Source organism: Amphiura filiformis, chromosome 1 (genome assembly GCF_039555335.1).
Source record: "Amphiura filiformis chromosome 1, Afil_fr2py, whole genome shotgun sequence".
Taxonomy (NCBI): domain Eukaryota; kingdom Metazoa; phylum Echinodermata; class Ophiuroidea; order Amphilepidida; family Amphiuridae; genus Amphiura; species Amphiura filiformis.
In genome coordinates, this window is record NC_092628.1 from 39,654,508 (window position 1) to 39,725,222 (window position 70,715).

The following is a 70,715-nucleotide window of genomic DNA, read 5'->3' on the forward strand; positions in this document are numbered from 1 at the left end:
GAGAGTTATGGCACGGGGATCATCAAACTAGCACCAAGACCTTGTTCATGTTCACTACTTCATCAACTATCTTCAATTGACCGCACTACTTCATCAGCTTTCTTTAGATAAGAGCATATTACTTCATCAGTTAGCTTTAGATGAACACACTAGTGCTCTGTTATTAGCACCAAAACCTTGTACACTACTTCAACAGCTATCTTCAACTGATAGTACACTATTTCATCAGCTTTCTTCAGCTGAGCACACTACTTCATTCGCTTTTTCAACTGAATATACTACTTCATCAGCTAATAACACATTGTGTTCATTCGCTCGAAGCTCGCAAAAATTGGCATTTTTACAATGTTTTTTTGATAAAATCAAGATGGCCCCGAATGTGTGAGTCTCTCATCCCCCTCCCCTTGTCAGGCACACCACTGATTCAAGAGGTCCAGATCAACAATATAAATCTATAATCAGACAAAATCAAAAATGCAAAGAATGCAATAATACAAAATAAGGATATGAAAATAATACTTACATGCCAATTTAAAATTTCAACAAAACAACATGACAAAGTAATCAAGAATGTGTACATAAAGTTTAATATCAGAAAAAATTATTGCACTCCTTTGTTTAAAACTGTAATATACAAAAAGACATAGAAATTTGAGGTCTTTGGGGACAAATGTTTGTACGAAAGGTAAAAAATTTCAAATGATGGACGGCCTTTCCTCCCAGCTACACATACTTTAAGTAAATATCATTAATTTTATAAAGTTTACTTCGAGGGCTTTTAAATATGACCAATGTCAATTTTTAATATTTTGCCATAAAATTTGTATTATATCGCGAATTTCACAAAATTAAAATGATTTTATATCAGAAGGACATTCCTCGTATTTAGAATGCAATTTGGTGCGTCTGATGTGCTCTCTGGCCCCACAAAAATACAAAGGTGGGTGACCGACACTATATAGATTTTATAGACAATAAGAAAATTCACCATTAGTATTTCAATTCAATATATACACATTTCACAAGTAATAAACAGTTAAAGATTTAAAACACATTAAAATTGATATATGAGAAAATGTCGGCAATATTTCAATTATGAAATATATACATTTTGAAGAAAAAAATTTATTGATTTAACCTTTGGCCAAATACAAGTTTAAAGCCATGTTTGCACTATTTTATTTCAGTGTATGAAAAGAATTTTTTTTCATTTTTTTCAACATTATTACACACTTAAAATTTCTTCTTCTTTCTTCTTTCAATTTCTTCTTCTTTCTATTCACGTGATGTACATCAATTTTCAGTATTATTGCACGGGGTTTACGTGCACATACCTATGCACGATCCTGGAACCTAGGATTGATTGCAGATATCAGAACCGGGGATGCTCCCCTTCTCTTTTCGAACAGCTCGGACACATAAGGGGATACTACACCCCTGTCCAATTTGGTGCCTATTTTTGCATTTTTCTCAAAAATTATAGCGCATTGGTGACAAATAAGATATGTATATTATAGGGGCAAGGACTACAACTACTGCACTGGAAATTGTATTTCAACACAGACAACAGTTGTTGAGTTACAGTCAATAATGAGGAAAACCAATATTTGATCAATAAATCAATAACTACTTGCCTTGAGTTGCTGAATTTTCAGTGCAGTAGTTTTAGTCCTTGCCCCTATAATATACATATCTTACTTGTCACCAATGCGCTATAATTTTTGAGAAAATGCAAAAATAGGCACAAAATTGGCCAGGGTGTAGTACCCCCTTAACGTGCACATGGATGATTCTTTCTGTACACGGGACCAATGGCTTTGCAATTTTGTTATCAGACATTTACATGTCTGTTAAAAAATGAATACTTTGTTGACACCGCATAGTGGCAGCCTGGATCTCATCATTTTATCATATCAATGATTCTTTACTAGCTTATAATTCCTTGCATCAATTGGTCTCATTGTTTTAAATTAATAGCTAAATAAGGAATCAAATTATGTAACCAAACTAAATTGACAGTTATGTTATCTTCTATCTTTGAATCGATTTGTTTACTCGGCAACTGACTCCTGAAAATATGAAGGGTAGGTTGCAGAGTAAATAGTAAATAACAATAGTTGCGGCATAACTTTAAGAATTTACTCGTAGGAACTTAATTGCGCAGATGGAAGTCACAAAATCGCCAGCTACTCGCCAAATTACTAAACTAAATTTCAGTATCTTACTCGGGAGTTACGCTGATTGTGTGCACTTAGCGGTCAGTACAGTAATAATCCAGGTAAATCTAGCAATTTGTTTTTCTCAACTTGAGAAACTTACTAAACCGGGTTATTGTTTTCACTACACTGAATTACTACGAGGTCCTCATAACATCATACTAAAAGACCTTACATGGACAGGAAGGTTCAAGTGGGAAATTTTATACATTGTTTTGTATTTATCTTTAAAAGAAACGACGACAAGTACATGAATGTAAAAATTTTCAGAAAAGGAAATGATGCAAGGATATCATACAAAAAGGACTGAAGATTTCTAACAAAATGAGCAGTGCGGCCAAATTGATATTCCATGACAATCTTTGTTCGTTCACCATTACAAGCTACCTTAAATTTCGAAATAGATGAAATTTCGAAATTTTTCACTTTTTGCAGAACTTCGGCAAATCAAAATTTGTTGATTTGCCCCCCCCCCCCTTCACTGGTTATAGACGCAAAACTAGTTACTACTTACTTTATAATATTTTCATACCTTAAAATAATTGAAATTAAGCCTCTTTCCACTACATATATTCTTTTGCCTGGACTATACGTTAGGGTATAAAAATAATGTACTTTTAGCTGGATTGAAGTCCTCTATGCAGCAGTGTCATTTAATTCGTGGTCTGAACAATCAGTCGGAACCTGTTGAAATAAGTAAAACGACGACTGAATAATGCAAAATATAGTAATATTTTCTACAAAAGGGATAACAATTTGGTTTATTATATAGAGAAAGAAAGGAAAATAAAATAAAAATTATAAGGGTGAATACAGAGAAATTTTGCACGAATGGATGGTCTTTTCTGTATTTGGAACTGCATATGGATTGTCTTTATTATCAAAGGCAATGTTTTAATATCATACTGATCTAAACTTAGCTGCAAATTATTGCACTGTTATCAATATTTGAATACCAAATTCTGGACAACACGTGGGGACCTCCTTGGTGAACTATAACGGAACCGGCCTCTTCACAGAACCTTGTAACAAAGCCACTGAGCCAAAACTGTTACTCAAATATTTCAAAAACCTGAAACTGTCGAGACTATATAGTTGGCATGACAGTGACGACATGTGGAATAACATATATCCGTATATGTCATACAATCCACTGGTTAGTCCTTCCAATGATAACATTCTTTCGTTTTCCTCTGCATTTTTGTAATATCGTACTGCTCTACGATTTCTGACCACATTATTAGCATTATTATAAATGATTTAAACACAGAAATTGCTAAAACCCACGGGGATGGTTACCCTTGTGAACTTGGGCAACTAGCAGAACCGGCCACTTTAAAGCAACTTGTAACAAAGCCAGTGAACCCAAAATATAACTGAAATATTTCACAAACCTTAAATAAAAGATATCCGTACTTCATACGTTTCCCCACTGGTTAACCCTTCCAACCATGTCATTCTTTCATTTGCCTCGGCATATATGACCTTCCATGTATCCGTTCCTGACAATCTATATTCAATATGAAATCCATCTACCGGAAACTCTGTTGGCCATTTCCAATGCACTTCAGGTGTTCCGTATGCTTCTAGCCATCCTTCATATATAACAGTTGAGACTGAGTAAGAAATAAATAAAATATCAGCTGCGAGATTTGGACACAGGAGCCATTGTATCCTTATATAGTGATTCAGGCAATAATCCCAAAATTATTGCTGATGTAAATTCTTGTTGCACATCAGTTGCATTGTCGAAGGAAGCGGGACAGGGCGGTAGTTGTAAGGGGAACCTTTCTAAATTGCCCCCTTCCCAACACAAGCTCCAAGTACAAGAATGCAATATCTTGGAATGCACCAAATTCTCATACTAGTAACCAGTAGAAATTTATCAATTGTGTCGGGAAGTAACCAGTGTTAACTGGACCAATATACATGATTGTATATATTGCATACACTGTTGTGTACTCTCTTAACTTTACTGATTGTTAGACTATTAAATCGAAAAGATTGGGTTTTTTTTTTCAATCTGTTGCTGATTGTAATTATGGACAAATCCTTCTCGACTGAACATGCTGAATATTCAGTGAAAGGATTTGAATATGCAATATCTTTCATCTAAAAGAGTAGTTCTCAATCTTATAGCGATTGTAATTGAGGACCAAAACTTTCAGTCGAAATGATTGATCTTTATTGTTTTTCAATCTTTTGCTGATTGCAATTAGGGACAAATCCTTTCCAATTAAATAAAAGATTGAACATTTCAGTTTCAGTTTGAATCTCATTCCAATCATATGCAACGTTTACCTTTGTCTAAGGAAAGAGTTTAATTGGCATTTTGAAAAGATTGAAATATTTCAATCGATTAATTAAAGAGAATACTGATGAGTCGGCATTTTATGATTACAACATACAAAAATTTAAATATATGAATATGCATTTTATATGTCGTTTATTTACCCCGTAAATTCCCTCATTCGTCAAACCATGTCCTCTTCACGTGACTAATTTATCGCTATTGAAAACCATAGTAACCGCGATGGGATGCCTTTTGTTGCCAAAAAGTGCTGGCAAACACAAATGTGACCACCCTGTTGAACATGGGTATCCAGAAAACACCAAACGTTTTGGCCATTATTCGCAAAAGGTTAGAAAAGGTTGCATTAAAAGGTTTACATTTCGGATTATATAAAGGTTGTAAAACGATTTCATAACTTTCAAAAACGTTGTTTGAAAACTTACTGCAAAACATTATAACATAAAGATATTGAAGTGTTGACGAAATATTTTGCAAAATCTGTTTGCAAAAAAATCTATTACGATAACATTTTGACAACATTTCAAATATGTTGTAATGCGTTTTTATGCCCTTTTCCAAAACCAAAACCCGTTTTGTGTTTCTGAGTAATTAACCTGGGCAGCTCCATAGAAACTAAAACATCGCCATTGAGCCAAAACTGTAACTCAAAATATTTCACAAACCTGTCGTGGTAGGAGCATCAGTAGTTGGCATGCCAGTGGGTGGGATGACAGTAGTGACATTGTGCCTAATAGATATCTGGACCTCGTACTCTGAATTCGGTGTTAGATTTTTCAACGTTGCCGTTGTTTCATCTGCCTCGGCATATGTGTCATTCCATATATCAGTTTCATGCAATTTATATTCAATGTGAAAGCCATCTGCCGGTATATTACGAGGCCAAACTACTTGAAGCTCCTTATGGTATACTTCTAACCATGCTTCATATATAATAGTTGGATCTGAGAAGGAAATAAAAGAGCAATAAAATGTCACCTCGAGATTTGAACACAGCCACCACTCTAACTTTCATTTCATGTCCTAGGCATTTATTACCTAATTTATTACTTTAGGTAATAATTATAAATTCAAAGTTTTCTCAAGGTTAGATTAAAAAAAAAAACGGCAACAGGCAAATAAACAAAATGTAATAATAAAATACAATAAACATGTAAAGATATGCAATTACTATTTTTTTCTTCTGTTGTTGATTCAGCAGGACTGACAGGAATGGTAGATTCAGGCTTTGTTATCTCTTCTTCTGTTGTTGATTCAGCAAGACCGAGAGGAGTGGTAGATTCAAGTTGTGTTACTTCTTCTCCTGTAGTTGATTCAGCAGGACTAACATTAGTGGTAGATTCAGGCTGTGTTACCTCTTCTCCTGTAGTTGATTCAGCAGGACTAAAATTAGTGGTAGATTGAGGCTGTGTTACCTCTTCTCCTGTAGTTGATTCAGCAGGACTAACATTAGTGGTAGATTCAGGCTGTGTTACCTCTTCTCCTGTAGTTGATTCAGCAGGAATGTCAGGAGTGGTAGATTCAGGCTGTGTTACCTCTTCTCCTGTAGTTGATTCAGCAGGAATGTCAGGAGTGGTAGATTCGTGCTGGTTGAGGAGTACAATTACAGGGGTGTGTAGAAACTGCAATCACAACACATAAAAAGAATTATGAGAACAGTGGCAGAATAACAATGTGGTTATAAGTCATAACTTACCATGCATATCTCAAGCCATATTCAGTATTATGATCAGTGGATCGTTATTCACAAAATCAAAATCAAACAGATGTTTAAATTACAACGATCAAGTTTTGAAACAAACACTTTATTCAACGGACCCGCAAGATCGACCTGAGCATGCATTTGACATCTTATTCACTTGCACTGAAATGTTTGCGAGCTGGGACTGCCAGGTAAACTTTAAAGGGAGTTTGCATGTGAGTTTAGTACCCCCGTTGCTGACATACTTAATGCATCCTTTGCTGAGAGTTATGTTCCCCAAATATGGAAGGATGCCACTATTGTACCTATTCCTAAAGAAATGCCAGCAACAAGTGCTTAGCTCAGGCTTATCTCCCTAACTGCTCTTCTGGCTAAGGTCAGTGAAAGTTTTGTATCCAGATGGATAGTTGAGGATATTTCCAGCTCAATTGATCGTAATCAGTATGGGAGTATTAAAGGATCATCAACTACTCACTGTATGATAGAACTTCTCGATGTGCTCTACAAGGGTACTGATAAAGCTAACACAGTCGGTACGTTGGTGGTGACGGACTTCTCCAAGGCTTTCGACTGCGCCGACCACACCCTGGCCATACAAAAGCTGTATAACCTTGGTGTTAGAAGTGAGCTCATCCCATGGATTGCCAATTTCCTCACATCCCGGCGTCATAGAGTGCAATATCAATCTGCACTATCTGAGTGGGAGACTCTTTCATGTGGCGTGCCACAAGGCACCTTACTGGGTCCCATTATTTTTATTGCTCTTATCAATGATGCTGCTGAAAATGCCAAAGCTTGCAGCTTCAAGTATGTCGACGACCTGAGCCTTGCGGAAGTCCGTCCTGCCAACCAGCCTTCTCAGATAGATTTGGATGTCCAGAATCTGGATGATTGGGCCAACATGAACCACCTGAAGCTTAATCCCTTCAAATGTAAGGTTATGCAAATCTGCTTCAAAAGGCAGCCGCCCAACCCACCTGATCTTGTTATTGCTGGAAAAAAGCTTGAGTTTACATGCTGAGCAGACTGAAGCGTTTTGGAGTACCCGTGGAGGACCTTGTTTCTGTGTACGTAGGATATGTCCGTCCCACTGTTGTGTATGCTTCGCCTGTATGGCACGGCAGTATCACCATCCAGCAAACTCAACGGATTGAAAGAATCCAAAAAAGGGCCTGCCGCATCATTCTTGGTTCAACATATACCTCGTACACAGATGCATTGTCCCTCACGGATCTCCAATCGCTTGAAGAAAGGCGTCATCACCTTTGCTGTCAATTTGCAAAGAATTGTACCACCTCTGAGAAATATACTCACCTGTTCCTTTTCAACAAGAGTTCCCATGGTATGTGTCTTAGAAGATCCAGCACTTACCATGTCCCAAGGTACAGGACCAATAGATATGCTAACAGTCCCATTCCTTACCTCACAAGGCTTCTTAACCATCAGTGATCAGTGTTTAAAATTTGTCTTGATGATCTGATCTTATCTTGTTTTTCTGATGTGTGTTGACTAAGTTGCTTTACTGTGTCCAATCTATGTGCAATATCTTGTTTTTCATTGAATTGAATGTAACTTCATTGAATGAAGTTCTTAATGCCTGTGTTTATTTGTGTGTGAGGGCTGATAATCTGGATGTGAGAGTATATGTGACCGTCCACGGCGAATGAGCCGTAAATTCCTCCCCGGTCAATTTTGTTTTATTTCGTGTTTAAAAATAAACATCATAAACTTAAAAATGGTATATCATTTGACTTCAAACGATATCCAGAAGCGGGGTTATGGTTTGTTAAACTTTGCTCCTTCAACAAAATTATAGCTTTTAAGTTTTTACATGTGTCTCTTTTTCCACATTGTTGGCAATAAATATCAAACAGTCATAATTGGCGGTCATTTCAAATCATCCCCAAGTCAACGAGGTTTAAGAAAGTTCTCTCATTGTTAATTGTTGGTTATGCATACCTGTACAAAATACAATGCCTGGTAACCCACCGCTTGAACAGGATTTAGCAATATAAGCAAACAAAGACCAGAGCTATTAAAAGTTCTATAGCCATCTAAGATAGAAGCTTATTATCCACTTCAACAATAGGATTATTGATTAGTTTTGACTATCGAAATGAGACGGATGTCGGGCCAGCTTAAGTTACCGATGAATATGACCTTCGTACACATTTTACACCGTAACTCAGAACACAATTTAGGGAATTTACGGCTCATTTGTGCTGCCGGGTCACATATGAGCGTTGTGTGTAGAAATACGATGGGTTGTGCGGAAATGTGAGAGGTGTGTGGGGGTGAGTCTATGTATGCACATGAGAGAGTTTATATTTGGAGTGTTTGCAGGGCTGTGTGGATATAATTGAGTTTTGTGAATTTTGATTTATAATTCAATATAAATTTAATATGTGTTTGATGTATTCAAGTGATTCAGTAAGTGCAATTAATTTCTTTTAATAATCTTTATTGTGTTTTTCAATGTAATTTTGTATGTTTTTATGTCATTATAATTGTAATATTTCATGTAATTTGGCCTCCGGGCCACGAATTGAAATAAATTTAATCTGAATCTGAATCTGAATCTGAATCTCTAGTTCGGACTGGGTTACTTTTTGTCCTGTAGTTGATTCAACAAGACTGACAGGAGTAGGAGATTCAGGATATGTTACCCTTTCCGGACTGACAGGAGTGGTAGATTTAAGCTGTGTTACCTCTCTTCTTGTAGTTAATTTAGTAGAACTGACAGGAGTGGTAGATTTAAGCTGTGTTACCTCTCTTCTTGTAGTTGATTCAGCAGGACTGACAGGATTGGTAGATTTAGGCCGTGTTAACTCTTCTCCTGTAGTTGATTTAGCTGAACTGACAGGAGTGGCAGATTCAGGCCGTATTACCTCTTCTCCTGTAGTTGATTCATCAGGACTGATAGGAGTGGTGATTTGTGGCAGAGTGGTCAGTGTCTTTGTGATAGACCCAATGGCTGTCGCGAAACACAAATGTAGGTACGTTTTTGAAAGTTGATCATTACGCAAGAATTTGAATATTTACATATTAATATTTAATATTTACATATGACATGGATTTGAATCTCTTGAAAGAACATACAAGTCTCAGCAAACAAAAAACGTTTTCGCCATCATTCGCAGAAGGTTAGAAAACGTTGCCAGGAAACGTTAATGTCGGGTTATGTAAACGAAGAGCTTATGTAAAGGGTATATAACATTCCAACATAATGTTATTAAATTGTTGACAAAATATTTGCCGAATTATGTTTACAAAAACATTTTACAATAACATTTTGCCAACATTTAAAACATGTTGTTGTAGTGTGTTTTCATAAAAACGTTTTCATGGCCTTTTTATATATAACCCAACATTTAATGTTATTAAAACTTTTTACCAAAAACAAAACCTTATATAATTTTGTTACGTACAGGGCGATTCAGCAGGAGTGGTAAGAGTTGTTAGTTGTGTCATAGTTGTCAGAATTTCTGTTGTTGATCCATTTCCTGTCAATAAAAACAAATACAAGGTAGATTATTGATTTGGATAATAACCTAGAAGAAATGCAAATCCATGAAGTAGGTTCTGAATGTTCTTGGTTTTTGAACATTCAGAACTTATTATAGGCCTATAGATTTTGATTTCTTCTAGGTTTTTGAAAGAACTTAAAAAGTCCCACCATCCAAGTTTACTGATACACGTTATCTAGTTTAACATCAAGATTTATATTGAGTCTTGTTCTTTAAAAAAATGTATATTGCGGTAACAGGGTGATTGGTGTGTAAAAGTGTCACATTGTCAATCAATTGAAACAATAGAGACATATCAGACGCGATAAAAGCATAAGAGCTAAAAAGAACAGAAAACTTATAAAAAAACATTCAAAACCCTGACAATAATTGATTTGAAATGACTGGAGATGCAAAACAGTATTTTCGGATACCAGATGATCACATTATAGTGACACTTTTGGAAAAAGCTTCCAATATATATAGTACTAACCTTTATCTTCAAACTCCCCCCATTTCCTGAAATTCTGAAAAGTGACGTGAACTGAGATATTTGGGTTGACAAATGTATTTTTAACATGTTTTTTTTTATCAATATGTACCCAAAACGTCAATATTAAGGTAGCTTACTTACTTTCAGATAATTCTTTGATGTTAAATTTAGGTGGAGGGTATGTACAATTGCAGGGGCGTGTAGAAGCAGCTGCAATTATAACACATAAGAAATTATTTTTTTAAATATTTTTAGTATAACAAAAGCGGCCAGTTCAGTTGAATTCCATACACACCACATGGAAGACATGACTTTAATCTCCCACACAGGGAGTATAGATTTCAAATGGGTCACCCACTGTGGTAAACCCCCAGGTAAAACTCACACAATCTGTGTGGGAGATTAATGATATTTAGTTTTTATACATAATACCTCCTGCAGAATGTGGAATAATAATTGTTATTTATAATGTTTTATTAAGGGCTGGGGTATGAACGTTTGGACAGTATTTATTTTGGGACATTAGAGCACATCAGACATATCGAATTGCATTGTGAATACGAAGAATGTCATTCTGATATCAAATAATTTTGATTTTTGAAATTCGCAATTTGATACACATTTTATGGCAAATCATTAAAATTGATATTTTGATATTTAACAGTACTTGAAGTAAACTTTATAAATCTGATGATTTATACTTAAAGTGTATGTAGGTGGGATGAAAAGCCGACGATCAATTGAAAATTTTGACCTTTCGTATTGAAGATATAGATTTTTTTTCCCAAAACACCAAAACAAATTAGGTCTTTTTGGGAAAAAATCCATATCTTCAATATGAAAGGTCAAAATTTTCAATTGACCGTCGGCTTTTCCTCCTGCTACATACACTTTCAGAATATATCATTAGATTTATATAATTTACTTCGAGGACTGTTATATATCAAAAATTTGAAAAATATCAAATTTTTATAATTTGTCATAAAATTTGAATTATATTGTGATTAAAAAAAATGAAAATTATTTGATATCAGAAAGACATGCTTCGTATTCAGAATGCAATTCGATAGGTCTGAGGTGCTCTCATGTCCCACAAAAAATACTGTCGAAACGCAATAAACGCTCAATTTGGATCCCTTAATATATTCAAAATGTTTTGTCAATGTTTTTTAAAAATGTTTTTAAACTTAATTTTGTAGTTCAGCCTCAGGTCTGTAATGTGATGAAATTAATTAATGAATAGGATATAGTGTCACGGACCAGGGGTTTTGGAAAATGAATAAAAGTCCGACTTATGACGAAGAGGGACCATTCCCTGGCCGTGGGTAGCGTGGCCTAAAGGAACAGAAACAAAAGGTGAAGTGGCGGGAAAATTTTGATATTAAAGAGCAAACCGAAACACAATAAAGTTCTATTAAAGACAATAAAATATAGCATATCAAACAAAAATATTTAATTATCAAGTTCATTTTTTTCCATATATTGCACATAATTAATATTTCTATTTCATGATTTTTATTTTATTGATTTGCAAATGTTTTATATAAGCGAACTTTTAACATTTAGACATTTAGAAAACAAAGACTTAATGTTGGCATCAAATATATTTTAAAAAGGAAATGGGCCAAAAATACAAATGAAACCCCGACTTGACCAAAGAAAGCAAAACTAACTAAATAAATCCTAAACTAATTACTAACTTAATCTACTGACGGAAACCTAACCTACAAGCTTCAAAATTAATTTAAATAAAGCACAGGCCTTTGCACATTAATATTTCACAATAAACCAATCACAAAACCACAATAAAGCAATAAATGGGCGGGGTTCTATCTACAAATCTAAAGCCACCCAATTTGCAACTGAACTTATTTTTGGTGCAGGCACAATCCGCGGTCGGCAGAAACGGGCGGGGCTTTTTATACAGATAGGCGCCCAGCCACCAGTATCTACCGAACGTGCAAACAAATAAACAAAAGCTGAATCAGCAACAAAAGCTGAAAAGCTAAATACACATTCGGCGTATTTTACTGAACAAAATTCAGCGTGTACTGAAAATTTCAGTGTGTATCACTGAACAAAACTCAGCTTTACTCAGCGTATAAATTCAGCATAAATGTACTGAACATTTTTTTTATCGAGACACAAAATAATAAAAGGCCTAAATTAATTATGAAAATCATCACCAAGTCCAATTTCCTACAAGTGTAGGCTTAAAGGACAAGGTGATAAATAATAAAGGCCTAAATTGATAATAAAAACCAAGACCAAGTCCGATTTCCTACAAGTGTAGGCTTAAAGGACAAGGTAATAAATAAAAGTACGACAAGGGATGGGTTTTATGAAAAGGAAGCGGTGACGTTTCAATTACCTGAAAGGGAAGGTAAAAACGTCAACTCCCAAAAATGCATTCAGAAAAACAAATAAAATTTGGAATTACAAGCAAGCTTATCGTGCAAACAAGTCAGAAAGGGGATCACCCGGAGTTCAAGACTCCTTTTTAAAGGTGATGCACAAAACTTTTCATGCAGAAATTGCAGCCAACCAAATTTTTATATAAATGAATTATGAAGAAAAAAAAAATATATGCCTAATTAATTTTCGTAATTAACGAAAAGATTTTTGCAACTAAATTTCATGTCTCGAGAAAACAAAATGCATACCAAAATATCTCCAAACATCCATTTCAAAATCAGTATCAAACATATCCAAAACTTCTACTTCAAATCATCAGAAAACAATTTTTGCAAAGGCCTGAAATTACTGCCAAAGTATTCTACACTAATTAAATTCCGTCATCCCTAAAATTACTTTAAACTAACCTAAGAAAAAGACTAAATAAATACCCTAAAATAATTTTTATACAATCTCCGGTCAAGGAAGGGTTTACAGTTTAAAAATAAATTTTGTTTTAGGATGCCAACATTACTCACATTCATCAGCTTTCATACATCCATTTACACACAAAAATCCTGCAGGAAAAAATTGGTCTCACACTCCCAGGTATATCCATCTCGTTCAGTCCTCAGTTCACATACTCCCCAACTAAAAAGAAACATGCATCAAACTCTTAAACAAAATAATCCTTTCCAAATCAATACACAGGCAAACAAAAGAGACAATACAGAAAATGCAAGATGCACCAATCACAGAGTGAGAGAAGCAGTGAAGTGAAGCAAGAGTGAACAATAAAGTAAAAACAGGTGTGCAACAAAAAGATGAAATTGAAAGGAGATGAAAGGTAAAAGGTCAGAAAGTTTCAGATAAAGACAGAGGGCAGCAGAACAAATCAGTAGAAGTAAAAGCAGAGGGTGATGGCACATCCAACATAAAAAAAATACATTTTTATAAAAATTAATCCAATTATCTATTTGCGACAATAGTTACGATGCCATTTTATAGAATCATACTTTTGCTATAACAGAAACAGGTCTGGATCTCGTCTTCTAAGTTATTATATTGAAAGAACATAAAAGTTGCCTGGTAACAAAAACCATGAAATATGAAAATACAATTCTCTTTAGGTATTATACTTAAATATTTTTACCTCGTGAATATTTCTGAAAGAAACTGATTGAAGAAATAGAACAGCATGAATTGTGCTACATACCAGGGTCTATGTACATACATGGTGATTCAGTTGGAGTGGTCATTGTTCCTGTTGGCGATTCATTGTCTGTCGATATAAAAACAAACAAAAGGTAGATTATTTCCCCTGCCCAGGCAGGTTGTTTGCTTGATAATAACATTATTCATTAAAATGACGTGTCGTGCATTTTTCATAAACACGTAACTTTTGTGGAATAAGTTATTTTCAATGTTTTATTGATATAATTCAAAAGGCTTTAGATGTTTACCCGTGTAATTCAGTCTCAATTAAAACAGTACCGTTACAGTTCCGGTCAAACAAAATTACTTTCTTACATGTCAGTGGCGTAAACAGACATTTTCATTTGGGGGGGCAAGCGGGGGCAAACATAATAAATGAGGGGGCAGGAATCCAGCACCTTTTGGCGACAAAAGAAGTGTATGGTACAAATGCGCGCGAAGCGCTCGAAAATTTTTGGCACATTGAAGCTAAACTGGTGACATAAAATGCGCGCGAAGCGCGCACAAATTTGTGTTTTTTAAGGTTAAAATGACCAGATATGAGGTTAATTAATAACTCTCAGAAGTAGGCCTACTTTAACTTTTTCATTTGGGGGGCAAACAGGGGCAAGGGTTCAAAATGGGGGGCCCACCCCTGCCCCCCCCCGCTGGTTACGCCACTGTTACATGTTGTAGTTGTGTATAGACCAGTTGAAAACATACTTGTCACTTCTAAGGTTGTAATTTCAGCAGGACTGATAGGAGTGGTAGATTCATGTGTTACTTCTTCATCTGATGATTCAGTAAGGCTGACAAGGGTGGTAGAGTCATCCTGTGTTACCGTGGTTCCTCCTGTGGATTTACTTTCACTGAGTGGAGTATTATATGTTGGCTGGGTCCCTTCATCTTCTGTTGTTAATACGGTTTGGGTATCTGGATGAGATATAGGACTCCGTAGTGTAGCACCTGTGAAATTAAGAAAAAAGTATACACATTGAGAGCAAGGGAACTCCGATAGTAAAGTGACATGCATATGCGGCTGCAATCTTCAACACGGGAGTCTTTCTGGGGCAAAATTGTCTGGAGGAATGCTAAAGAATGGAAGAGTGGGCTTCGTGGGCAGATGCTAAAGAATGAGGGCATTTGGGGGTAAAAACTGATTCTTCCTGGGGCAGATGATGTACCAAGTAGAAGTTTTTAAATGTAGTGAAGCAAAAGCAAAAATTTGCCTCTTGGGGTAAAAAGGAAAAAAAAATTGGCTGGGGAAGGACTTCAACATGAATGAACAATATGGGGTCTCTGGAGGCAAATGGGGAAACAGCAGTCTTTGGGATATCTTATAATGCTGCATATCTTAGTCCCCCGGGTGGTTGGTGAAATCCAGTGATATATATGTAGCCAAACCGGTTCATGATTAAAATCGCATGTTTATACAAGGGAGAGGGGAATTTTTACCTGGGGAAGTATAGCCGTGTCAAATATACATTTTGATGTCAACAGTCAAAGTGATGTCATAATAGAGAACAGTACAGGGCGCTATGGGTTTGGGATTTTATTTTCCTACATTAGTGGAACCAATGTTGTTGTTTTTTGGCATCATTAAATCTGAAATGATAAGGATTTGATTGGTTTAATTTTTCTATGCTCCCTGTAGTTTCCACGACCACAATAAGTCAAAGGTCATATTGGAGCCAAAACTTCAAAATAGTCCTGTCATGTTGTAATGTATATATCTCAAATTGTTCCTCTCATCACAGGGAATAAAAAAAAAAAAGTCGATTGTCATATTTTTCGACTGTGCTTAGTTTAGTAGTTAAGGTCGAATAGGTCAAATGTCAATAATTTCATACATAGGTCAAAATTTAAAAATGGTCCGATTTCACCGAAACTGGTCTCCCCTTAAAGCCATATTGTAACATTTCTATAAAAATAGATTAGTATTCTTTTTCATAAAATGTTAGCTTTTAATGTCAGATATTTTCCCTTTTAAATTTGGGCCGAACAAGTGAGGTAAAGCAAAGAAAATTAGAATTTACTACCAGCGCCAATGCGTGTTACTCCTGTGGTCGTAATACGGTACGATCCTTTGATGTGTGTGTACGTACTGTATTATGAACATCGCATACGTGTTCGACTAATATTTCCATCGTAAACATAAACCATCTTATTAAGACGATTTATTCAAAATCTCCGATTTAGACAAAACTACGGCACCTGATTTTTTGCAGCGTATCTTTATTTAAGTACATTACACCCGACATTACAATCATGTAAAAACCAGAATATAAAACAATAATGAGGGCCTCCTCCTCAGCAAATGGGCTATTCCATTTAAAATCCACACTACCCCTGTGGAAGATTTAGCTAAAGTCTTCCACAGAGGGAGTATGAGTTTCAAATAGAATAGGCAGTTGGGTAACTTCCATCTGAAATACTCACTCCACCTGTGGAAGATATAGGTTAAGCCACAATACAGAGGGAGTATGGGCTTCAAAATGATTGACTATGACCAATTACTTTTGAAAAACATACTCCCCCTGTGGAAGATATATCCAAAATCTTCCACAGGGGTAGTGTGAATTTTAAATGGAATGGCCCAATGTTACGATATGGCTTTAACATACGATATCGCAAACATAATTCTTTAATACTTAAATTAATACTGAACTTGAACTTGAACTTAATTCACAATTTTAATGCATTTTTGTATTGTCATGTCACCCTTCAGAGTTCATGCAGCCAAAGTTCAATAAAACAAAGCACAAGCATAACATTTCGACCCATGATTTCATCCGATTCTGTGGTTATACGTTTCTCAAATAAATTATTCGATTGAATCATTACATTTTGAATATTTTGGCTTCTGTACATGATATATTTCACATCATTTGCTTGTTCAAGGTCTTCTAAGATTTCCTCCTGCTTGAACTATTTTCGGGCTCATGAAGTCAGTGAGCAGGTGAGGGCCACAGATTACGGCTATTAATGACCGTGCATATGCTGAAAATCTACGACTAAGCCCAAGTTCGTAATCTGTGACCCTCACCTGCTCACTGACTTCGCGAACCCGAAAATAGTTCAAGCAGGGAGTAAATCTTAGAAGGCCTTGAACAATACTCTATATGGCCTAACAAATCCCTACCTACATACCCTAATATATTTTTTTATGTTACGCCAATCAAACAATTTTCTCTTTGGGCCTAACTCCTGAACTAAGCCCCATAGTGGAATGTGACAATTGACTTTTTTTTATTCCAAGCAATGAGAGGAACAATTTGATGTATATTACAACATGATAGAACAATTAATATTTAATTTTGGCTCTATTATGACCTTCTTCCACTCGTGGGAAGCATATAGAGACAAAGAAAAAAATGGAACCTAGTTTTTTTCCTTTGAGGGGTAAGGATGACAAAAAACACTTCCACTAATGTAGGAAAGCTAGATGCTAGCTCAAAAAATCACCCCATAGTGCTATGCACTCGAATGTTGGAAATTACTTTGGTATTATATTACTGTACAGGGAAGATCCGATCTGAAGTTAGTCGTTGGTATTCAAAAAGAAGTGTAACGGGATTGGTATTGACATTGGTATGATATCATAGTGGTGTTATATGCAGGATTTTGCGGCTGGTATTTTATTACTGAATAGAGAAAAACCGGCAGACACGTCACACGTGCGTAGTTAGTCATCAGGTCATTGGTACCAAAAATAATGGTGTACGTGTAAGTGGTTGACAAAGCGTTTAAAGCGAACAAAAGAAACGTAAAGCGGAAGCGTGTAGCCTAATATTAAACCAAAAATACTTCATTGTTGTGTAAATGATTCTTAACATTCCTCAAACCAACAATATGAGGACAGTACCTCTACTTCCTTCATATTCGGATTGCTCAGGGGGTTGCACCCCAATGCCAATCCGAATAAAATGGTCCACTGCTGTAACTTTGAAATTAGACCTTTTTTGTAGGAAAATTCACAAAAGGTCCACTTGAAATTGAAAAGGTCCATTTTGAACCTACACCTCCCAATTCTGGAGGGAAGTCTGTCTTTTGTACTATTGCAGTATTGCTATAATCAGATGGTCACACCAATAAACCTGCTCGTAATAATTGCTCTAAATGATACGAGCAGAGCAGGCACATTGTCAGATATTAGGGAAAATTTACACATAGGGCCTACCAGTAAAAATGACTTAGTCCAAGTAAAATTTTGCACTTTGGGGCATATTTTCATCAAATCATTTGTATCTGAGATCATAGAGAATCACCAATTTCCTAATAAAATAATTTACTACAATGATAATATACATTGAGTCTGGGTGAAGTCGCCTCTATTTATTGTGTCAGTACTAAAAAAATATCATTAATAATATTTCAAAACACGTCACGCCAATTCTGAACATAGTTGAGACGTTCGTCCTACATGCGGTCCTGTACAGTTCTTACTATAGTCCTTTTCAGTTTCGAGATTGTTCTTTACGTTGAAATGATCACACACACATGTGTTAAATCACGTATCAGCCAAATCATAACAAACAGAAGTGTACTGACTTCTATGGTGCAAACAATCTCTTTAATAGCGCAAGATTTGCCGAATGAATGTAATCTATGATGTCAGTATGTAAATCCTCGCATGTCAGGTTTGTTCGGTCAGAAAAACGCAATCTAAATGTTCGAATTTCAATCCGAATGTCCGAATGCTAATCTCAGCTAATCTCTAGGATCTACAATCAAATCAAGGATCACCGAACTATTTCAGCCTATCATATTTCAAGTTAATATGTAAATGAATTCAAATGACAGAAATACTTGTAAAGTAGTTTTCTACGAGTTGATATTTATTTTAATCTCACCTGATATTCCAACAATGCAAAGAAATAAAACACACAGAAAGCTGAAATACTTCATTGTACAAGTAGATGTTATTCTTTATATTGGTTAAGTGTAAACACGGTGTATGCGGTACTCCTAAAGCCGATTGCACTATGTAACAAATTCGACCTCAGCATGCTCACCTGACCTGTTATTTTTGTGCAATGAACTGATTAGACCCTGTTAGGCTCATTCGTTTTATTTACACACTGCAAAGTGATCAGAGCAGCAAAATGAGTGAATAGAACTTAATGTTGATTAAATTATACTCAACATTTGGTCAATTCACTCATTTTTGTTGCTCTGTCCCCTTTTTATCAACATTGAGTAATTTTTACTATTTTTAACTATTTAGAATGCAGGTGTTACGATGTTATGATATATCACCGACGATGATCGTAGGCCGAAATCATATTTTCAATTTTCACGAACAAATTCGCAACAAACACATTGTTAACAAAATTATTAAAGTATTTTCCACGCTTATGTCACATGAAGTCCACTGTATACTGAGATGCTGACTATATCTAGCATACACAATCCTTGCACCGTGACAATTTCAAATTTCACAATTAATTCACTCCTTTTTTCGGGGAACAGTTTCCATCCACTCTGTGAGAGGAACCTGTATGCAATCAACAGTCCTTAGTATAGGGTACGAGTCTGTTTCGTGACTATCCTATATGAACCATCTGGCTTGGGAACAAAAGTAAGGTGGCAAATATTTTTGATGTAGATGTGCTTCACTATCCATCTCATACAACATATTTGTTGAGTATACCATTTGGGCATAATTGTCTGCTTTTACATCCACCAGGAGAGTTGAGAATATAATCAACTTCTCACAATTTTGACCCCCCCTCATATGTGATGCGATCGAGCAAAATCAGTCGGAACTCGGAAATATTGATTTTGAGATATAGCCAAACAAAGGAACTATTTCCTTTTGATTCCTATTGTTTTGGAAACTCTTTAATCGTTCATATCTTTGGAACTGGTTGTTCAATTTCAATGGGGTTTTCTGCAAAATCCAGCATGGAAAATGCTTTTTACTATCCTATCAGAAACTCAAAATTTGATACTTCCGAGTTCCCACTGATTTTGCTTAATCGCATCACATATAGGCCTAGCTTCATATGGACCAAATTACCTAGCTTGTAAAAGCAAAATGTTAATGTGTTCATACCTGTAATAACTGATATTGTCAACAAGTCATTAAGTACTGGTACCTTTTCTGACCCATTGAAACATGCAATTATTTCACCCATAATTAAGAAAAGGTCTCTCAAAGCTGATGAATTTAAGAACTATAGACCTGAACATCCCATATATCTCGAAGGTTGTTGAAAAATGTGCCATTAATAACATCGACAGGCACATTTACAAGAATGGTCTTGGTGAGGTTTTACAGTCGACCTATATACCAATTCACAGTACGGAGACAGCTTTGTACAAAGTGAAAGATATTATCATGAAATGTATGTGTCAACATCAGGACGTTTTTTCTGGTTCTACTGGATCTCAGCAGTGCCTTTGATACGGTTAACCATAAAGTGTTGCTTAAGAGACTGGTTGATGAAATTGGGGTTCGAGGTAGGGTATTAAGATGGGTCCAGTCGTATTTGTCCTGTAGAACAACTCGGGTGTGTATAAATGATGTGCTATCTGACCCTCATGACATTGAGTTTGGTTTACCTAAGGGGGTCCATTGTTCACAATTTATACTCTTCCTATAGGTAGTATTGTAAAACAGTTAGGCATACAACTTTATGTTGGCTTTAACCCAAAAGATCATGTTTTCACATCTTCTTCGCTTCATCGGCTCTCAGCATGCATCAAATCCATAAAGAACTGGATTAATAACAACATACTCAAGCTAAACGATGACAAGACAAGAGTTTATGGTTATAACATCACTACACCTAAAACATATATCTCCTATTTCTTGCTTGTCGAGGACGTTACAAATAGTGATAGTGTTCGTAATCTTGGTGTCATCTTTGACTCACAAATGTCAATGTCTTCACATGTAAAATCTCTCTGCACCAAGTTAAATTTCCAACTTCGCAATATTCTGCGTATACATAGGTTTCTAGACTATGACACCTGCCACCTCGTCAAACGTGCCATTATTCTCTCCAGACTGGATTATTGTAATGGACTCCTTCTTGGATCAACCAAAACAGACATCCAGAAATTACAGAGAATCCAAACCTGGACCACGAAAGTTATTTGCCAAGCGTTGAAACAAGATCATGCCACGCCGTATTTACATCAACTGCATTGGCTACCCGTTGAGGATAGAATTACCTTCAAGATCTTGGTGCTAGTGTTCAAATGCTAGTGTTCAAATGAGATGACACTGGATTACTTATCGCATTGTCTTTCTCTTCACATTCTACCCCGTCAAGGTCTCCGTTCAGCAGCAGACACAACTCGCCTCTCTGAGCATAACTCAACAACGACATTAATATCTTTTGAAAAAAGAACATTCTCATACATTTGGAACAGTCTACGTGTCATCATCAGAGAGTCTGCCACATTACCTGCTTTTTAGAAATCATTGAAAACATATTTTATAATTTTACATAAAGAATCTGACTGAAACGGAACTAAACGACTGGAAAAAAATATATTGAATCACAGGGAAGACTTGCGGACCTCGGGAAAGGAGATTACGCATGTTAGACGGAGCATTTAAGTGTCTATCTAATTAAGTTTATCAGCAAGGCTAGACTAGACTCCAAATTGTTGAATCAAATTCATTGATCCATTTTATGTTTCCTCAGGTTAGCAAGTCGTGCCCTCTTTGCAGAAATCCATATGATACAATTTCACATGTTGCAAACGGCTGCATGCAATTTCGTTACAATTACATTTCAAGACACAACCGGATCATCAATATCTTTGAAAAGGAAATTAAAAAATACAACAAGCTCATCACGGGTGCCCTGATCACGAATGATGATGATGGAATTGAATTCGCAAACATCTTTCAGGACATTCAAGCAAGAAAACCGGACTTATGTCTCATGAAGTGTTTTATCTTTCCAGTAACTTGTCCTTTCGTTGCTTTCATTGAGGAAAGTTACAACACAAAGTTCCAAAAATTATACTCCCCTTTGTAGCTTGCTCACATTGTGCGGATTTAATATATAATAGCCCCGCAGGGCAAAATATCATGGTGAATGCGTAACCTTAACGTTACAGATCGCTCTTCATACTTAGAGACAACCCGTCACCCACTGTTATTTCTTTACCCCTTCACCCTCTCATTCTTGAGACCCTGCCAGATGTCGGGGTTATTTTTGCATATGTTTGCATATTCTTAGCTACTGACCATCTGGCACTGCTATATAGGCTGCATAATACCTACTCTACAATAACATGAAAAATGTCAAAATGTTGTTTACTTTACCAGCAAGATAGCATACCAAACCACCTGAGCGTAGATTGTAAACGCACTTGTGGTTCCTTTCTCGTGATATACTTATTTTCCTAAAGCATACAATTTATAGCCAAATTAGTGAGCGTGCTGAAGCGGAAGTAGTTGGTGCGCATGTGTCGTGGGTATGATAAGCGTAGTCTCCTTCGCAGCCAGTTTGGTTACGCTCCCTCCACACAAACAGTCTGCCAATAATGACGAGCTGGTCCTTTCTGATTGGCTAACGGTTTTCTGAAGACGTCATCCAGCTTGACGTCAAACAAAGCTTTCAATTGGTCGATCGGCTAGAAGGCTACTTAATTATTCATGAGCGATTTTGACCCGCCATCTCGCCACCTGACTCAGGTCAATCAAGTTCCCGTATGTACAGCTCTACAGCTACATACGTGTAGCCAATCAGAAACGGCGTTATAAGTGGCCATTGGCAGACTGTTTGGGTGGAGGGAGCGGAACCAAACTGGCTGCCGTGGAGACTATGATAAACGGGAAAAATAGCCTTGAGTCCAGATTGCATGTGGTTATCGCGAACGTATTGTCTGGGAACATGAAGGATCTAGTTGATTGTGATTGGCCTGTTGATTTGACTGACATCAACGGTTTACTATGTTAACGTCCCAATTATTGGTCAATAACCGCACTGGTGATCAGTTAATATTATTGAGGCACGCATGCGGTGTGCGGTGATCAGATGTGTGCCTATGGCTTCATAATACCTTCCCTGAAGTAATACACTGGGCCCAAAAAGTATCAAAACACTCAAAACAAAAGACATTTCTTAAAGATACTAGAACTAAATTACAAAATAAAGAAGTCGATAGATAGATATTTTGATATGATATAATATGACTTTATTTTCCCAGCTTATAGTAATTTGAAAAAAATAAAAGAGCTTTTCAAAAGTAACAACAATTTGCATTGGCTCTTCCCTCGAAGCACGCAGATATTATCACAGCAGAGTGAGTGTTCATCCGTTTTGCTTTATTGAACCCGTAACAATAGGCAGCATAAGTCACCTTTAATGAGGAAATATTTGAATTTGTTACTTTGAAACTCGAGACCATTTGTCATTCAAATGAGTATAGTTTAGGTGAATAAAATCGCATTGTGCCAAATAAAACTCTCCATCTATTGACTTCTTTATTGTGCAGTTTTGATATGGCTTTGTACCCCTAAAGCACTCAATGCTCCTTTCTGTTTATTAACCGGAAAATTGAGCCAATCAGAGGAGTCGTTGCTTCTGCTCGATTGCAGATTGTTATTTGCTATGAACGGAACGACAGAAAGCGACTGTGAAGGAGACTAGGGGAAAAGCAGGCGTTTGGAAGGGGACTAGGATCCGGACTAGGATGCGAATTGGGTTACAGGGGTGCTGATTGAGAGTTATGGCACGGGGATCATCAAACTAGCATCAAGACCTTGTTCACTACTTCATCAACTATCTTCAGTTGACCGCACTACTTCATCAGCTATCTTTAGATAAGAGCATATTACTTCAGTTAGCTTTAGATGAACACACTAGTGCTCTGTTATTAGCACCAAAACCTTGTACACTACTTCAACAGCTCTCTTCAACTGATAGTACACTATTTCATCAGTTATTTTCGGATGAACACATTGCTTCATCAGCTCTCTTCAGCTGAGTACAATACTTCATCAGCTTTCTTCAGCTGAGCACACTACTTCATCCGCTTTTTCAACTGAATATACTACTTCATCAGTTATCTTCAGCTGATAACGCTAATAACACACTACTTCAGCTATCTATATCTTCAGCTGATCAGCAAACTACTTCTGTAGTTTAACATGTTGAATGTTGTTGTCATATAAAATATGTAAAGCATGAAATACGCACATGTATTTTCATTTATTCATTCTATCGATTGCGGTAAGCTTTTCCAATACATGTAATAAGTACTGAACCCCCAAGAGCAGTGGCGTGCCTGGACTTTGTATCACACATTGTGTTCATTTCGCGCGAAGCTCGCAAAAATTGGCATTTTTACAATATCTTTTTGATAAAATCAAGATGGCCCCGAATGTGTGAGTCTCTCATCCCCCTCCCCTTGTCAGGCACACCACTGATCCAAGAGGTCCAGATCAACAATATAAATCTATAATCAGACAAAATCAAAAATGCAAAGAATACAATAATACAAAATAAGGATGACTGTGAAAATAATACTTACATGCCAACGAAATAACCAATATAAATGTAATTTACATAGCAAAGAACAAGAGCATGTGCCCAATTTCAACAAAACAACAGGACAAAGTAGTCAAGAATATGTACATAAAGTTTAATATCAGAAGAAATGATTGCACTCCTTTGTTTAAAACTGTAATATACAAAAAGACATAGAAATTTGAGGTCTTTGGGGAAAAATGTTTATTCGAAAAGTAATTTTTTTAAAATAATGGACGGCTTTTCCTCCTAGCTACATACTCTTTAACTAAATATCATTAGTTATAAAGTTTACTTCGAGGACTTTTAAATATGACCAATGTCAATTTTTAACATTTTGCCATAAAATTTGTATTATATCGCGAATTTCAACAAAATTAGAATGATTTGATATCAGAAGGACATTCCTCGTATTTAGAATGCAATTTGGTGTGTCTGATGTGCTCTGGCCCCACAAAAATACAAAGATGGGTGACAATAAGAAAATTCACCATTAGTATTTCAATTAAATATATACACATTTCACAAGTAATAAAACAGTTAAAGATTTAAAACACATTATTATTGATATATGAGAAAATTTCGGCAATATTTCAATAAATGACATATACATTTTGAAAAAAACAACCTAATTATTGATTTAACCTTTGGTCAAATACAAGCTTAAAGCCATGTTTGCAATATTTTATTTCAGTGTATAAAAAGAGTTTTTGCCACTTATTACAACAATATTACACACTTAAAATGTCTTCTACTTTCTTCTTTCAATTTCTTCTTCTTTCTATCCACGTGATGTACATCAATTTTCAGTATTATTGCACGGGGTTTACGTGCACATACCTATGCACGATCCTGGAACCTAGGATTGATTGCAGATATCAGAACCGGGGATGCTCCCCTACTCTTTTCGAACAGCTCGGACACTTAAGGGGATACTACACCTGCCCAATTTGGTGCCTATTTTTGCATTTTTCTCAAAAATTATAGCGCATTGGTAACAAGTAAGATATGTATATTATAGGGGCAAGGACTACAACTACTGCACTGGAAATTTATTTCAACACAGACAACAGTTGTTGAGTTACAGTCAATAATGAGGGAAAACCAATATTTGATCAATAAATCAATAACTACTTGCCTTGAGTTGCTGAATTTTCAGTGCAGTAGTTGTAGTCCTTGCCCCTATAATATACATATCTTACTTGTCACCAATGCGCTATAATTAGTTATGTTATCCTCTATCTTTAAATCGATTTGTTTACTCGACAACTGACTCCTGAAAATATGAAGGGTAGGTTGCAGAGTAAATAGTAAATAACAATAGTTGCGCAATAACTTTAAGAATTTACTCGTAGGAACTTAATTGCGCAGATGGAATTCACAAAATCGCCAGCTACTGCCAAATTACTAAACTAAATTTCAGTAGCTTACTCGGGAGTTACGCTGATTGTGTGCACTTAGCGGTCAGTACAGTAATAATCCAGGTAAATCTAGCAATTTGTTTTTCTCAACTTGAAACTTGAAACCGGGTTATTGTTTTCACTACACTGAATTACTACGAGGTCCTCATAACATCATACTAAAAGTCCTTACATGGACAGTAAGGTTCAAGTGGGAAATTTTATACATTGTTTTGTATTTATCTTTAAACGAAACAACGACAAGTACATGAACTTAAAAAATTTCAGAAAAGGAAATGCTGCAAGGATATCATACAAAAAGGACTGAAGGTTTCTAACAAAATGAGCAGTGCGGCCAAATTGATATTCCATGACAATCTTTGTTCATTCACCATTACAAGCTACCTTAAATTTCTAAATAGATGAAATTGCTTATTTATGTCCCCCGGTTTCCTCCGTAAAACCCCAAAATTTCGAAATTTTTCACTTTTTGCAGAACTTCGGCAAATCAAAATTTGTTGATTTGCCCCCCCCCCCTCCCCCACTGGTTATAGACGCCAAACTAGTTACTACTTTCTCAAACTTGTGACTTTGGACCTTATAATATTTTCATACCTTAAAATAATTGAAATTAAGCCTCTTTCCACTACATGGATTTCTAAGGACCAAGTGAAATATTCTTTTGCCTGGACTATACGTTAGGGTATATAAAAAATAATGTACTTTTAGCTTGTTTGAAGTCCTCTATGCGGCAGTGTCATTTAATTTCGTGGTCTGAACATTCAGTCGGAACCTGTTGAAATAAGTAAAACAACTATTCTGAATTATTCTCAAGAGTTTAGAATGTTGACGACTGAAGAATGCAAAAGAGAATAACAATTTGGTTTATTATATAGAGAAAGAAAGGAAAATAAAATAAAAATTACATGGGTAAAGAAGAAGACACTCTGCACGAAAAAAAAGGTCTTTTGAAACTGAATTTGGAATTTATTTAAATAATCAAAAGCAATGTTTTAATATTATTCTGATCAAACATTGGTACTCACAATTATTGCATTGTTATTTTAACAAAAAGTTCTAATCAATCTGGTAAGGTAACGGAACCGGTCTTATCATAGAACCTTGTAGCAAAGCCACTGAGCCAAAAGTATAACTAACATACTCCAAAAACCTGAAATTGTCGGGACTATATAGTTGACATGACAGTGGCGACATGTGTAATAGACATCCGTATGTCATACAATCCACTGGTTAGTCCTTCCAATGATATCATTCTTTCGTTTTCCTCTGCATTTTTGTAATATCATATCATATTTTGACCACATTGTTAGCATTGTTATAAATGATTTGAACATAGAAATGGTTAAAACACACGGCCTCTTCATAGCACCATGTAACGAAGCCAATGAGCTCAAAATATAACTGAAATATTTCACAAACCTTTAATAATAGATATCCGTACTTCATAAATTTCCCCTACGGTTACTCCTTCCAACCATGTCATTCTTTCATTTGCCTCGGCATATATGACATTCCAAGTATCAGTTCCTGACAATCTATATTCAACCTGAAATCCAACTACCGGACGCTTTATTGGCCAAGACCAACGCACTTGAAGATTTGTATTGGACGCTAATATCGATCCATCGTATAGAATAGGATCTGATACACTAGGATCTGAGCAAGAAATAAAAGAGTTAATCAAATAAAATGTAAGCTCGAGATTTGGACACAGCCGTCACTATAACTTTATATCATGATCCAGGCAGTAATCCCAAATTTTTGTTGCACGTCAGCGTGGCAGGGCGGTAACCGAAAGGGGCACCCCCTAAAATTGACCCCCCTCTCTCCCACCACTAGCTCAAAATCAAGAATACAATCTATACTATCCGGGGATTCACCAAATTCTCATACTAGTAACCAATTGAAACTGATCAATCGTGTCGGGAAGAAACCAGTGTTGGACCGATATTGCGTATAAGCTCGTATGCTGATGTATGGTAGTATATATATCAGTCGCAACCTTTCTGGTTGTCAGACTCTTAAATCGAAAATATTGGTTTTTTAATATTTTAATATTTTGCTGACTGCAATTATGAACAAATCTTTTCAATAATTTGCCATAAAATTTGTATTATAGCGCAAATTTAAAAAAAATTATTTGATATTAGAAGAACATCCCTCGTATTCAGAATGCAATTCGATATGTCTGATGTGCTCTCATGTCCCAGAAAAATGCTGTGCTGATGTTGCTATCTGATGAGCCCTTAATCTGAAGGAGTGGTTTCAATCTTATAGCGATTGTAATTAAAGAACAAATCTTTAAAGATTGAATATTCAGTCGAAATGATTGATTTTTCAATCGTATGCTGACTACAATTAGGGACAAATCCTTTACAATATTGAAAATATAATTTGAAGTTTTCATATACAAAACCAAAATTTGTGACACTGACCTGACAGTTTCGTATGTCTTGGACGACATACTTCTTCAGAGTGATTGGTATCCCATCATCCTCTGTGCTGGTGGTAGCACAGCTCCATCCCTTGGGGGCGTGGTCTTGAGGAGAGGGTCATACACATGACTTAAATGGTAGGCCCCCTGGTCCCTGTTCATGACGGCTGGGCCTCTCTTACGTATCCAGATTGATTCTCTGATGAAGCGAGTACTCGCATCACACTCCTTCTGTAAAACTTTGGTATCGTCCCAGTTGATGACATGGTTCTGTTGAATGGCGTGATCCGCTATGGCTGACTTGCTTTGCTCTGTAACTGACTCTTTTCTGGTCTGGCGCGTAAAGTTCTTTTGCCCCTTTCCACTTTTTCCGTTTCTTTTTGGTGTTCCTTAAGCCGGGTGTTCAATTTTCGGCCGGTCTCACCAACGTATGTACAGTCACAGTTTTTGCAGGGAATCTCATAGATACAGTCAGTTTTGTCTAGCGGGTCAATTTTGTCCTTCGGATGAACTAAAAGCTTCCTCAGCGAGGTGTTTGGCTTCATGGCAGTGGCAATGTTGTGCTTCTTGAACACCCGATTGGCTCTCTCAGCCACGCCTTCGACATATGGAATAACTACAAGTCCCTTGGTCTGCTGAGAAGTGTCTTTGGTTTTGTTTTTGGTAGCTTTCAAAGGTTTGTCCCTGATCTTCTTTTTGACTGTCTCAATTGTCCACTCTGGGTAGCCACACGTTTTCAATGCTTTCTTGATGTTGTCTTCCTCTTTCTGTCTGTCTTCTGTTTCTGTCACGATCTTGTCCATTTTGTCCAGTAAGGTGCGTACTACTCCTAACTTGTGATATATTGGGTGGTGGGATCTAAAGTTGAGATACTGGTCTGTGTGGGTAGCCTTGCGATAAACCAAAAGTTTGACTGAGCCATCCTCCTTTCTGACGATGAGCGTGTCTAAAAATGGGATACGGCCGTCTACTTCCTTCTCGTAAGTGAACTTTATGCTGTCTGTTGGATCAGTGTTGTTCAGGCGGTGTGTGAGGTTGTCAACTTGATTGTCTTTCACTATTTCAAGGATGTCGTCGACATACCTCTTCCAAAGTCTAGGCTTACAATTCAAGGGCGCTGTAGCGATGGCTTGCTCTTCTAAGAATTCCATGTACAGATTGGCTGTGATTGGAGACACTGGGCTGCCCATAGCTGCGCGAAACAATTGTCTGTAAATCTTGCCCCTGAATGAGAAGTATGTTGTGGTAAGTACAAAAGCCAGGAGTTCCATCACGTCATCAACTGAGAGCAGTGTTCTGTTTTTGAGAGACTTGTCTTTAAGCAGGCGTTGTTTTATGACCTCAAGCGATTTATCCACAGGTGTATTAGTGAAGAGCGACACCACGTCGTGAGAATTAAAGATCTCTCCTCCTCTATGTATACTTGGGCTAAATCTTCTGCAAGCTGATTGGAGTTCTTAACATGGTGTTCCGTCTGTCCAACTAGGGGAGCCAAGATGTCTGCTAGCGCTCTGGATGTATTGTAGCTGATAGAACCTGTATAATCAACAATAGGTCTAACTTTGTTGCCTTCCTTGTGGATTTTGGGTGTTCCGTAGATCCTAGGTACATTTTCCGCTGTGGGGAACAAATGGTCGTACTGCGATTTGGTGATCTTCTCTTCCTTCTTCAACCTACTCAAAATGCCTACAAGTTGACGCTTGTAGCGTGGAGTGGGGTCACGGTCAAGCTGTTCATAAGTCTTTTCATCGCTAAGCATACCTTGTAATTTTGTTCATACTCATCAGCCTGCATGACAACTGTTGCTTTGCCTTTGTCTGCCGGAAGCACAATGATAGATTTCTCTTTGCGTAGCTCATGAATCGCCTGTCTTTCCTCTTTGGTGATGTTCTGTTTTGGTGTTTTTGCACTACGTAGAACTCCTGCCATCTCCGATCGCAGTACAGCAGCTTCGTTGCTAGGTAGTTTTCTACATGCTAACTCCGTCGCGACGATGTATTCCTCATGAGGTAACACAGTTGGCGAGGGTGCAAAATTCAGCCCCTTGGCGAGTACGGACTTTTGCGGTTGAGTAAGCTTAAATTTAGACAGATTGACGACCCATTTCTTTAGTTGTTCTCCTCCTAGTTCCGGGTTTTCTGCCGTATTCCTGCGGTTGCTGTTCGGGGAGCGAGATTTTTCTATCAGCCGATCCAACTTTTGTGTATGCCGCCATTTTGTTTTCTGAAATTTGTTCTCTGTTTTCCGGGTCACATGATCAGTCACCTGATTTTTGATGTCGTCGGTAACCCGCGAAGAAATGTCATTTTCAAGCCTCGATTTCTGCTGTTTGAAGCCATTTATACGGCTCGAGATTTTGAAATATCAATTTTTAATCATTTGCCGTAAAATGTGTATTACATTGCGCATTTCAAAAAATCTAAATTATTTGATATCAGAAGGACATTCTTCGTATTCAGAATGCAATTCGATATGTCTGATGTGCTCTAATGTCCCACAATAAATACTGTCCAAACGTTCATATCCCATCCCTTAACAAGTTCATAATAATTATACCTTGCGTTGATGATGCAAAGGTAGTTGATTTAGTCAGATTGACAGGGGTGGTAAATTCAGGCTGGGTTACATCTTTTCCTGTAGTTGATTCAGCAGGGCTGGCAGGAGTGGTAGATTCAGACGGGGTTACCGCTTCACCTGAAGTTGATTCAGTTGGACTGACAGGAGTGGTAGATTGAGGCTGTGTTACCTCTTCTCCTGAAGTTGATTCAGCAGAACTGACAGGGTTTGTAAGAGTTGTAAATTGTGTCATAGTCGTCAAATTTTCTGTTGTTGATCCATTGTCTGTAGATAAAACCCAATACAATGTAAACTATTAATTTGGATAATAACCTACAATAAATCCAAGTTCATGTAATAAGTTCTGAATGTTCCTGTGTTGAACATTCAGAACTTACTATATAGATTTGGATTTCTTCTAGGTTATTGAAAGAACTTAAAAGCGCCACTGTCCAAGTTGTACTGATATTAAACCTTTATCAAGTTTAATATCGATATTTATATGTACTTTTGTTCTAAACAATATATTGCGCTAACAAAGTGATTGGTGAGTATAAGTGTCACATTTTCAATCACTTAAAACAGCTGACACATGTCAGATGCAAAGCACAAGAACTAAAAAAGAACAGAAAACTTATGAACAGACATTCAAAACCCATACAATAATTGAGGTTATGTAAGATGCAAAACAGTGTTTTCTGATGATACCAGAGGAACCACAAAATAGTGACTTGTAAAAGCTGCTACTGAATATACCGTATAATTAGTTAGAAGAAAATGGCCCAATGGGTGTGCAATTACATACCAATGCATTTTTGTTACTATTTTAAAATGCTTTAATTAAGTTATGTAAAATCACAAGTTCTTCCTTTAGTCTCAATTGTCATTCAAATCTCTAGAATGCCTAATTACCCAGCAAACACAAAACGTTTTCGACATCATTCGCAAAAGGTTATAAAAGGTTGTTAGAAAACGTTTAAATGTCGGGTTATATGAAGGGTACATTAATGGTATAAAACGTTTTCATAACATTAAATAACATTTGTTGGTAATTTACTGCACAGCAAACACAAATGTTTTACAGTAAACATTTAAATGTCGGGTTTTATAAAGGGTATAAAAACGTTTTAATAACATTCCAAAAACATTGGTACAAATCATTCTAAACAGAATGTTATTTTGGGGTTGAAAAAATATTTTGCAAAAAATAATTTGCCCAAAATATTTACAATAACGTTTTTAAAATGTTTTCACGACCTTTATATAACCCGACATTTAAATGTTATTAAAACGTGTTGTATAAAAACGTCATTAGTACGCTACGGTCTTCAATGATCTCTATCTTCGACTAAATACTAACATTTATCTACAAACTACCCCGGCTTTCATGTCTGAAAAGTGACGTGAATTGAGATATTTGGGTTAACACATGCATTTGTACGATTTCTGTTTATCAACTTGTACCAAAAAATTCCAAAATTAAAGAAGCTTACTTTCAGGAAACTTTGTGATATTGTAGTCGGTTAATGTAGGTGGAGGAGTTGTACAATTATTGCAACGGTATGTGTAACCTGCAATTATAACAAATAACAACAATATGCTTTGACTATATTTAAAAATACGTATTTATAAATACGCACGTGACCACCTCCACGATGCCACAACAGCTTGTAGACAGTTAGTCCCGAAATGACCTGCACAGCGGGTAGTTTTCTTGCACATTTGAAACAACATAACACAACAAAATTGTCAAAATTTGTTCAACTTTGCAATTATATTGTAAACGTTTCCGTCGAAAAATATTGTTTTGATAACATAAGGCAAATTCGGAATCCCCCATGTGTATTAATTTTGCTATTCAATTAATACTTAAATTTGATATATATCTAAAGAGTTCCTATCCATTTCTGTATATTGGTCAATGGCATGAGGATTTGGTCACACTTGCTGGTCTTGGTATGTCGTGCCCATGGGTCACGTATTTATGAAAACGTATTTATAAATATAGTCGAAGCATACTGAAAAAGCGGGTAAGTCATAACTTACCTTGCATATCTCAACCCCTAATCAGTGTTATGATCGATGGATCATAGTCACAAAATCAAAAACAAAACGGGACAACAACTAATAGCCTGAGTCGCTCGGCCTAACTCGAACAAAATCGCCATGCGTAGCTGTTGAAGAACGAGTGGATTCGCCGTACTATCACGGCAATTTTTAACACGAAGATATAGGGATGATGACGCTGAGCGGGGCCCTTTTAGCATCTCCTTTATTAGCGTTATCCCTGAGGAACAACCCGAAAGTTCGATGAAGTCCTAAACGAAAGTCCTTTCGTTGGGAGGCTGAACCCCCTCCCCTCCCTCTAACGTAAATGTAAAATATCGAAAATTCTAATAAGTGGCCCAAAATGATATGGTTTAATTAGCCATAAATTGGTAAATGGCTGTTTGGACTCACTTTTCTATATCTTTAATATACATGAATTTTAAGACCGATGTTAAATAGATTAACATTTTCATACTATACATTAAATAATTAAATTAACAGACGGTAAACAAAAGGCAAACATTTTAAATCTTTGTTTTCTCCATTCTCCTATGGTTGCTCGAATCCCGGGGGGGGCACTCAACTTAAATTTTGGTATGGGTGTGCGGCGCGGAGCGCCGAACTTTGGGAACTAAGAACTGATTTTCGGGCAAAATAGGGGCTTGAAGAACTAAAATTAGGGCCAAATTATAGGCTGTTGAGCTAAAATTTCTAAATTATTTCCAAATTTGGGCTTAAAGAGCTACAATTGTCAGAGTTTGAGGCTCAAAGAACTGGAGCAGATCCAAATGTGGGCTTAAGGAACTGCCGGAGAGCCTGAAAAAGGGACCCTTGAGCGCCGCACATACCCGTACCACCTTAACATGTGAGTGCCCCCGGGGCTCGAATACAGGTTTCAGCCCTGGTTCTCATTGCATCAATTGCATTGCGTACCCTCCTTGTGCGCCGTATACTTGAATACTAGAATGCGTCAGTAATACGGTTGCAAAGATGTTGGAGGCTAGCTGGTGATCCTCGCTCATAGTGAATGCATTCCAAAGCCTAATGCTATTTTCTTTCCGTGACATTAACCGAGTGTTTCATTTTAACCTTTGATGTAGTAAAACCTCATCCGTGGACAGAGTGGACGGGTACATTTTTTTTAAAGAGGACATATCTTTGTGAGCCGATTGAAATAATTGTTTTGGCTTATTAAAGCTAACGATTTCTTTACATACCAAAATATATTTGATATCTGTACATTGAGAGTGAAACATCACAGTCGGTTCTGATGTTTTACTTAAAATATTCAATGCAGAAGAAAAATTAGAGTTTTTCATAGATCTATATCCTTGACCAAAAATTAACATGAAACATAAAAGGTCTTAATAATACCTTGCGTTGATGATGCAGAGGTCATACCTTCAGTCACTTCTAGTGTGGTTGGTGCTGCTGCAGTGGTATCAGTGATAGATTCAGACCGAGTTACCTCTTTTCCTGCAGTTGACTCTGTGGGACTGACAGGAGTGGTAGATTCAGGCTGTGGTAGCTTTTGTCCCGTAGTTGATTCCACAGGACTGTCTGGAGTAGAAAATTGAGGCGTGGTTAACTCTTCAGTATTACTGACAGGGGTGGCAGATTGAGGCTGCGTTACCTCTTCTCCTATAGTTGATTCAGTAGGACTAACAGAAGTGGTAGATTCAGGCTCTGTTACCCCTTCTTCTATAGTTGATTCAGCGGGACTGACAGAAGTGGTAGATTCAGGCTCTGTTACCCCTTCTCCTATAGTTGATTCAGCGGGACTGACAGGAGTGGTAGATTCAGGCTGTGTTACCCCTTCTCCTATAGTTGATTCAGCAGGACTAACAGGAGTGGTAGATTCAGGCTGTGTTACCCCTTCTCCTATAGTTGATTCAGCAGAACTGACAGGAGTGGTAGATTTAGGCTGGGTTACCCCTTCTCCTGTAGTTGATTCAGCAGGACTGAAAGGAGTGGTATATTCAGGCTGTGTTACCCCTTTTCCTGTAGTTGATTCAGCAGGACTGAAAGGAGTGGTAGATTCAGGCTGTGTTACCTCTTCTCCTGTAGTTGATTCAGCAGGACTGACAGAAGTGGTAGATTCAGGTTGTGTTACCCCTTTTCCTGTAGTTGATTCAGCAGGACTGAAAGGAGTGGTAGATTCAGACTGTGTTACCTCTTCTCCTGTAGTTGATTCAGCAGGACTGACAGAAGTGGTAGATTCAGGTTGTGTTACCCCTTTTCCTATAGTTGATTCAGCATGACTAGACAGGAGTGGTAGATTCAGGCTGTGTTACCTCATCTCCTGTAGTTGATTCAGCAGGACTGACAGGAGTGGTAGATTCAGGCTGTGTTACCTCATTTCCTGTAGTTGATTCAACTGAAATGACAAGAGTGATAATTTGTGGCAGAGTGGTCAGAAAAACAAATGTAGATACTTTTTGAAAGTTGATCGTTACACCAGAATTGGAATATCTAAAACATACGACATGTATTGAATTAATTTCAAATTATTTAAGTTATCGACAGAATATACAATAATAATGCATATCTTAGAGTGAGTGGCCAACAGGTGTTTGGTGAAGTCCAGTCAGGGGCGTAGCAAGCAACGGCGGCACCAGGAATTTTTTTCTGGGGGCATGGTTGGGGGTGAATTTCAGGGGGAAAATCGACAAATTTTGCGCAAAATTGTAGCAAAAAGTGGAAATTGACGTTAATTTTGGGGTTTTGCCTCAAAAGTGTGGGTGGGGAGTAAACTGGAGGCGGGGCAAGAAACATATTGGGGGGGGGGGAGCAAATGCCTCGGAGTAATACGAGGACCTTTTAACATCTTCTTTATTAGCCAAACCAATCCCCTCCCTCTAACGTAAACGTGAAATATCGAAAATTGCAGTATTTCTAGGCAAAAAAGAAAACCAAGTGGCCTAAAATTATATGGTTTAATTGCCATGAATTGGCAAATGGCCATTTGTGACTCACTCACACTGCAGTTACTGTCCGATTTCCTATACACATACACAGTGCTCTCACCATTGACGCGTGACCTCTACAAACAGTGTATGTTATAGGTATATGGGCATTGCCTAGTTAACATCACTGTGTGAAAAATAACCGGCCAATGTTTAAAGTATTCTCCAAACTTCTAGCAAATATATTTCTCTAACATGACCTAAAATTACAGCTAGGTTAGATGTTCAGAAGGGGTCGCACTTTCGTAGAATATGAGTGAGGGCAAAGCATAGCTAGCTCATAGCTAGCCAACTCCCCGTGTTAATTGAATGGAGATTTGACCGAAAATATTGAGCTATATTGGTAACGGACCGCTCCGTTCTGAAGGATGCCACAAAAAAACGGTACAAGCTACATTTAAAATATTCCATGAAATTCTAGAAAATATAGTTTTGTAACATGTCCTAAATTTTTAGCTAATTTAGGTGTTTGGAGAGGGTCGCACTTTTGTGTTTTAGGAAGGATATGTAAACGACAGATAACACCAAAAATATGAAGAAATTATTTCCAAACCATGTTAAGTCAACAATCATTATGTTGCTCATTTTCAAGAATGCTGGTTAACAAAAAGCAGGCCATTGTCTCATTTCGTGAACAAAGGTCCACATACCATTGTTTCCTTTCGTTTCCTTTATAATCGGTTACCCAACTGAAGCTATAATACCAGCTTTATTGCGATATCGCACATGTAAAACAGACACATGTGCACAACCAGAAAAGATCCGATTTAATCAAATGAGCTGTTTCAATGAGTGTTATCTTGGTTTAATAGCTTTTAATGGGATTTAAGTCCTGCAAAGGTCGAGATGAATTCTACTGTATACATAACTGCATCATGTTCTCTATATTAAATCTTTAATATACATGAATTTTAAGACCACTGTTAAATAGATTAATATTTTCATACTATACATCAAGTAATTAACTAATATACAGGAAACAAGAGGTAAACATTTTGAAACTTTGTCTTTGATGTATTATATGGCTGGGAATGATGTTAACAATCTTTAACGTATTTATTCATCTGTCATTGATGATGAGAGGTCATCCTCGTTCATCTAAAGCTGGGTAGGTCACCTTTTTAACACGCCGGGCTAGAAAGTGCACTATTAATATAACTTACAGTAATTTAATTATCTAATTTCCTATTTTGTCTGAATTAATTTATGTAAATTAATTCATATGTTTTCATGTTTGCCAAAATCTATAAGCCTTGGCTAAAATGTATGGTTATGAACTTTGAAACTTTAAAGGCTGCAAAAAATGGAAGAGGAAGTCATTCCATTTTTTTTTCATCGTAACTAAATTTGATAGTCCTGGGCCTACCTGTAACATGTGTAATGAACTTTATTCTTAGCTATACAGAATTCACGGGTCATTTGATCATTATGAAAATTATTATTGTGTCGTCTCGTGAATCATGGAAACCTTTGAAAAAAACATGTATACATAAATCCCAGTTATATAAATCATTCCATGTCAACAATTTTCATATTCTATAGAAAATAATTGAAAAAAAAATGCGATTACATCCCACGTACACTCGTACGTACATTACACGTCTCCTTTTACCATGGACTAATTTAATAATAGTAGTGTTAATATACGAATTTGAATTTGATTATTCTTTGCCAAAAAATAATGTAATATTATTATGATAGTTTTCTTGTCATTTTAAGCCAAACTAATGAAGTAAAGGAACAGAAAACTCACTCATTATCTCAGCCGCTTAACTGTGGTGTTCTAATGGGGATTTTAATTCAAATTTGCTTTTGTCCTAAAAACACAATGAATTGGGTTGGATCCAATTACGTGTAAGTTGGAACTCAGTGTGGCATGTGTAAACATTACAAATATGACAAAAATCAGTTTTGGAAGAAATTTACCAAACTCGTTTTAAAAGATCGTACATTATGGGTTTAAATAGCTTTTCACTACTTTTTACTAACGTAATCGGCCTTTTTGACACACACCCCAACAATGACTAATAATGACTTCATCAAACTTTTGAGTTGTTCCTTCAAGTTTATATTTGAAATTTTTACACACAAAGGTAACTATACTTCCTTGTGTTGACATTCATCATATATAACTCCCATTTGTCTTTATTATACAGTCATGGTAACAACAAAAAATGTCAAACTTGAATATATTAGGCCCCTTAACATTTTCAACGGATACTTTCATAGATTCTGTCGCGATTCTTTATAGTACTACGCCTGATGAAAGCAATTTATTTAATGTTTTTTCTTTAATTATTTGAACATGGCAACACATAATATTGTAAATACCATAAAGATGGAAATGTTAAATTTGAAGAATATCATTTTGGCGTATAATTTTATTAAACTGCCTTATAACGAATCTTACAGGGGCCCATCAAGATCTGGTACAATAGGATAAACCACCCTACTGCTTTAGTGTTGACAAAACACTGCACTTATTATAATAACGTGAAAGTATGGTAGGTGTTACAATTTCAGCCATGAAGGTTCTGTTTTCATCCATCTGAACCTCAACCTGAACCCCTTATTTCATTTTCGCTTTTGCTCGGGCCCATGGACCCTCTGGGCCCATGGACTTCGTCCACCCTACCCACCCGCTTGCTACGCCCATGAAACAGTACCGTTAAAGTTCCAATGAAACAAAATTACTTTACTTACATGTTGCAGATGGAATAGTTGATGACATTTTTTTTCTTTCCCGGTTGTAAATTTATCAGTACTGCCAGGAATGGTAGATACAGGCTGTATTGCCTCTTTTCCTGTAGTTGATTCAGCAAGAGGAGTCGCAGATTCACGTTTGGACACCCATACTCCAGTAGGGGTGACAGAGTTAGGTTGCGTTACTTCTTCAGGTGATGATTCAGTAAGACTGACAGGGATGGTAGAATCATGCTGTGTTACCACTGTTCCTCCTGTGGATTTAGTTAGACTGAGTGGAGTAGTAGATGTTGGCTGGGTCCCTTCATCTTCTCTTGTTAATATGGGTTGTTGGGTAGATGGTTGAGATGTAGAACTCCGCAGTGTAGCATCTGCGAAAGTAACAAAAATGTAATGAACACCATAGTCTTTACAATTTGAGGGTAAGAGACGGGTGGGGGTGTGTGTGTGTGGGCGTGTGGGTGTGGGTGGGGGTGTGTGTGTGTAAATAGTAATAGTAATAGTAAAGTAACATGCATGTGCGCTAAAGATTTCAACAATTCAACAATTTTGCTAGGGATAAATGCTACACAGCATCACCATCAGGTCAATAATTGCATTTGTACAGACGGAATCACGTGACACACCATCAAGCGCTAGATTACAAATAAACTGAATTAATGAAATAAAATTCACCTCAAGAGATATCTTTCCATTCCATTTAATGAAAAGAGTCATAATCCTATTGACCAGGATAATTGCACTCTCTCAATCAATCAATCAATCAATCGTATTTATTTCCATCAAAATTAAAACATATACGATGGAGGAGCACAACTAGAAGCAGAAGCCTGTATTATGTCTATAGAATTGCGGTCACAGACCGCACACAGTTTAATTCATACAATACATACAAGAGCTTATGATTTGAAAAGACCGCCACTTGACGATAATTTTATTCATAGCATGTTTGCAGTATATTTCTGGTATTTATTCCTAGCTATAGGCCTAATGACAGATGTATGTTTATGGTATGGTGCAGGTCTGAGCTGAATGGGATATACATGGTGGTGTCATATTTTTTTGATATGATTATATTCTCAAACAGTTGAATATATCACATTATTACATTGGCATACCGTGACCGCCCCAACCCCGGGGGGCTGAAGAAAATTCAATTTTGCCGCCCCTTCCTCAACAGCCCGAAAAGGTTGACCCAATTTTTTTCTCGGTCGTTTGAAAAAGTGAAGTGCTGTATCAAATTTGTCCGCCCTTTTTTATTCACTAATTCTTTTTGCCGCCCCCTTAGATTTTGCCGCCCCCAAAGCCACCCCCCCCAAAAAAAATACGCGCATGTAATATTATAGGTCGATTTAAAAACATTTCGGTGAAATTGCGGATAAATATATGTGTTGAAAGAATACGGCAATCGCAGCTGAGTGTATTGAACTTCCAGTTAGTGTATTGAAAACAAAAAACCTGACAATTTTCTTGTAATGGCAACGTCAAAAGGTGTACTGAACATGCGCAGATCGTAAAACGCGTCATTTCAGCTAATGAATGGAAACGCTGTGGTATCTCATATCGTTCAAGTGACGTGCTTAGCTTGATTCGCTCGGCCTATCTCGAACAAATTCGTCATGCGTAGCTGTTGAAGAACGAGTGTATTCACCCTACTATCACGACAATTTTTGACACGAAGATATAGGGTTGGTGACGCTGTGTGCTTAAAATGTGGAAGGAAGGTTTCGTGGTCAGATGCTAAAGAATAAGGGTCTTTTTTCAATTCAATTCAATTCAATTCAATTCAATTCAATTTTATTTTTTCCATCACATATAACAATATATATCATAAAACAAGATATTACATATTAAATATGACTAAAGTTTAGAAAACAATATATCATAAATATCAAAAGTTATTTTATAAGCAATTACATTTTAAATACATGTGATGTGGATGCCATCAAAACGCTAGGCGTGAGGCTGATGGCACCCAGAGTTACAATATATATTATACATTAGAAAAAACACACAAATATGTATAAATAATTAACTTGAATAAATGAACTAATGTATCAATGAAATAATAATAACATTAAGAGGATGTGATATTACTTAGGTACATGCGTGTACCCCATGAATATAATGAAAAAATATTGTTTTGAAAGAACATCCAGAAAAAAATGAGGGTGCAGGGCAAACATCCATGGGGATTAGGGAGATTTATGTGACTGATGCGTACTCATTATTGATTTTTTCAGAATGGTATTGATCCAGAATGTGAGTAGTCATATTTTTTTTAAAGGAGGAAAGAGAACAAGAGTTTTTAATTTTGTCTTTCAGTGAATTCCAAGTGGTAGGTCCCTGGGTTTTGATTGTATTTTTAGCTAGCTGGGTGTTAGTTGTCGCGATGTAAAGGTCAAGGGCCTGTCTGGTCTTGTAATTATGGATATCAGAATTAGTCATAAAATGATTATTTGGTAAGTCTTGTGGGAGGAGGTCATGGTGGTAACGATACATATGCGTTGCAAGTTGAAATGTGTAAATATCACGAATTTTTAGTTTTTTAAGGAAATAAAAAGAAGAGTTGTATGATCCAGCCAAAGTGAAAAAGTACATGTTCTGATGATTTGTTTTTCATGATAAAGAGGGATTCTAAATTGCTATTATTTTTGTCACCCCATACCAGTGTACAGTAGGATAAGTATCGCAGAACCAGAGTGTTATATAATGTATGGAGGGAATCCTGGTTTAAGAATGGTCTGACTTTTCTGATTATGCCATTATATTTTGAAACTATTTTTGGATATGTGGGAGGTATGGGTCTTCCAAGAAAGGTTGTTATCAATTAAAATTCCAAGAAATTTAGTTACTTCAACTTTTTCAATGTGTTTGTTATCAATCTCAATGTTATGATCAGGTTTATTGCTATATTTATTTTTAAAGATCATGAAGTTAGTTTTGTCTATATTTAAAGAAAGCTTATTTAGTTTAAACCAGTTCGAAATTTTCTTTAGTTCTATGTTTATTAAATTTTCAAGTTGTTTCGGGTCTTTGTGGGAGAAAAGAATATTTGTGTCGTCAGCAAAAATAATGAAATGGGAGGAAGGTGATGAGAGTGGGAGGTCGTTTATATATAAAAGGAATAAAAGTGGCCCAAGGATTGATCCCTGGGGAACACCGCAAATTATATCACCTTCAACAGATTTATGATGATTATAAACGACATACTGTTTTCTTTCAGAAAGATAATTTTTTTTTTTAGATTGGCAAGACCTCTGATACCGTAACCATTTAGTTTGTGGAGAAGTATATCATGGTTGAGGGTATCAAAGGCCTTGCTTAGATCTAGGAATATTCCAAGACTGTCGTCTAATGCCCTGGTAATTTTGCAATAAAGGTCATTAATCGCCATGTAGGTGGATCTGTTTGGTCTAAAACCATATTGGTGGGGGCTTAATATATTATTTTTAGCAATGAAGTCAAAAAGCCGGGTGTAAATTATTTTTAAGTATTTTGGAGACAGCATGCAGGTAGTATTGAAATCGGCCTATAATTACTGTAAATTTGACTATCACCCGATTTATAAATAGGGATTACTTTAGCGATTTTTAGTAAAGATGGGACAATGCCCGTTAGTAGAGATCTATTGAATATATGTGTAATAATAGGAGATATTTCATTAATTATTGTTTTGAGTAGTTTAGTACTTATATTATCAAATCCACTACTGTTGCTAGCCTTAAGTTTTTTAGTGATATTAATTATTTCCTCGTGGGATGTTGGGTTTAGGAAAATACTGTTTTGTTGATTTATTGAATTAAATGGGGAAATGTAGTCATCGTCAGGAGCAGTTATTTTATCAGCTAGTTTGGTGCCTATATTGATAAAAAAGATGTTGAAATTATCGGCTATTTTAGTTGAATCGGTATTTTTTTTGCCATCTTTATCTTTAAAGAAGTCCGGTAATTTTGAGGGAGATCCTAAAAATTGGTTCTTCCCGAAGCAGATGATGTACCAGTAGGAGTTTTTAAATTAAATGTACTGGCCTTTTAGGGGTAAAAATAGAAAAATGGGGGGGGGGGTCCTTTGGAGGAAACATCAAAAATATAGGGTCTTTGAGGGCAAACGGGTAAAAACAAGAGGTCTTTGTGATATCACATACATAGGGCCTGCACTTTGGCTCGTTTTTTGCAGGTTTACATGGTCCAATAATCACAAGATGACTGACATGTGGTAACAAAGGAAGCAGTCACTGCAATTTGATTATGTCCCATATGATTGGCCATTCAAGACACCCCTGTGAATATACTATAGCGGCCTTTTCAAAATATAATACCTGTTTGCTTGACTGCATTGACAATACCCGGGAACAATACACACAGTATATGCATTGGACAAACTTTTTACAATAAGCATGATAAGTAAATGTGACCTCCAGATTTATACATCGTTCGTCTCGCACACTGACAACATTTGATTGAATGGACTGTAGGCTACTGCGCCGTGATTACGGTGAAGGACACCGGTTCAAATCCTTTGTTTGGAGCCAATCGATAAAAGCATGCAGGGCCTCTATACGCCGTAGAAGTGACGTAGTTAATCGGATTAACTACCATAGCAATAGATGAATACAATTTTGGCTATATCGCCCCGCACTACAACGTTCATGCGGTACCGATGCATTGAACCATAGATTGCACCTTACCTGTAAGATTAGTCTATTTGAAAAGAGTGGTATTGTATTCAACCTATTATATGATTGAAGACAGGTGATGAGTTCAACCTGCTGCAGTGCAGCGCGGTATATTCAAAAATTGTATTCATCTATTGCTATGGTAGTTAATCCGATTATGACGTCACTTCTACGGCGTATACCCATGTACAGTTTATCCCTACTTAACCTATGTCTTGAATACGCTGGCAAAGTTATGTAATAATCGGATTAATACTATATAGCAGTAGGTAAAAACAAGTTTTGAATAATCCGCGCTATAAAGTCCCATTCAGTGATCCCAGCGAAAGTGAAAAAAAAATCAAATTGTTACGTTTTTAAATTTTAATGAAAAACAAATGGCAAAAAAACAAAACAGGAAAACGACAGTATTGACGAAGTTGAAGCGCCATTCAAATACATGTAGCTAATTTATATACTGTCAGTACCGGTATATAAATTACAGACTCACGTAAATGCATTATTTTTTGTCTTAGACACACGGCTTTCGGCTGAACCACTGCACTAGCAAGCTATGTTAGCACATCTATGACAATGACGAAAGGTACAAAATCAGCCATATGCCTTTAGATAGCAGAAGACACCAAAGTGGTGTTTTATGACCTTTGACATTCTTTTGTGGCGAGTGACATGGTCTTTCAATTCACGCCGAGTGTCCTTAACAGGTTTGACTATGCTTCAGTGGTCATGAAAGAATTCAAAAGATAACCTCTGCCCCAATAATCCCAAGCAATTGTCTGAAACTGCTCCTCGGATCATAAGAACTCAGTCCTCAAATGATAGTCATAATAATGTCCAAAATATAAACATTACTGACTATCATTGAAGACTGAGTTCCGCAGTCTAGTATCCAAACTCTGAATTTTGATGATTTTTACGATCGCCGGGATGAAAAAAATCAAAAAATCACTGAATGGGCCTTTAGTTCCATCCTCTCCTTACCCTGGCAATATAAATCAAAGAAAAATATAGAAAAAAATAAATAAAACAAGAAAAGAAAAAAAAAAAAAAAAAATTAACCAAATTAAGGGATCGGGAATGAGCGTTTTGAGCGTTTCGATAGTATTTTTTGTGGGACATGAGAGCACATCAGACATATCGAATTGCATTCTGAATACGAAGAATGTCTTTCTGATATCAAATAAATTTCATTGTTTGAAATTCACGATATAATACAAATTTTATGACAAATTATTAAAATTTGATATTTTTCACATTTTGATATATAACAGTCCTCGAAGTAAATATCATAAATCTAATGTTATATTCTTAAACAGTCCTTGGCATACCATACATGTATAGGCCTATGTATAGTAAATTTGTCTGATTTATCTGTTTTGTGCTGGAATTTACTACTACTAGCGCCAATGAATGTTATACGATTGTAAAACGGTACGATCCTCTGGGGGTGTGTGGGTGTGTGGGTGTGTGTGTGTGTGTCCTGCACGCGTATTTTTTTCTGCAACTATAACGGGACGCAATACGATACCGGTATGTTATAAGAATCAAACTTACAAGAAAGATGGCTCTTGTCAAATCCTACAATTCTGTCAGAGAAATATGCATATTTGCATTAAATTTTTAATTAATTGACATAATTGATTAATTAATTAATATTTTATTTAATGATTTACCATAATTCCAAATATGTCAAACAATATGTCAAATTAAAGCTAATGAAATGCTTTATAAATTGGTCAGAGCGCATTTTGCAGAATGCATTTAGTACTTTAGTTACATGATTTTTGCTATACACGCATTCGCTACTTGCACGGTTCCGCCATTATGCACTATGTGCGGGGAGAGCCTCGAACTGGCAGCATACATGAATGGGAATTGAACTAGTCATAACGTTCTGTGTAAGGTTACATAATTCTTCCTTTCATGTATGCTGCCAGTTCGAGGCTCTCCCCGCACATAGTGCATAATGGCGGAACTGTGCAAGTAGCGAATAGGAGCTGTACTTTTAAAATCCGCACCTAATCAATAATAATAGTCTTTCACTCCATTGTCAAAGTACTGTGCTCCCTGTAGCATTATGGAGTGACCAGGTCCTAGAGTGTGATGGTTTTGTAGCAGATGACAGTGCTCATTCAAGCCTGTCAAGGTCAGTTAGTAGCCACTTGCTGAATGGATGGCCATTATCAACTATCAAAGAGATGCCTTGTGCAGCTGCCAATCACAGTAGAGGTTTGATAACATTTTGTTAAAACCCAAATGTGATATAAGGACAATGCTGTGCATGTTGGTACTTAATTGTTCGGATTCTTACGTTGAAATTCCCTTGTATTAGTATTTTTATGTGTAGTGTATAGTGGTCATAAATTATATAGCTTTTAAATTTTGGGCATTTTTGCTCTGTTGCACTGTACCATTATGGAACTTGAGTAAATCAATTACCGACACAAGCAGGTATACAGTGTATTATTTTATTTTTATTTCGTATCTCAGGAGCACAGCTCACTTGGTAAGGCATCAGAATTTGGTACACTAGCGCTTCGAACTTTAAATCGGAAGGTGGTGAGTTCGAGCCTCATCACGGTCACATTAATTTTATAAACCAAATATTGTTCGAACTTTTCATATTTGTTTTTCTTTTATTGTTTCTTTTCTTTTTTTTTTTTTTTTCTTGTTTTATTTATTTTTTCTTTATTTTTCTTTGATTCATATTGCCAGGGTAAGGAGAGGAGGGAACTAACGGCCCATTCAGTGATTTTTTTTCATCCGGACGATCGTAAAAATCATCAAAATTCAGATTTTGTACAAGACTGCGGAACTCAGTCTTCAATGATATAGTCAGTAATAATCTTTTGGTCATTATATGACTATCATCATTTGACGACTGAGTTCTTATGATACATCATTCGAAGAGCAGTTTCAGACAATTGCTTGGGATTGTTGGGGCAGAGGTTATCTTTTGAATTCTTTCATGGCCACTGAAGCAGAGTTAAACCTGTCAAGGACACTCGGCGTGAATTGAACTGATCATGTCACTCGCCACAAAAGAATGTCAAAGGTCATAAAACATCAACTTGGTGTCTTCTGCTAGTGGTTCAGCCCTAAGCCGTGTAGGCCTATTTAAGACAAAAATAATGCATTTACGTGAATCTGTAATTTATATACTGACAGTATATATAAATTAGCTACATGTATTTGAATGGGGCTTCAACTTCGTCAATACTGCCGTTTTCTTGGGTTTTTGCCAATTGTTTTCATTAATTTTTTTATAAAAGTAACAATTTGATTTTTTTTTCACTTTCGCTGGGATCACTGAATGGGGCTTTGCAACGCGATATATTCAAAACTTGTATTCACCTACTGTTATAGCATTAATCCGATTATTACACAACCTCGCCAGCGTATTCAAGACATCCAATGCAAATAATCACCTAGATTATGACGTATCATACCGTAAATATGGCGGAGTACTCAAATTCATTCAACAAAAGCATGATTACAAGCTATTGCAATCTACCGCGACAGCTCGTCTCACACACATAACAAATGCACTATACGATCAAATAGGTTGACGACAACGTTTGATTGAATGCACTGCATTGCGCCATGATTACGGTGAAGGAATTTCCTTTGTTCAATTCCTTTGTATGGAGCCAATCAATAATTTCACGCACATCCTCTATTATTGCCCAATTATTTCCCGGGATGATTGCACACTATAAAAGAGCTATTGTTATAATGTTTGATGAAATCGTGTTTAACTACCGTATTTGCTTAAGAACGGCGGCACAATACAGATAAAGCAGGCAGATTTACTGCATGTGGTACATGTATATACATATAGGGAATGTGTGTGAGTCGAGTATTACCTAATTATAATAGGGGCGTATCCAAAAATGAATTCACGCCCCTTTCAAATGTCGAGCCAAAGTGCGGGCCCTATGATGCATATCTTAGTACTGAGTGGCCCCCAGTTATTTAATGAAGTCTAGTGATAGCTTTTTTTCTTACAAATATATCGAGGGTTGAGAGCCAGAAAGCCTTAACTCACAATCACCTGCTCCCACAAAAAATGAGCATAAAGTCACTAGGGCACTATAGAAGATACAGTCCATTAATCATAAAAAAAATCAATAGACAAAAGACACTGTGGAGGAAATATTGATTTTGAAGACCAAAGCAAGGAGCCAACTTTATGCTCATTCTGTGACAGCTGGTCTGAACCTCGATATTTTAAGTCATATATGTAGCCAAAAAAACCGTGAAAATCGCATGTTTATAAAGGGGGGGGGGGGCATATTTAACAGGGTAAAGTGTAGCCGTGTCAAATTATTTTATATAATATATAGACTCGATTCTAGATACTAGAAAATCGACACCCAACAAAAAATGAAAAAATACCCGTTTTGCGCGAGGGTGCACTTATGATGTCAACAGTCAAAGTGATATCATAATGAGTTCTATAATGGAGAATGCAGGAGAATACAGCGGCCCACGCCATACTCCAAGAGTTTCTAGAATGTGTTCAAAACCAACTTGATTTTAATGCTAATTTATTGCACATGCTAAGGAAGCCTGAATAGCTTTTTGAAATCGCCGAGTGGGAGGGTTTTCAATGAAATATTTTTGTGCAAAAACTGAAGCATCCTATGTATAAAAGAATATATAAATGTTAACTGCACATCATAACGATTCGTAATTCACAATTGTGGTACAGTTGATGTCGTTTAGGAGTCAGAGAATTTTACTTTAAGTTTATATACATTAAAATATTTTTAGAATTTAGTGAAAATGAAGACTGATATTAAAGCTCGTGAAAAATCTATGTAAAATTACATAGAACCCCGCATCCTAAACAACATCAACTGTAACACGATTGGGTATCGCGAATCGTCATATATGATGCGCAGTTAATATTCATAATATATTCTTTCATACATAGGATGCTTCAGTTTTCACACACAAAAATTTCATTGAAAACCCTCCCACTTGACTACTTCAAAAAGGTAATAAGCCTTGTGCAATAATTTAGCATTAAAATTTTTCTTATTTTAAAGCCGTTCGAGAAACACTTTGATTTTGGCGGACGCTGCTGTGGTGTACGTGTAAAGTGGTCGACAAGCGTTTAATGTGAACAAAAGAAACGTACAGCGGAAGCATTCTTAAGCATAAAACGTGTAATTTGGCTAATGTTGTAAGTGTGTGTATGTGTGAAAGGTGGGGTGTGTGTGTGTGTAAAAGGCTTCGTCAGTTTATGATAATCTAATCTTTTATTTTCTGAAAAATTTCAGAGATTCAATTCAATTCTTTGACATTACCTGGTTTATCAGTTGTCGCTAAATCTTCCAGGTCAATGGTTGTGAGGTGACAGGGTGCTTCATCACTGCCATCATCACAATCTGCTTTACCATCACACAATGAATTTACATCGACGCATCCACCATCATCGCATACGGTTTCCCTGATTCCACAGCAGCCAGGTGGTTCATCACTTTCATCTGAACAGTCAAATCTTCCGTCGCAATACCAAGAATCATTAATGCACACACCATTGTTACATTGAAACTCGTCACTCGGACAAGAACCTGTGCCCAATATACACAAATAAGACGATGGTCAAACAAATTATAAAAGCATTAATCAAATGTACGTTGATTTATATAATCTTACTGTAATCTATATAATTATATAATTTGGCTAATGTTGTAAGTGTGTGTATGTGTGAAGGGTGGGGTGTGTGTGTGTAAAAGGCTTCGTCAGTTTATGGTAATCTAATCTTTTATTTTCTGAAAAATTTCAGAGATATAATTCAATTCTTTGAAGTTACCTGGTATATCAGTTGTCGCTAAATCTTCAGTGACCACGTAAATGGTTGTGAGGCGACAGGTTGCTTCATCACTGCCATCACCACAATCTGCTTTACCATCACACAATGAATTTACATCGACGCATCCACCATCATCGCATACGGTTTCTGTGGTTTCACAGTAGCAACCAGTCGGTTCATCACTTTCATCGGCACAGTCAAAATATCCGTCACAATACCAATAATCATGAATGCAGGCACTATCGTTACATTGAAACTCGTCGCTCTGACAAGAACCTGTGCCCAATATACACAAATAAGACGATAGTCAAACAAATTATTAAAGCATTAGTCAAATGTACTTTGATTTATATAATATTTCTATAATGATAATATATAATATAATTTGGCTAAAGTAAGGCTCCGTCAGTTTATGGTAATCTAATCTTTTATTTTCTAAAATTAACTTTGGGGTTCTATGCCGACTTTTTATATAAATGGCACGTTTTACCTAAATATGATGATGCAGAAGTCAAGTCTTCAGTCACTTCATCTCCTGTAGTTGATTCAGCTGCACTGGCAGTGGTGATAGATTCAGACTGGTTTGCCTCTTTTCCTGTAGTTGATTCAGTGGTTGATGCTAAAAATGTAAATATGATAACAATTCACATAAATGTCTACTTTTAGAATATTTAGGACATACAGGGGTGAACACAACTGGTACCTTAATTTTTTGGCTTACTGTATATTCTGGCTTCAGGCCTGCCTACAATATAGGCCTACTAACACTTTATTAATATTCAGATGGCCCACATTTAATAACCATATGCTTGTAATAATTGCTTTAAATACGTGCAGGAACATTGTCAGATATTAAAGGGACATTTACACATAACAGCACCGAAAATGGCTCCGATTGTGGTTGTGGAATGCGCCAAGCTAGCTGCTCTCTCAACCTGGTCCAAGTCAAATTTTGCACTTTGGGGCATATTATATCGAATCACTTGCATCTGAGATCTCAGAGTATCAATAATTTACTGTATAATCTACTGTAGACTTGGAGACAACTGACCTATCCTTTCCGTACACAATCCTTGCACTGATGACAATATCAAATTTCACCATTGACTTCTTTCTGAGAACAGCTTGGATCCCCTCTGTACTACTTTCTTTTTGACAGAATTGATGTGTTTTTACCAGAGTTGTAACTTGTCGAAATACATCCACCATATCCCCTTTTTTTTGGATTCTGCATTATCTTTGCTCAGTATTAAAAGGTATAATATTTTCACTACCTAACATCTCTGGTACCAGCTTTAATTTGAGAGCATTTTTTCAACCGCATTTGTTAGTGTTTCTCTCGTAGAGAATTGTAGCCAATACTAGTCTTGTAAAGCGGTTTTCAAGGAGTTGATATTTATTTTAATCTCACCCGATATTCCAACAATACAAATAAATAAAACATACAGAAGGCTGTACATAATACTTCATTATACAAGTAGGTGGCATTCTTTTTGGTTAAATGTGAACACGACTTAACGCTGTAGCAAATTCGACCTCAGCAGCTCACCTGCCCTGTTATTTTTGTGCATTGAATTGATTAGGCTCATTCGTTTTAACAGACTGCAAATGCAAAATTACTCAAAGGGAGTAAAAATTTAATTAATAGACTCTTTTTTGTTGGTCTGTTTTCTTTTTGCTCATTTTTTTAATTTTTAATTTAGAGTACATGTATTATTTGTTGTTGTTGATAAATTTCACTTGATGTAGATGTGATTTGCTGTCACCCCATTCAACATACTCTTTGAGCATATTTATGTGACATACCTGCCTGCTCTTACATCTACCAAGAGTGTTGATAATATAATTAACTTCACAAAATTTGCCTCACCTCATATGGGCCAAAGTACCTAGTTTATAATCATGATAACGGATGCCCTGTATTTGGAAAAATGACTAGAATTCATTAGCTCCCATTCCCCTGTTTGAGCACTCTTTTGCTGGTATTTTTGGTCAAACCATTGTTTTATTTTGGTCTCACCCTGTTTGCAAGTTTCTTTACCGCTATCACACACTCTGTTAAAACCATAATATACGATTTCGATTATTTTTTTACTCAAAATGCTGAAATAATAACTGTCTACTCAACCTGGTCTCCTAACTAAACTGCCGGATATAGTCAGTTTATAAACAGACTATATGGATCAGTTTAGATGACTATATTGACGCCCTATGTTGGTCAACGTTACATTAAGATTACGCGTTGCTTCTTTGCCCTGCGGGGCTATTATATATTTGAACTCCAATAGTTCCAAGTCCTCACTATAGAAGTCTCCGGCCTTAGCCCTGCCAGGCTTGTGGCCTTGATATTTTTAAGCCCAGAGTACGGGCTGGGGGCCCAGTATCAAGAAAGGATATCAAGGCTGCCAGCCCGGCAGGTGTGAGGCCGTAGAAGTCAATTGTGAGGACTTGCAACTAATGGAGTTTCAATATACAAAAGCCCCGTCGGGCAATAAAACAAGGTGACTGCGTAACCTTAACATTATAGACAACCCCGTCACCCATTTTTATTTTTATTGTTATGTGTGCTTAATCATGGTCCACTGACCGGGTGGCATCGCTATAGGCTGCGTAACACCTTCCTCGCAGTAACAAAAGCCATACAATAAAACTAAATTACAATATTAAGTAGTCGATAGAGTCACTTTTGAAACTCGACCATTTGTCATTTAATTGAGTGCAGCTTAATTAAATAAAATCACATCAATTGGCTACTTTATTTTGCAATTGAGATTTTGTGTCTTTAAGATATGGCTTTTGTTTTAAGTGTTCGGATACTTTTTGGCGCAGTATAATAATTATATAGGTAAAATGTAGTCCATTAATAGAGAGGATCAGGTAGATAGCACATTAATCCACCTGAGCGTGGATTGTACCCCTAAATCACCTGAGGATCCTTTCTGTTTATTAACTGGAAAGTTGGCGCCAATCAGAGGGGTTGTTGCTTCTGCTCGATTTCAGACGGTTTGTTATTTGCGACGAGTAACCTAGGAGCAACAGAAACCGACTGAGAAGGAGATTAGGGGAAAAGCAGCTGGCGTTTTGAACGGGATAGGATGCGCTTTGAGCCAGGGGCTAGGGGTGCTGATTGAGAGTTATGACACGGGGATAATCGACCTATTGCTCTGTAAATGTCACCAAAACCTTGTACACTATTTCATCAGATATCTTCAGACGAGCACACTACTTCATCAGCTATCTTCAGATGAGTACATTACTTCAGTTGAGAGCACATTTAGTTGACCACAGTTGAGCACATTCACGGCTGTTTAATAGCATATCATTTTAATTAAAAGGTGAACACTGATGACGCTATTTATCTAAAATCGTGTTTTCATCTTTACAGTGTCTACTTCTTGTAAAGATGAAAACACGATCTGTGCGAGCATAGGTGTGACTAAATTTTAAATTCTCATTGTGGCGGGGGTGTGACTAAATTTTAAATTCTCGTTGTGGCGAGGAAATTTGAACATTTCGATTGTGTTTTTCTGACAGAATGGACACCCTCGATTACGTTGATTCGGCATATATTGTATTATACAATTATATATTATTAGATGGCTTTGAGTATACGAGAATATACCACATGAGTCACGAAAATTCCGACCGAGCCAAAGGCATATAATAATGCATCCAATATCCTTATATAATATGAAGCTTTTATGAAGTAGTAAATGTTGTTTACACCCCCCCTGTCATTTCCAGAAATTCTGAAAAGTGACGTGAACTAAGATATATGGGTTGACACATGTATTTGTAACAGGTGGTTTTTTTTATCAATATATACCCAAAACGTCACTATTAAAGTAGCTTACTTACTTTGAGGTAATTGTGGACGTGTGATATTAAATGTAGGTGGACAGTCTTTACAAATGCAGGGGTCTGTAAAAGCTGCAATTATAACACAAAAGGAATCATATGAGAACAGTACGTACAGTATAACAAAATGGGTAAGTTATATATAGCTTATGTTCTGATCCGTGGATCAATTGGCTATTCAAGTTGAAATCCATATGTCCTATGTAAGACATGACTTTAATCTCCCACACAGGGGGTATAGATTTCAAATGGAGTTACCCATTCTGGTATACCCCAAATGAAATTCACACAACCTGTGTGGGAGATTAATAACTCCCTCCCCAAAAAAACAACAACAACAAAAAAAACCCCAAAAAAACCCAACAAACAACAACAACATAAAAAATTGTACAACAATTAATTGCTCTAATCAGATGTGAAGATTAAACAACGATCAAATTTGGAAAAGAACTTGCTCTATTATTCAAAGGCTCGCAGGATAGTTCTGAGCAAGAATCCTTCATCTTATTCTGATGCACTGAATGCTTGCGAGCTGGGTCTCTCTGATGATATTATTTAAAGTTTCCCAAGGGGCTTCCAACACCATAAGTAAGAACAAAAGATCTTCTTCCCCTGGCAGGTGGTATCATGCTTGATGCCTTTAGATGCTGACAAAGTGTTTTGTCTTACTACTTTCCACGTAGCAAAATAGCTTATCGACATATTTTTGAAACAATTGATATTTTGTTCTTTATAATAATACCTCCTGCAGAATATGGAATAATTGTTATTCTCAATGTTTTATTAATATATTCAAAATAATTTGTCACTGGTTTTTTTTAAATGTTTTTGATCATGTAATTTAGCCTCAGGTCTGTAATGTGATGAAATTAATGAATAGGATATAGTACGATACCATAAAATAGAATTATAATTTACTTTTGCTACTGGATATCGTCTTAAAGTTATTGAAAGAACATAAAAGTTGCGTGGTAACAATAGCCATCAAATATGCAAATATATTACTCTTTAGGTAATATACTTGAAACATTTTTACTTTGTGAAAATGATTGAAGAAATAGAACATTGAATTGTGCTACATACCAGGGACTGTGGACATACATGGTGATTCAGTAGGATTGATATGACTGGTGTTTTCTGTTGGTGATCCATTGCCTGTCGATAAAAACAAACAAAAGGTAGATAATTTCCCCTGCCCAGGCAGGTTGCTCGATAATATCATTATTCATTAAAATTACGCGTCTTGCATTATTCATAAACACGTACCTTTTGTGGGAAAAGTGTTATTCTCCATGTTTTATTGATACAATTCAAAACGTTTTTGTTGTTTACACGTGTTATTTATCAATGTTATTCAGCCTCAATTCCAACAATAGGCCAACCGTTATAGTTCTGATCAAAATTACTTCCTTACATGTTGCGGTTGTGTATGGAACAGTTGATAATATTTCTGTCACTATCTCAGTTATAAATTTGGTCACCCATACTCCTGAAGTTGAATCAACAAAACTTGCAGGAGTGGAAGATTCAGGTTGTGTTGCTTGTGATGTTTCAGTAGGGCTTAGAGGAGTGGCAGATTCATGATGTGTTGCCGCTGTGCCTCTTGTAGATTTACTTTCACTGAGTGGAGTAGTAGCTGTTTGTTGGGTCCTTTCATCTTCTGTTATTAATACGGTTTGGGTATTTGATTGAGATGTAGAACTCCGCAACGTAACACCTGTGAAGATAATGAACATCTTAGTCCTTACACTTTGAGGGTAAGGGACCGGGCGGAGGGGGAGGGGCGCTCCAATAGTAAAGTGATATGCATGTGCTTTTACCATTTTCAACACGGTCTTGGGGGTGTCTGTGTGGGTAAATGCTAAAGAAAGGGAGGGGGTCGTAGACAAATGCTATAGAATGAGGGGCTTTTGATGGAGATCCTAAAATGGGTTCTTCCCGGGGCAGATGGAGTACCAAGTAGGAGTTTTTAATGTCTTGGGAGCGAAAGCCGGCCTTTTGGGGGGTAAAAAAGAAAAATATGGGCTGGGTGAGGACTTCTTTGAGGGAAAACATAAATGATAATATTTGATCTCTGGGGGAAAATGGGGTTTTTTGGGATACCACATAACGCGTATCTTAGCAAGTCCAGTTATAGTTTTTTTCTTACAAATATATTTATACAAGGGAGAAGGGCATTTTTAATTGGGATGAAAAGTATAGCCGTATCATATATACATTTTGATGTCAACAGTCATGGGTCTGGGATTTTATTTTCATACATTAGTGGAACCAATGTTTTTGGTATCCTTAAAGCTGTTATGATAAGGATTTGATTGATTCCCTTTTCTCTATGCCCCCCGTGGTTTCCACGAGAGGTCAATGGTCACAATGGAGCCAAACTTAAAAATAGTCCCATCATGATGTATCTCAAATTGTTCCTCTCATCACAGGGAGTAAAAAAGTCAATTCCATTTTATTTCTATTGTACTTAGTTCAGGAGTTATGAGGTCGAATAGATCAAATGTCAAAAATATCATACCCAGAGATCAACATTAAAAACTGGCTCGATTTCATCGAAAGTGGTCTCCCCTTAAGATATCTCAAACACATATTGAATTCACAATTATAGTGCAATAAAAATATGTACAAGCATATCATTTGACCCATGACCCATACTAAAAAAGTCATTTAGTGTCATGCACTAGAAGTGACGTCATAATCGGATTAACTATCATAGCAATAGATGAATACAGTTTTTGAATAGATCGCCCTGCACTACAAGCAGATTGCACTAGTCACCTGCGTATCTCAGCAAACATAGATTTAATACAATACCGCTCTTTTCAACGATACTAATATTACAGGTCTTTCTTTGACATCTATGGTTCAATGCATCGGTACCGCGTGAACGTCACTTCGACGGCGAATATTACTGAATAGAGAATTTCCGATTCGAAGTTAGTCTTGGGTATCAAAAAGAACAGCGTAAAGGGATTGTCGTACGATATCATAGTGTGTCATATGCAAGATTATGCGGATAATTATTTTGGGATTTTAATACTGAATAGAGAAAAACCGACAGACACGTGCGTAGATAGTCATCAGGTCATTGGTATCAAAAATAATGGTGTACGTGTAAAGTGGTTGACAAAGGGTTTAAAGCGAACAAAAGAAACGTAAAGCGGAAGCTTTATTTAGCATAAATCGTGTAACCAAATATTAAACCAAAAAAATACTTCAGTGTTGTGTAATGATTATTAACATTCCTCAAAACCACAATATGAGGCCAGTACCTCTACTTCCTTCATATTCAGATTGCTCAGGGGGTTGCACCCCCGGTGCCAATCCAAATAAAATGTTCCACTGCTTTAAAAACGTTGGGAATTAGACCTTTTTTGTAGGATAATTCACAAGAGATCCACTTTTATTGGTAAAAACGTTCAAATTGGCCCTTTATTTAAAGAAAAAATTACAAAAGGTCCATTTTTGAATGAATAAATTCTGGATGCAAGCATGTCTATAATATACTCTATATATCAGATGGCCACACCAATATCTAATAACCATGCTTGTAATAATTGCTCTAAATACGTGCAGGAACATTCTCAGATATTAGGGCATAATTATATTATGCTCTCTCAACCACCTCTACTTGGTCCAAGTCAAATTTTGCACTTTGGGGCATATTTTCATCAAATCATTTGTATCTGAGATTATCCGAGTAGAGAATCAACAATTTCCTAATAAAATAATTTACTACAATGATAATATACATCTGGGTGAAGTCGCCTCTATTTATTGTGTCAGTACTAAAAAAAGTATCATTAATAATATTTAAAAAACGTCACGCCAATTCTGAACATAGTTGAGACAGTTCGTCCTGCTTGCGGTCCTGTACAGTTCTTACTATAGTCCTTTTCAGTTTCGAGATTGTTCTTTACGTTGAAATAATCACACATACATGTGTTAAATCACGTATCAGCCAAATCATAACCTAACAGAAGTGTACTGACTTCTATGCTGCAAACAATCTCTTTAATAACACAATATTTGCCGAATTAATGTAATCTATGATGTCAGTATACGAATCCCCGCATGTCAGGATTTTTCGGTCAGAAAAACGCAATCTGAATGTCCAAATTTCAATCCGAATGTTAATCTTAGCTAATCTCTATGATCTACAATCAAGGATCACCGAATTATTTTAGCATGTTTGAAGTTTATAGGCTATATCAATTAATTCAAATGACAGAAATACTTGTAAAGCGGTTTTCAACGAGTTGATATTTATTTTAATCTCACCTGATATTCCAACAATGCAAATAAATAAAACACACAGAAGGCTGAAATACTTCATTGTACAAGTAGATGTTATTCTTTATATTGGTTAAGCGTAAACACTGCGGTACTCCTAAAGCCGATTGCACTATGTAACAATTCGACCTCAGCATGCTCACCTGACCTGTTATTTTTGTGCAATGAACTGATTAGACCCTGTTAGGCTCATTCGTGTTATTTACACACTGCAAAGTGATCAGAGCATCAAAATGAGTGAATGGAACTTAATGTTGATTAAATTGTACTCAACATTTGGTGCTCTGTCCCCTTTGCTGCTCTGTCCCCTTTTTATCAACATTGAGTAATTTTTACTATTTTTAACTATTTAGAATGCAGGTGTTACGATGTTATGATCTATCACCGACGATGATCGTAGGCCGAAATCATCTTTTTAATTTTCACGAACAAATTCGCAAGAAACACATTGTTAACAAAATTATTAAAGTATTTTCCACGCTTATGTCACATGAAGTCTACTGTATACTGAGATGCTGACTATATCTAGCATACACAATCCTTGCACCGTGACAATTTCAAATTTCACAATTAATTCACTCCTTTTTTCTGGGAACAGTTTCCATCCACTCTGTGAGAGGAACCTGTATGCAATCGACAGTCCTTATTATAGGCTACGAGTCTGTTTCGCGACTATCCTATATGAACTATCTGGCTTAGGAACAAAAGTAAAGATGGCAAATATTTTTGATGTAGATGTACTGTCATCTCATTCAACATATTTGTTGATTTGATTTGATTTGATTTGATTTGATTTGATTTTATTCGGTATCTCCATATTGCACATACAATGATATAAATAGATATAAAATGCATTAAGATAAATAACATATAATACACATAAAAACAATGCAAGGAGATATCACAGGATAGCCCTTTAAGCTCAAAGGCTTATTTCCGAAGGGGTCCTTTATACATAGAAGGGCAAAAAGGCATAAATAAAAACAAAAACATGCAAATATATATTTTCAATAAGAGGTTGTGCACCAGCAGGTCGCCTCCTCAACCTCTGTAATGTTGTGCTGTTTTATATGGTTTTTGTGGAGTATTGTTGGTATTCTGCTGTGTACAAGTGTTTATTATAGACTGTTCCATCTACTGAGGATAGTTATTTGAACTGGATCTGCTTTTGAAGTTTAAAATTGTCTTTTGAAATTTCTAAAATTGGATGGACCTCGCAACTACCAAGACTACAGTATAGCATACAGCTACTGTTAACCCTTTCTGCACTGTACTAGAGCCACTTCAAACTCTACTCATGCTTGGTAAGCCAACTTTAATGGGAACATCAATTATTTAAAGTGACTGTTTACAAGAACTACAATAGTCATGCTGACCTGCTGGTTTCAAGTACTTGTAACTCTATTGACAGTTTCTCATGGTCAACATGTACAAACAACAACATATGATGAACTGTGGTGTCCTTTGACTCCTCTGTACTGTGCAATATGATCTGTGTTATGTTCATCCCATATATCCAACCAGTATACATCAGAGCATAACAACTTCTGGTTTTTTAAAAGCACGTATTCCATACCACCATAACTCTGATGCTACTTTTCAACTCCGCCTCCTTGTTGCTGGTGATGTAAACCCTAACCCCGGACCTGACCAATGTCCATCACCATCCCAAACTTCGAACTTTGGCCATCGCATTACTTATGATCGTGACAAACTACTTGAATTCAAAGACTATGAAAAAACCACTCATATCAACCCTGATGTTTGAAATGTCTTAGATCTTTAAAGATCATTTCCATGCGTGTAACTCATAGAAGGAAAGGTCCCAGGATAAGATTCCGCACAGATTCACCAAATGAAGTTGAGCCTGAAAATAACAACGTTAGCCAGGACAAAGGGATCTCCACAAAGAAAGATGATAGAAACTGTAAAATAAACAATATTAAAATAAACAATATTGACTCTGACAATGTTTTAATAAAAATCCCTTTAAAAAGGGATGCGTCTGGTCCAGAGAAAAGATTGGATGCGTTGTGGTCATGGAAACAGACTTGACGAATCAGGATCCAAGTACTATAGTATATTCTCATGACTTTTTATTAATCGACATAAATATAAAAATGAATATAGTTGGTGGTATTTAAATAATTTTTTGAGAATTATTACTTTTTATTGTTGATCATGGTATTGGACATATGTACTCAAGTGATATGTACTCATGATAGCGACACTGTTTCATCTCGTTGACCCCATATAACCTGACCCTGAATGACCTCTGTTGATGACATTGATTAATTAATTATTTATTTAACTGACTACTCTTTCTTTCTTTAAAAAGGTTAATATTATAATGCAACCCTGGCACAAAATGGTATAATCCTAGTTGCGGCATGATAGTGGTACTGTAAATTTTTGTAATTATAATGTGTTAATATGATCACTATCAAGCGGGATAGTAAACATAGTAATGGTTTATGTAGGTTTTGTGTAAAAGTTGAATTATTATGTTGCTGATGCAATTTATTTAACTTTGGGTCATAATGAAATATCGTTCATACTAGTTATGAGTGCGCACAGGAAGTATCAGTAAAATGGTGTTTGTTTATTATTGTTTAAAATTAATTCGAGCACTTGATTAGGCTGATGAGTTAAGCTATGAATAATAAGGGACCGCTCATTATTTACAGGGGAGGGGGGGGCCGGGAAAAATGTAGGGGGCTATGTGATTTTCACTTTAACAAACAGGGGGGGTTATGTGATTTTATTTTTCCTGATAGGGGGGGGTCAGGTGAAATTTAATATTAAATTATTCACTATGATTATGATATTTACCTCATATTTGGCCATTTTAGCCACAAAATGTCCATTTTTGCGCGCTTCGCGCGAATCTATTCCTGCGCCATATTTTTAGTTTAGCTTCAATATGGCAACATTTTTGTGCGCTTCGCACGCATTGGTGTCATAAACTTATTCTATCACCAAAAAACGGGTGCTGGATTCACATAATACTTCAAAATATTTCAAATACTACAACCACCTCATGTCATAAAGAAATCTACGCCACTGTTCATCAGCACATTAGCCATATGACAGGGTGGCAAGTCAGTCCCCTCCCCTGATCAGTATTGTGACAAAACTTTTGATTTGCATCTTCCTTTTGGTCTATTTTAGACCCTAAATTAACCCCATTTAGTATCAAAATGCCAAATTGCCGCGCGCTTCGCGTGCATTTATCTCAGAAAAACCATTCTGTGAGTAGATCTGCGAGACGTGCCCTTGTAAATTCTGGTGTTTTTTTTCATCTTGAACTTGAACACGAATCTCAAAAATGAGAGTTACAATGTATAATTCCATCCATTCTATAATTCATAAATATGAGTGCTAGGGCAGCTCCTCTGATGCTTGGAAACAGCATAAAACTTGTACACTGGGACTAAATTAACCAAAAGTTGTGAAAGCCCTATGCATCATCCTTTAGAATGATTTTAGGCCACATATTGTCCTCAATTTTGTTCATTTTAGCTGTTTTTTCACGCGCTTCAAGCGCATTTGTCCAGGTAATGTTCTTTTAGTAACAGATCAGTGGGACGATTTGGAACTTTTGCCCCCCTCCCCCGGCTCGGTGACTCCGATACATCTCTCTTTGAAATAGCATATTTTCTGGGGACAGCTTGGAAAAAAACTTGGATTACAATTGTGGGGAGAGGGTGTCTTCTATACGAAGAGCCAGAGGTGGCAATCATGTTGCCATGCCCAGGGGCCATCAAAAGGTGAATCCGGGCATGGTATACCAGTAAAATGTATTTCTCGATGTGAGGGGGGTACGTATTTTTTTGGCGGCAATAGGGGGGTTATGTAATTTCTAGATGCTGCTAATAGGGGGGTTGTGTAACTTTATGAACTCAATTTTGAAATCCTCCCGCCCCCCCCCCCTATAAATAATGAACGGTCCCTAAGGTATGTTGAAACATGTACCATGAGATTGTGGTTATATTCCTGCTTGATTGTTGAACATTGTAGAGTAAGAATTTATATTATTTGATATCAGGCCTACTTATTGTATAGCCAGATAGGCCTTTGATCAGTAGTTATAATATTAGGTAAATGTTGAGAGAGTTAATTCATTCTTTCATAATTATATTATTTTTGGATAATAATAATATTCTCCAAATTGTACCCTGATATTAAGATGCACCAATTTATCTTAATACAGCAGTCTATAGGCATATTTGGCCCTTGAGCTTGACCTGTAGGTGAGGCCAAGTTCGCAAATTCTGTCCCTGGCAGAAGTTTTGATCGTTAATCTCTCCTCACCATCCTCCTCTCATTCAACATTTGCTGAGAATCTTATGTCTGTGATGAATATGTTTTATTGAGTATACATATCAGCATGACCAATAGTGTTTTAAGGTCACAGGATTCACATGCTAAAACTTTTTACCATGGCAACCGATTTCTTGTTTTGATATTTTCAAGTGTATTATACTTCATTCATTGTAAGCAGTTACTTGAACCTCACTTTAGTTGGTATAGTAATCTTCTGAAAGACTGTTTAGTTTGGTCAATAACCTGTCAGCTGAGTTTCAAGTTATGCTTAATACGCTTTGGTGTAGTACAGATATTATATTTTTCCAGTTATGTACAGGTTGAAATCTTAACTTCAATGTTTTGGAAAGTTTAACTTGTGTTTAGAATAGTTTTAATATAAATAGCCATGTGTATTTGTACCTTGTCTTGGTAATATATTATTATCTATAGTCCAAGATTAATGCATTCTATTGTTTAGGAATTTAATTAATTAATTAATTAATTAATTAATTAATTAATTAATTAATTAATTAATTAATTAATTAATTAATTAATTAATTAATTAATTAATTAAATCTAGGCTGGTCAAAACCCATCTCTGCTTTCAATGATCACTTTGTGAAATGAAGTGCATTACTTTACCAGCGTGCTTCACAATTTGTGTAATATAATTAGAGAACAAAAAATAGTTTCAAATTATACTATTTCATATCATTCCCGGGATATCATTAAGTTTGGAGGAACATTATTACAAAAATTACAGCAATTCAGCATCGAAGTGGTTACGTAATTCTCTTGGTTACCGGATCACGCTATTTTGATATCCTTCGAGTACCATATACTTTGTGTGGTGATTGTTTCGATCGTAGTTCATTACTCTGGCGCGTGATCCCGTTGGCATAGTAACATTACGTAACTTCGATACTGAATATACATTGATATTATGGCAACACACGACTATGTTCATATAATCTTCTGATTTATTATATTGTACTTTCTAGCGTTGACCTATGAACCTATTATGGCCACAATTCTTCCTACTAAATTTATGACACCATAAGCCGCCTTACCCTAAAGAGTCATAAAAGGCTGGTCGGTCAAATCCATCTCTGCCTCAGTCTCTGTCTCAGTATCAATGATCACATCTTCAGCTGAGTTATAACAGATAACTTCTAGAATGTGTCACTGGAACTCCCTGGGGATTTAATCCAGACACTAAATGCATCTGGCCCCTTGGGGCCAGACGCGAAAACCTTTTCTAAGAAGGGTATTCACATTATCAATCTCAATGCCCGTTCTGTTTGTCCCAAAATGAGTGAATTAAAATTGATTGTATCCAATACTAGAGCCAAAATAATTACTGTCTGTGAAACTTGGCTAGATGATTCAGTCACCGATAATGAAATCAACATTCCTAATTTCTCTGTTATCCGTAAGGACCGTAACAAAAATGGCGGCGGTACCTGGATCTACGAGGGCTGGTCAATAAGTTCCCGCAACTATGGTGTATCTCCGCTCATGCATGACTTGGATGGCTGTTACTTACGCTAAATTCAAGTTTGTACTTTTGTCTTTCAAAACGAATATGTATTAGCGATGCTGAATGCTTGATTACGTAATGACATTAGCATAAACACAATAGCGTATGGGCACTGCCTGATTTATGGTGAAAAGTAGTCAAGAATATCTCGCGCCAAATTGAGGTATTGTTACATAATTCCAAATATCTCGAGAATAAAAGTATAGAATCTGGTACGGTTTTTGCAGCTTTATAGACCAATAACATAGGCATGATGCTGGACTCTTTTTAGACATATACCATTTTTATTAAAGAAAATAAATCGTGTTGAATATCTCCAATTTTGAGTAGGCTTTATCACCCATTGTTCTTTACATAATAAGAGATAGAAAGATTAATCGATGACAAAATTTAACCAATGGTACCTGGTTTGATTGGGTATCTACTGATTATAAAAAAGGGAGGTCCCAGTAGTGAAACCATAAACATTTCTTTCTTAATGAACCCTTAATTTCAAAAGGTCTTGTTTTTGTAATTAAAGTAGCACACCATAGAGAGGCTCTGGATTGAATAAGAAATTTCTTATAAGAAAGGTGTGTCTAATTTTAGCATAAGACTTGGTATAGCAATTCACACACAGCTACTGTTCCGCAAACCTTGTATTAGTCATATTTTTAGCGCGTTTTTGATGAGTTTTTACTTTTTTCATACATTTTTGGTACTTTCAATCATGCATACCATCAACGCATGCGCATATTTCTATTTTTGTTGCAACAAATTCTATTGTCCTGACTATGATCTCTAATACCATACCAATAACCATGTTTGGTTTTGTTTTATTTTGGAGATAATTTGGATTCTTTCTTCTGCCGTGTGGGCTCTTTTTCGCGATTTTCACACCATTTTTGCTTGTTGTTATAGGCCTATTTTTGGTGAAGTTCAAAGACGGTCCCTTTCCTCATCTGTTGACGGATATATTTCTTCTTTAAAATTATCAATTGAATATACTCAGATTACCTCATACCAAAAATAAGGCTTGTAAACTGCTTTGGTCCTTACTTCTGCTTCTTTTTATTACACGTTCCTCAAAGCCAATTCAAATTGCTCGCCAATGTTGACAATTGTCAGTGTACATAATAGCAATGACTTTATGCAAATGAGATTACGTAATTAAAGGTACTCTGATACTAATTGTTGTGTGTTTTGAAAGCCAAGGTACAAACTTTATTGATCGTAAGTAACAGTCATCTAAGTCATGTATGAGCGGAGATAAATTAAAAACCTCGCGTCGAGGTTTTGCCAAGTTTTAAAAATAACGGTTACTTAATGAAATAATGGTTAGTTCATGAAAAAGAAGAAGTGAAATTGAGCAAAACGCGACGAGGTTTATTTGCCCGTAAGAGAGCTCTATTGTTCCGCTATTGTATCTGCTATTGTATCCACTATTGTATTCTATTCATAAAAGCTACTGCAAGAATCGCGGCAATCCCTGATATCGCAGGTGTCTACCGCCGGCGTTTCGCATTTATTAACATTCAAAATGATCCGATACTCTTACATTTATAGACTTATTAGTGCTTTTTATATAATATTCAGAAATTGCAATTATGAAAACTACAAACTTTGAAAGTGAAAATATATTACCATCGAAAATATATCACACTTAAATTCTATAGAATCTATAGAGGCATTGCATGTGACTTATCATCCCGTAAATATGGCAGACTACTCAAATGCATTCAACAAAAGCATGATTGCAATCTACCGTGACAGTTCGTCTCACACACATAACACTGCACTACGATCAAATATAGGTTGATGACAACATTTGCTTGAATGGACTGTACTCCGCCATAACTACGGTGAAGGACACCGGTTCAAATCCTTTGTTTGGAGCCAATCAATAATTTCATGCAGGGCCTCTATAGATACCCAACCCAGAAGTGCCCATTTATTTTCTAATTTTTTGTAATCGCGCCCAAATATCCCCGCAAATATCTTATACACGGTTTTATTGATTCATTTTGGGCTTACCAAAAGTTAGAAGTCGTCAAAAATGGCAACATCCATTGATAGCAATGGTTGAGTAAACATTGTCTAAACACTAGATAAAACTACAGCTTTGTACTACAGAGAAGATGGGAGGAAAAGGAGATAGATCCAGCTATCCTCAAACAAAATATGTGTGCTGCCGCTCATTCAAAAGTAATCACGCTATTCAGGTTTAACAATAAAATACAATAAAGGGGTTCAAACCCATGATGGGTGTGATACACAACTTGCTGCTTAATAGTTTTAGGGAAAGGTCAGTGTCTGTATATCATCATACTATGCATACCATGCATGCAGACCCTAACATCCAGTTATATTTCAAATAAAATATGACCGAAGTTCCATGGCAAATTATAATTTCTGACGCTTGTTGACTCTTTCAACCTCTACGATTTATGATACAGACTATTTTCAATTATCAAAATATCTTTATTAGGTTTGCAGGAAATGACAGGAAAATACATACAACAATAAAATAAACATGATCAACAATCATCCCTTTTCTAACAAAATCCTAAAACACGAAATAATAACACCTATTCATTTATTCATTATAAACCTCTCGCAAACTGGAATGTGTATGTGGTGAATTGTAATTTTAATAACCGATATTGTGCTAAGGAAACAAACGGGTACTATAATATTATTCAAAATCAAGAATAATATCAAACAAATCCTCCTACTCGAACTGTGACACTTAATTTAGGCCCGGGATTTAGGCCTGCATTATGATTATAGACCTAAGTTAAAAATACTTGAAGAGATAACAAGAAACCTTTCGTGCTTGGCCACTGTAGTGCTTGGCTGATCCTTGCTGGATGAAGGTCATATTGATCTATTACGTGAGTGAAATCAAACACCGTGTCCTCGGTGCTACTCCCTTGTAATCGAAGGTCGTAAAAATTAATCCGATAACAATAGAAGATATTCATTACTACATCATTGATGTGGTTGCTCAATGCTCATGCATAAAATTCTTCCACATAGGCTGTTTAGCTTAATCATGTTAATCGGGAATTGACCTCTTTATGTTATTACAGTGCGGCCCACATACAATGTTCAACACAAAGTGAACGATGTTATAACTTGGAGGGCTAAAAACCAACACCGCCAAATTCGACTGACGTGTGTACAGCGTGAGAAGCTATGAGGAAATTGAACACTCGTTGTCTGATCATGCATGTGTTTATGGTTCGGATAGCGGTTACTTAGCAGCTCTCGTTCCGCTTGGGTTTATTGAATACACTCTATATATAGTCATCAATATGGCGTTTCCAGTCCCTGGCTGAACTATTGGGTTCAGCTATTATTTTTTAAATAATTCTTTTACCCCATGCAGCTGATTGGGGTAGTTACGGGTCGTTAAATATGGATATCCAACTAGTTTGCCCCTCGAGGCTGCAAAAACCACTCATCGCGAAATATGGATATCCAACTACTTCGCCTAAAGAACCACAAACCGCGAAATATGGATATCCAACAAGTTTGCCCCGCAGGGCTACAAAGAACTGCTAACCGCGAAATATGGATATCCAACTACTTCGCCTCGCATGGCTACAAAGAACCACTTACCGCGCAATATCTTTTTACCTCAAAAAAAGAATTAATATCTACCAAAAAACGTTACAAAACGTAAAAAGGGCCAAGTTTAAAAATCTTTCCTGTGTGGCTTTTCACCCTTTTTTAAACTTGGTCCCATTTATGAAAGTTTCTAAAGACCCATACGAAGTCATCTTTAGGCTACTTGTTTGTTTTCTTAGTTGTCAGTGTTCATTTTGTAGAGTAAATTAATTAATGTTCGTGCTTGATTGAAGTTTTTCCGTAAAGACGTTATAATGTGTTTTGAATTAAGGCAAAAGTAGCAAATACTCACTTTGTTAAATTATTCTTCATCGTCTTGTGCGATTCTGCGCCTTATGTACAGATGTAGGGCCTATAATATGTAACAGGTTGACAGACAGTCAATTTGCTAAGTATATATAATACTCTACTACTCTTTATGAACACGCAATATAATAAACATAATAAAACATAAACCTTCAAATGTTTTTGATAATACATAGCCTACGTCATATTGCACCGCTTTCGAACAGTCTTATTGTTGCATGTAGAAATTAGGACTCATTCTTCATGTTATTACGGTACTACTTTACTGAATGGGACCAAGTTTAAAAAAGGGTGAAAAGCCACACAGGAAAGATTTTTTAAACTTGGCCCCTTTTTACGTTTTGTAACGTTTTTTGGTAGATAATGTTTGCGGGATATTATTGACCAACCCTCGTATATCTATATTTATCTAATAACATATATCTGAGTATTATTAAGAGTACTGTAAGTTACGTAATAAAGTCCAAAGAGAGATAAGATCTGCTATACAACAGTACATGTTGCATAAGAATGAAGCAAATAAAAATTCTAAAAAGCTCTGGAAAAATCTCAAAGAGCTTGGGTACCAAAACAAAACAAAAGATTCTACCAATATGGTTTTAGATATTGATGGTAAAAAGTGTTTTGAGAACAAAGAAGTTGCTTATCATTTCAACAATTTTTTTACTGGGGTTGCTGCCAAACTTGTTGGTGAGCTACCTGAGCCAAGTGGTCTTTATGATGTTAACTCCAACAGGTTCCAAAGCTATTACAGTCATATTAGGAATGGATCCTTTGATCTCCATGAGGTCAGTGAGGCCTTTGTCTATGATGAGCTAACCAATCTTAACATCGATAAAGGCACTGGCATAAATGGCTTGCCGGCTCGTTTTCTGAAAGATACTGCAGAGGTCATTAAAACTCCAATCACATCTATTATTAATCTCAGGACTGAAGTGTTTCCAAGTGAAATGAAAATTGCCAAGGTCAAACCATTATATAAAAAGAAGAGCAGGTTGGAAGTAGGCAATAAACTGTCTCTCTACATGGGTAAAACAGAACTCATTCTTGTTGAGTATACTATTTGGACATGTATAACTGTCTGCTTTTACATCTACCAGGAGAGTTGAGAATATAATCTACTTCTCACAATTTTGACTCCCCTCATATAGGCCTAGCTTCATATGGACCAAATTACCTAGCTTGTAAAAGCAAAATGGTAATGTGTTCATACCTGTAATAACTGATATTATCAACAAGTCATTAAGTACTGGTACCTTTTCTGACCCATTGAAACATGCAATTATTTCACCCATAATTAAGAAAGGGTCTCTCAAAGCTGATGAATTAAAGAACTATAGACCTGAACATCCCATATACCTCGAAGGTTGTTGAAAAATGTGTCATTAATAACATCGACAGGCACATTTAAGAAATGGTCTTGGTGCGGTTTTACAGTCGACCTATACCAATTCACAGTACGGAAACAGCTTTGTACAAAGTGAAAGATATTATCATGAAATGTATGTGTCAACATCAGGACGTTTTTCTGGTTCTGCTGGATCTCAGCAATGCCTTAGATACGGTTAACCATAAAGTGTTGCTTAAGAGACTGGCTGATGAAATTGGGGTAAGAGGTAGGGTATTAAGATGGGTCCAGTCGTATTTGTCCTGTAGAACAACTCGGGTGTGTATAAATGATGTGCTATCTGACCCTCATGACATTGAGTTTGGTTTACCTCAGGGGTCCATTGTTCACAATTTATACTCTTCCTGTAGGATTATAAAACAGTTAGGCATACAACTTTATGTTGGTTTTAACCCAAAAAAAATTATGTTTTCACATCTTCTTCGCTTCATCGGCTCTCTGCATGCATCAAATCCACAAAGAACTGGGTTAATAACAACATACTCAAGCTAAACGATGACAAGACAAGAGTTTATGGTTATAACATCACTACACCTAAAACATCACATATCTCCTATTTCTTGCTTGTCGAGGACGTTACAAATAGTGATAGGGTTCGTAATCTTGGTGTCATCTTTGACTCACAAATGTCCATGTCTTCACATGTAAAATCTCTCTGCACCAACTTAAACTTCCAACTTCGCAATATTTTGCGTATACATAGGTTTCTAGACTATGATACCTGCCACCTCGTCAAACGTGCCATTGTTCTCTCCAGACTGGATTATTGTAATGGACTCCTTCCTGGATCAACCAAAACAGACATCCAGAAATTACAGAGAATCAACTGATTACATCAACTGCATTGGCTACCCGTTGAGGATAGAATTACCTTCAAGATCTTGGTGATAGTGTTCAAGTGCTAGTGTTCAAATGAGATGACACCGGTTTACTTATCGCATTGTCTTTCTCTTCACATTCTAACCCGTCAAGGTCTCCGTTCAGCAGCGGACACAACTCGCCTCTCTGAGCATATTACTCAACAACGACATTAATATCTTTTGAAAAAAGGACATTCTCATACACAGCTCCTTGCATCTGGAACAGTCTACCTGTCATCATCAGAGAGTCTGCCACATTACCTGATTTTTAGAAATCATTGAAAACATATTTTATAATTTTGCATAAAGAATCTGACTGAAACGGAATTAAACGACTGGAAAAAATCTTGAATCACAGGGAAGACTTGCGGACCTCGGGAAAGGAGATTACGCATGTTAGATGGAGCATTAAAGTGTCTATCTAATTAAGTTTATCAGCAAAGCTAGACTCCAAATTGTTGAATCAAATTCATTGCTCCATTTTATGTTTCCTCAGGTTAGCAGGTCGTGCTCTCTTTGCAGAAATCCATATGATACAATTTCACATGTTGCAAACGTCTGCATGCAATTTCGTTACAATTACATTTCAAGACACAACCGGATCATCAATATCTTTGAAAAGGAAATTAAAAAAATACAACGGGTGTGATATCTACCCTGAAAAGATCATCTCGGGTGCCCTGATCACGAATGACGATGATGGAATTGAATTCGCAAACATCTTTCAGGACATTCAAGCAAGAAAACCGGCGAACCAGACTTATGTCTCATGAAGTGTTTCATCTTTCCAGTAACTTGTCCTTTCGTTGCTTTCATTGAGGAAAGTTACAACACAAAGTTCCAAAAATTATACTCCCCTTTGTAGCTTGCTCATATTGTGCGGATTTGATTGCAAAATCCTTGTCTTCGTGATTCGGTCACTCAGCCATGTACATCCCCGTTTTCGAAGTGGGTTAAAGAAGCTTGGTTTTCCCAAACGTGTCGTCAAAGCTGTTTCCAAGTATGCCTCTGTCAGTTCGTTCCATGATTGGAACCAACATCATTTGCAGACTGCGAAACAGGCTCACCAAAGTCAATTAACTCTTCCTGTTCATTATCACGTTGTTTGTAATTTATTCATGTAATGATTTATAATGCCGCTTTGGTGACCCAAATGTATTTGTTCATTATTGAATGAAAAATTCGTATATGTATGTATGTGCCCTGTAATTGGAAAAAGTACTAGAACTCAATAGCTCTCATTCCCCTATTCGAACACTCTTTCGCTGGTATTTTTGTAACACCATTGTTTCATTTTGATCTGACCCTGTTTGCAAGTTTCTTTACCGATATCAGTTACTCTGTTAAATGACTATATTGACACCCTCTGTTGGTCAACGTTACATTAAGGTTACGTATCGCTTCCTTGCCTTGCGGGGCTATTATATATTGAAACTCCATTAGGTGCAAATCCTCACTATGGAAGCCTCCGGCCTCAGCCATGACGAGCCAGCGGCTTTGAATGTTTTTAAAACCTGGCGGGCTGGGGCCCAGTATCCAGAAAATGATCGAAACCGCAATCCCGGTAGGGCTGAGACCGGA

General features: G+C 36.5%; 2 protein-coding genes across 2 annotated transcripts; both read right to left on the reverse strand.

Moving 5' to 3' along the window:
- Positions 1-1,217: 1,217 nt before the first annotated feature.
- LOC140159206 (uncharacterized) lies at positions 1,218-21,156 on the reverse strand. The gene is made up of 10 exons (XM_072182603.1): positions 21,060-21,156; positions 14,540-14,782; positions 13,839-13,904; positions 10,370-10,438; positions 9,658-9,732; positions 8,998-9,203; positions 5,699-6,149; positions 5,193-5,471; positions 3,611-3,832; positions 1,218-2,900 (listed from the first exon to the last, which is right to left on the reverse strand). The coding sequence occupies exons 1-9, from the start codon at positions 21,154-21,156 to the stop codon at positions 3,612-3,614; spliced, it is 1,707 nt and encodes a 568-aa protein (XP_072038704.1). The 3' UTR covers positions 1,218-2,900; position 3,611.
- Positions 21,157-24,804: 3,648 nt separating this feature from the next.
- Positions 24,805-54,540, reverse strand: LOC140159217 (uncharacterized). Its single transcript, XM_072182614.1, has 10 exons — positions 54,219-54,540; positions 53,888-53,959; positions 52,805-52,876; positions 49,437-49,565; positions 48,947-49,222; positions 48,438-48,704; positions 32,220-32,297; positions 30,727-31,011; positions 27,156-27,392; positions 24,805-26,508 (listed from the first exon to the last, which is right to left on the reverse strand). Exons 1-10 carry the CDS (start codon positions 54,538-54,540, stop codon positions 26,498-26,500), a joined length of 1,749 nt encoding a protein of 582 aa, XP_072038715.1. The 3' UTR covers positions 24,805-26,497.
- Positions 54,541-70,715: the final 16,175 nt, after the last annotated feature.

Excerpts from the sequence above, each read along its gene's own strand:
- LOC140159206 (XM_072182603.1), bottom strand. The coding sequence starts at position 21,156 with ATGTCGTTGTTGAGTTATGCTCAGAGAGGCGAGTTGTGTCTGCTGCTG. Across the intron at positions 14,783-21,059 it reads AGAGAAAGACAATGCGATAA|GTGCTACACTACGGAGTCCT; the intron begins GTAATCCAGTGT and ends TTAATTTCACAG. Across the intron at positions 5,472-5,698 it reads AACAACAGAAGAAAAAAATA|ATCCAACTATTATATATGAA; the intron begins GTAATTGCATAT and ends TTTCCTTCTCAG.
- LOC140159217 (XM_072182614.1), bottom strand. The coding sequence starts at position 54,540 with ATGTTCATTATCTTCACAGGTGTTACGTTGCGGAGTTCTACATCTCAA. Across the intron at positions 53,960-54,218 it reads TCCATACACAACCGCAACAT|GCAATGGATCACCAACAGAA; the intron begins GTAAGGAAGTAA and ends TTTTATCGACAG. Across the intron at positions 27,393-30,726 it reads CTTTGCATCATCAACGCAAG|ATCCTAGTGTATCAGATCCT; the intron begins GTATAATTATTA and ends TTTCTTGCTCAG.